This window comes from Teleopsis dalmanni, chromosome 2, assembly GCF_002237135.1.
Source record: "Teleopsis dalmanni isolate 2A chromosome 2, ASM223713v2, whole genome shotgun sequence".
Lineage (NCBI taxonomy): Eukaryota > Metazoa > Arthropoda > Insecta > Diptera > Diopsidae > Teleopsis > Teleopsis dalmanni.
Genome location: NC_051847.1, coordinates 172791139 through 172863227, shown reverse-complemented (window position 1 = coordinate 172863227; position 72089 = coordinate 172791139). Strand labels below are relative to the sequence as shown.

The following is a 72089-nucleotide window of genomic DNA, read 5'->3' as shown; positions in this document are numbered from 1 at the left end:
AAAATATATAAGTAAATCTCAACAAACTAACCGATTATATAAAGACTTAACACCATCACTAGGAAAGGAATATATAGCTGACATAACACATATTAAAAATATCACCTGGATACTCAAAGCAAGAAGTAGCATGATACAGCTAAATGGAAACAGATTTGATATATATACGAGTAGATCTGCGCTCTGTAGTATGTGTAATTTAGATGAGACTGAAGATATTGTGCATTTTCTTGGTCGTTGTCCTATTCTACAAGAGTTCCGATTGGCTTGCTTTGGTAAAGCTATTCTATCTTATGAAGGCATTATAAATGTTTTAAACGGTTCGGAGGTAGAATGGGTAAGAGTAGCAGAATATGTTAAAAATTGTATAGCATATCGGTATTATTTAATATCACAATATAATAATTAATATATAGTTTGTGGCTCTTCTATCATTTATAATGTGTTTATACTAGTTTATTGTTATACTCACTATTGCACAACTACTTTTAATACTACTATTACAATATAAGTCGACGGACGACATCGTGTCACAGTCGCTATTTTAATTATATTTATTTTTATATTTATTTATATATTAATTTATATATTAATTTAAGATACATCATATTGTAAAAATGAAATTTAAAATGAAAATAAATATACATACATACATACAAGTAAAAAGAAAATAAAACAAAATATAAAAATATAAAATAAAAAATGAATAATAAATAATAAGTATAAAAAATACAAAATAATAAAAAATAATTTATAATAAATAATATAAGTCCTGGTGCAGTTTTAATACAAATGAATACAGAGTTTAAAAATTTCGGTGAACGAAAACACTGGGAAAAATTCAAAACTAACTGTAAACAATAATTAGCATCCATGAATATTATCCCCGTGCAGATTTAACGCAAATTGAAAAATTGTATTAAAAATTCAAAAACTATTTGTAAACAAATAATTAGCAACTGTGAACATTATCCTGGTGCAGATTTAATACAAATTAATACAGAGTTTAAAATTCGGTGAAAGTTAAACTATTTTCTAGAAAACATTGGAAAATAAAAATCAAAACTAATTGTAAACAAAAAATTAGCAGCAGCGAACATTATCCCGCTGCAAATTTAATACAAATTGCTTCGGAAAACATCATCCTGGTGCAGATTTAATGCAAATTGGTACATCACTTCGGAGAACATCATCCTGGTGCAGATTTAATGCAAATTGGTAGTAAGTTTAAAATACTCATTGTAATAAAAATTCAAAAAGTATTTGTAAACAATTAATTAGCATCAGTGAGCATTATCCTGGAGCAGACTTAATACAAATCAATACAGAGTTCAAAACTCGGTGATAGAAAAATTGTTTTCCAAATAACTTTGGGAAAAATTCAAAACTAATTGTAAACAAATAATTAGCATCTGTGAACACTATCCTGGTGCTGATTTAACGCTAATTGTTAAAAAATATATAATTGTAATTAAAATTCAAAAACTATTTATAAACAAATAGTTAGCACCTGTGAATACTAACCTGGTGCAGTTTAATACAAATTATTTCAAGACAAACAAATTGGAAATATCTATATACACAATCCAGGTGCAGTTTTAACACAAACCTTAACTATGGAAGAAGACGAGGACTATGGCGCGGATGTAGATCACCACTGCCATCCGTGTAATAAATCCAGCGAAGCAGAACAACAGCAAGCTGTAAATAAATCCAATGGTGAAAATGATACGGTAATTGTGCTGTCCAGAAGAGGGCAAAAAAAAGATAAAAAAAAGAGGAAAAAGCATCGCAGCTGCTCAGCTAGCCCTGATGATGAAAACAATTACAAAGCATTAATAAATCAATTGCGAATAACTACACGTCAGTTGCAGAATGAAGTAGCTGCACAGAACGAAGTTATAAAAAAACAGCAAGCAATGTTAGAGGCTATAAATGCAGAAACTAAAGAGGCAAAGCAGCCTGAAAAATCGTCCGTGATAGCAGTAAATGGCAGTAACCCAAGCGAAAATATGATGATCACGAACAAGAGTGATGAAAGCGGCCCAGACGGACACATGATGGTGGTAAATCAAGGAGAAGTCTGCAGCCCACCCAGTACTAACAACAATCAGTACCCAACACCCAACGAAGCTGCTTCATTAGGGTCCAAGAAGAGACAACCGATATCAACACAAGAAACGCTGACCGACAATCACGACGAAGATTTCACTACGGTGGGAAACAAAAAACGCATGCATAATAGCAAAATGCAAGAGGACAAACAAATAATCAAACATCGCGAAGACAAAAATTTAAAGCATCAGAAAGGGAAGACTCAGCCAACCGAAAAGAGGTCCACTGCTGCGCAAATCTGTAGCCAACAACAGAAACAGAGTAACTCACAACAACCAGCTACAGATAAACCAGATGCTAAACCAAAAAAAGCAGAAGTAGTACCAATAATTATAAGAGTACCAGACCAATGGATCGCCATTACCAGGGCTCTTAAACTGAGAGATATCCAAGTAAAATCCGCAAAACGAGTGCACTTAGGTATACAGGTTTCCCCTTAACACCACAGAATACCATACATATCTACTGCCAGAGGAAAAAAATATAAACGTCATCATAAGAAGACTGAAAGGTTTGTCTGCTGATGAAATTAAAGAAGATTTGGAAGTGCAGGGTTTTCACCCATATGAGTGTCATTTTTTGAAACTCTCAAACAAGGCCACAAACCTACTGAAAGTTCGTCTTCCAAAAGAGGAAAATCATATCTATAATGTCGATGCAATCTGCTTCCTAAAAATCAAAATAGAAGCACAAAAACCAAAAAGAGGCCCTTTACAATGTCATAACTGCCAGAAGTTCGGGCACGCATCCACATGCTGCAAAGCTGAGGCAAAATGCGTTAAATGCATGGGCAGCCACCACACCAAAGACTGCACCAAGGCAGCAGAAGATGATGCAGAATGCATTAATTGCGAAGGCAATCATCCAGCTAGCTATGGAGGTTGTCCTCGCAACCCCATAAATATCAAATGTCAAAGCTTCTAAAACGAGAAGAGTTTCAGCCAGTGCCAAAATCTTCAGAAAAAACGTCGACTAATAAGTCATTTGCTGCTGTGGTAGCGGGGACAGCAGATAAATCTAATCCTATGGCAAATAATAACGAACACATCCAACAACTCTGCACTAACATGCAAGTTCAGCTGAACGCGGTGTTCAAAAATATGATGCAATCCATGTTGCAGGTTATGCTTGCCAGTAATACAAATAATCATGGACAAGAATACATCAAGCTAATCACCTGGAATGCAAATTCCATTCTGCCCAAAAAAGAAGAGTTCGAACAATTTATTATAGATTATAGCCCTGACATAATTCTAATACAAGAATCTTTTCTGAAGCCAACAACCATCTTCAAAATCCGGAACTACCAAATTTACAGAACAGACAGACTACACAATCGTGGGGGAGGTACAGCTATCCTGGTAAAGAGACATATACACCATCTTCAAGATAGAAAAGACACTGTAGTTATAGAGAATACAGCAATTAAATTGCAAATGAAAAACTTTAATATTGTACTTGCTTCAGTCTACGTACCACCCAAGAAAAAAGGGTTCATTGATGACCTGCATAACATCTTCGATAGTAAAGATTGCACGTTCATAGCTGGAGATTTAAATGCTTACAACCAAGCTTGGAAAGAGAGCTCATCTAACATAGCAGGCAGGTTAATGGACAGATATATTAATGATAATAACATTCAATTACACAGGCCAAACGAGGCAACACACTTCGGTTACGGGGTAAGAAGAAGCCTCGACATTGGATTATCTAAAAACTTTGTCCACAATATTCACATCTCAGTGCTGGATGAGCTGTCCTCTGATCATAAGCCAGTGATGTTCACGTTTGTTAATTGCTTTGCTCAAACAGAACACAATGGTGAGAATATAAAAATATTTTAAGCTAGTGTATTAGATTTTATATGAGATTGGCTCATAAACAAGTTTATAATAGGTTAAGACAGATATAAACGTATACACGCTTATAATAGGTTTGGGCAGATATAATAGGTTTGGACTGGAATATATACCTATATATATATAATTTTTATATAAAAATTTATATAAGATAATATAAAAATAAATAATAAATAACTTAGCTGTCAAAGTTCTCCTGGGTGCTTCCAGTGACTTGGGATGTTGATCACTAAGTCCGATGACTTCAAGTGTCGATCACTAACCCCCTTCTCTAAATAAATGCGTCGTCTTATATACGCAATCGAGCAAACTGTAATGTAGCGCAAAGCTTAGTTTACAGCTGGATTGCATTTTTGACGTCGTTGCTGTTTTGCGCTTTCGCCGTGTTAATATGCGCGCGCATCAATTTTTACACAAAGCTCTTTGCACAAAAGCTTTTTTTGACGTTTCTTGTGTTGTGCATTTGTTTTGTTTTGAAACGTGTTTAGCTTAGTGTCGGTAGTGGCAGCTTTAAACATTTATATTTATTTATTAAAATAAAATAAATATTAAAAATATTAAAAAGTATAAGTTTAAAAAATAAGTAAATAAGGTAGATACAATATTTATTTATTTGAATATATTTTGCATTCTTTTAAATTTTCAATGTAATCTTAGGTTTAATTCATTGTGATGTAGTTGCGTGCATGCGGGGGTGGCTTTTAGTAAGTTCTTTATCTTTAATATATTATATAAAAATTAAATAATTTTTATTTCAGGTACTAACTGCACATTAGTTATATGTAGGTTGGAAATTGCTAAAAATTTCCATCCTTACAATAGGTACTTCTCGCCACTGCTTTTGAGCATCCTCAACCTAACTAATACAATCTTTGAAAACCATAGGATAGTATATTATCACAGAAGATATCCCACTGATGACCAAGACCAGTAATAATAAGGTAGTAATAAGTTAGTTGAGGTAATTAAGGTAATAATAAGCATTAGTTTTGGTATTAAGAAAATCAACATTGTAATTTTCGTTTTTTAAACTTTTTTTCGAAAAGGTCTCTTAAAACGTAATGTAAGTACCAAATTAAAATAACCTAATGTAAGAACCTACTGAATTAACGAAAGTAACTCTTAGATAAATACTAGTCTTATATAGCTGGTTTCAGAGTTAGTGCGCTAAGGCACTTTTACTCCTTGATAGCTGGGGGGTTTCTTCAGGACCCCACGCTGTTTAATGACAGATTACTGAGTATCTAATGTGCTATAATGCTTCCTCTATTGCTGATCTGAGATCTGCATACCGCCGTGTGCGGTTGGTAATTTGTCTGTGAGAGGATAATGCTGGGTTGGGTAGCCTGTTGATCTTCGCGAAGAATTTCAGGGCTCCGTCCTTAATGTATTTTTTGATGGGGTCAACTCTTAGCATATCGTTTTTACGGACATACCATTGCACATTAAACAATCTTCTGAGCGCTTGGCTTTGTGCAATTTGTAATTTATGGGTGGTGGAATTGGCGGCCACACCCATATAGCAGTGCCGGTCTAATGATCTGGCTGTAAATTAGTTTTGTTTTTGAAGCTGGTATAGTGTTTTAATACAGTTTAATCTGTTCGTCTGAATGTGTTTATGCCATGTAAACCTCTTGTCGAACGTTATCCCCAGGTATTTAATGCCGTCTTCCCAGTTTATCAACGCGTCCCCGACTCTTACTCTAAGTGGGTGTTGCTTGGTTGGGGCTCTTGTTTTTTCATTGTTGATCTTAATTTTCCATTTATGGAAGTACTCTGAGATGAGGTAAATGTGCTCCTGTAGTGTATTGGCAATGTTTGCAGCATGTTTATCAGAGTATAGCATACAAGTATCGTTTGCATATAAGGCGAGCACCGATGGGCTTAACATTGGGATGTCAGATGTATATATGTTGTACAATGAGGGAGAGAGCAGTGAACCTTGAGGTACTCCGGCTGATATTCTTTGGACTGAAGACAAGACATCGTTGATTTTGACTGCGAAGGATCTGTAGGTCATCAGCTGGGTCGTTCTGACCAGTTGCAGTTCGCTATTAAGATCTTTTCTGAAACCGAATTGTTCGGTAGGTAGAATGTTCAGTGTGTCATTCGCCGTTCTAAGTCTTCTTAGAATTCCTCTTTCGGCCAACTTTCCCAATGACGACAATAAGCTGACGGGACGCCAATTCTGAGGAAATTTTGGGTCCTTATCTGGTTTTGGAAAAACAATGACTATGGCATGTGGATAGCTTCCACTGGTAAGTTACGGATAATACATTTTTTGTTGATATTATCGAGGCCTAGTGCCGCACGAACCTTCAGTTCACAAATGATTTCGGCAATTTCATCACTGGTGCTTAGGCACGAAAATTTCTGGCTTTCTTAATAATATGATCTTCTTCCGAATCGTAATTGCCATCATCATTGGGCTGGAATTGAAATTCCAGGTTGTTCGCAAAAGCTTCAGCTTTTTCTATATCTGTGTGTGCCATGCCCTTCCTTCCGTGAATAGGGGGAACTACGGGTTGGCGTTTAAGTCTGAAATATTTGTTCACAGTCCAATATGCTTTATCCCTTGTTTCTAGTTCTGACAGGATGTTGCCCCAACATTCGTTTCTGAATAGGTTGATCCTTTTACGGATCTCGTTGGTCAGGTGACAGGCCTCTTTCTTGCTACTCGGTTCGCCGGTTGTTTGTGCGAATTTCCGGATTCTCTTGCGGCGTCTGATTATATGTTTTATGTGTAGCGGTAAGTTATAGTAGTAGCTAGGCTTTCTGTTTTTGGAGATGGAGCTGTTCTCAAGAGCCACCGTGATTTAGTGGGTGAGATTTCGGATGCTGTCGTCTAAATCATTAGGGGTTTCAGGGTGGTTATTAACTCCTGAAACGTCCACCATGTCTTTAAAAGCGACCCAGTCTGTAGTGATATATGTAAAAGACAAGAAGTTCCTTTGGCAATTTTCGATGATAAACAAAACTGGCTTGTGGTCCGAGTCCAGCTCGTCCAAGACTTCTATAAGAATGTTATGTTGCAGGTTATTTGACATGCCCAAGTCTAAACTATGACTGGCACCATTGCTATAGTGTGTTTGCTCATTGGAGCATGTGGTCTATGGCAAACTGGTCTAGTACCGTGCCGGCCCTATTTGTGCTGATATTACCCCAGTTTCGGTGATGGGCATTCAGGTCAACAGCCAAAAACGTAATTGAATTGTTATTGATATTGAATAGAGCTGCAAGGTCTGGTAAGTAGTCTTGAGAATTCGATATTCTGTAAACTGTAGTAAAATTAATGTTGCCTATAGAGCTTTCCACTGACACTAAAGTAGCTTCAAGGGTAAGCGGGTTGCATGATATAGAGTGGTGTTTGATGGATTTCTTGACCAGAACAGCCGTACCACCTCCCTTTCTGGACACCTTGTCGGTTCTGTGGATATCGAAGTTGGGGATTTTCAGCTTTATCAATGGCTTTAGGAATGTTTCTTATATCATCATAACGTCTATATCTAGGTCGTGTAAAAATTGGATAACTTTGTGTTTTTTATTGGTGATAGAATTTGCATTCAAACTGACTATTTTTAAATTGCTTTGTGGTATGCTCATTTTACGGAGAGAGTTAGAAGTAGCCTTTGAATCATGGTCTGCATCAGACTTTTCATCATGGTGTTGAGCTACGTCTGAATATTATCCAACAATTTCTCCATTTGGGGGGCTGGTAGATGTGCGTTGGTAGAGAGTAACTGTGGGATGCTGCTGGACGTTGCCATATCGGCATACGAAACTGTTGATTTTGTAGCTGAAGGATTTATTGGCGAAATAGTTGGTTTAGGTATGGAAACTTTTTTTTTATGGATGTTACGCGGGGCGTATGGGCAACGTCTATAATTAGCTGAGTGATCTCCACCACAGTTCGAGCACTAGGAGATTGCAGACCAAATAGTGAAAGCGTACGTTAGTAAGGGGCGAATGAGCTGTTTGTAACAGAGCAGATTAACTTTACAGTTAAGTTGATTGTGCCTGCGAAGGGCATTATTGAGTGTGCCTAAACCGCGCATTGCGGATGGCGTAGTCAACATGAGGTATGAAATTGTGCCTAGAGGACAGAACAACACCGAGATATTTAAGCGTGGACACAAGCTGAATGGGTTTGTTATCAAGCTTAAGCTTGATGAAAGAGGAGTCAAAACCACCGGAGTGATCTCTTTTGAGATCTAAAAGAGCAGTTGATGAAATCTTATCGGGGTTAAGTTTAATCTTCCATTGAGTCTAATACTTAAGGCGGAACTTGAGGTGAGCATTAAGCTCATTGGAGATGCGGGAGGGGTTAGCCGACCGCATGAAAATAAGACAGTCGTCAGCAAAGCAAATTTGCTTGACGAGGGTCTGAGGAATGGGAATGTCAGCTGTAAACAGGTTGAAGAGGAGGGGGCCAAGTACCGAACCCTGAAGGACACCGGCGGCAATAGGAAAGTCGCGGGAAAGAGCGGAAACGACTCTAACTTGAAAGGACGTGTCAGAGAGGAAATTGTAAACAACGCAGCACAGTGTATGAGGAAAGCCGAACTGACGCATCTTATGAATCAGACACTCGAACCAAACAGTGTCGAAGGCTTTTTCGATGTCAAGACTGACTGCAACAGTGGGCTGCTTGTTAAACAGGCTAATACAAACCTCATTTTGGAGGTGATGTAGGGCAGGACGGTGGATGTTTGGTTTCTAAAACCATACTGAAAAGGGGGGGGGGGGAAACTTGTTCTCGGAGGAGAAGGGCTTCAGCTTGTTGACTATAAATGTTTCATAGAGTTTGCTGACGGAGTTTAAAAAAGAGATGGGGCGATAGTTGCCTGAATTGGATTTGGGTTTGCCACTCTTGGCAATGGGGCAGACAATGGCTTTCTTCCATGGTTGGGGGAAGAAGCCAGAATTGTACGCATGATTGAAAAGTATGGCGCATTTTTTAAAAAATAAAGGTGAGAAACGCCGCATGGCGCAAATGACACACTGTCAGTGCTGGCTGACTTTTTGGGCGTCTTGCTCAAGAACATGTCAGTGAGGTTGGAGGGGGTGAGGAACCCACAGGTATCCTCAACATTACGGCAGTCAGCGGGGAACTTCGGGGAAAAGTGCGCTCTACACTACGCCTCGTTTGGTTTATAAATAGTTTGGAAAGTTTGGCGTTCACTTACACTTAAATTTTAATAGGATGCGCTTTTCTCCGCACTCCGTTCACTTACATTTTAGTTTTTGATAGGATGCGCTCTTCTCTTCTTCCGTGCATTTACACTTTTGCTTATAAATAGGATGCGCTCTTCTCGTATTCGAGTCGTATTGTACTATTCGTGCAGTGAAAACGTGCATTTCTACGTGCGGTTAAAGTTTTACTACAAAATACAAATTGCTAAATCTCAGTGAATTTTCTTTAATATCAAATTACTGAAAAAATATTCATCTACCCATGCATATATATATTTAGTAAGTGTGCAATAAAAAGAAGAGTAGAAAAAATGTTCAAAGAATCTTACATACGGATGAAGTAGAAGCTATGTGTGCATTTGCTTTAATATTAGAGTTTTTTCTATATGATTTTGTCCAAGCAAAATACAACATGTTCGCTATTTGTTTGATTGCTGACTTTACTAACAAAATAGTATTTATCGTACATAAAATAATAACTTCGATTGTTTATACGTTTGAACAGACATGTTTTTCCCATTGCGTGTACCTTTTCAGAATTCATGATTTTTTTAACAGATAAGTAAAATTATTAAGTAAAATTATTCCATTATAACGGGACCTAAAAGTCCTAAAAAGATGTATATAAACAGAAGAAATTTCAATAAAAGTTATCAGTTGAAATCTAACTATTGAATTTGACTGATAGCAATATTTTGCTCCTTAAGCGAAAATTGCTAAAAACAAGAATATCTTGCTCTCTTAGCGAGAATTCTTTTTAGTTGGATATTCTGCTCTCTTAGCGGAAATCTTAATACATCCAAATAGTAAATTACTGAATATTATAGTGTGCCTCAGAAATCACTGCTGGGCCCCATACTTTATAATGTTATAGTCAATAAGAACGTGACCTATATTAATACCGTACCGATAGAAGATCACAATAATGTAAAATCCATGCTAGTAAGCAGAAAATTTAACTTTTATACATTTACACCAGTAAGTAAGAAACCTTACACGTTAATTATTATTAAATTGTCACCTTCGTACGAAGTTCAAGTACTTAAATATCTTAAAAATTACCAAACTTAATAACTACAAATGGCTGATTTAGCTAGATAGGCAGTCTTATATTAAAGAGTTTGTGGTGCATTAATAATTCGTAAATATTTATCAACGTAAACTTCCTAGTTTCTCATAGGAAGAGACATCTATTCAACCTTTTCCTGCAAAAATACAAACCAGACGTGCCCTTGGTAGCTGAAACTAAACTCCTTGGTACTTCCCTTGGCACCGACAAATCTAATAGGAGAGTAGTCGGCACTGCCATTTTGGTGAAAGAAAGCATCAGCTATTTGGTGCTTCAGAACCCCTTTAATAATAGCTTTGCGGTGTTGTACACAAAATCTATTGTTACCGTAACTAAGAATGATATATACCAACTTCTCACCAGTATAGGCACTGACCACGTAGTACTAGCAGGAGACCTAGACGGTAAACATAGAGACTTAAACATAGACGCTAAATATCTCTTATCTTTCATAGTACATTAGAAAATAAACTTCGAACCCTAAATTGCAATTCAGATCATTTGGCTGTCGAACTGCTATCGCTTTGCCCACCCGAAGGAGTGGACATATTACACCCTTCATTCCACCAGCAGACAGAGTAGTATCTTGCAATGAAGTTGACAATTGCATTAATGGAATTAACCTCGTATTCGCTAATGCTGTTTTCAGAAACAGAGGTCTACTAAACCTATCGCAGTATGTCATAAAATTTGTTGAGGAGAAAAGGAGACTCAGGAGAACTATAAGGAGGTGTATTGATCCAGCTAGGAGAAACACTTTGAAAGCTATCTTACGTAATTTCGATATAATCATCACCAACCACATCAGGTGGATCGAGCTGGATCAAAACGCGCTGGAATAATAGTTTCAAAAGTCTGAAAATGAATTTATAGATATTCCAATACACTCACGCGCAATGCAGATAAGATGAATGCGTTAGCTGACTGCTTTGAGCAGGCACACTATGACAATAAGGAGCTAGGAGGTTTGGTGCACAGGCAAAAGAAGTGAACTCATTTAGAAACTCTGCAATTCTTACCCAATTTAATATTGACATACCGGCAGATGGGAGGTTTGTCAGAGACCCTGTTGCTCGTAGGACACTCTCCTATATTACTGCAAAAGATGTAGGGGCAAAAATCAAATCCCTAAACAATAAAAAGAACCATGGTCCCGACAACATTACCAACTTTATACTGAAGAAGATCAGTAAGCAACTGTGAAAGGGCCTTGCCGATCTATTTAATCAGATGTACAACCTGGACTACTTTCCAGATTCCTAGAAAGTAGCCAGGGTTGTACCACTGCTAACTAAAGGACCCCGCGCACATAAGCAGCTATATGCCAATATCTCTATTATCCAACATCAGCAAACTATATGAAAGGTTACTATTTGAGGACCTAAATGTTAAATTGTTCATAAATAATGTCCTCAAAGACTTTCACTTTGGTTTTAAGCGATAGCTCTCTACTTCGCATGCTCTTTCCTTGCCAGCCGATTCGATCACAAGCAAACTGGACAGGAAATGGTTCACCATAGCAGTGTCCCTAGACTTTGAAGAAGCATTTGACACTGCATTGATAGAGGGTATTGCATACAAATAGGTTAAATTGGGAATTGATAGACATATGTGCTCTGTAATTGTTGACTATTTTACCAATAAGAAATTGCATGTCAGGCACTTAGACAATAGCTCTTCATTAAAAACAATCGGTGAAGGAGTGCCACAGGAATCCATAATTCTCCATAATTACCTTTCAAAGGCACCCGACATCAGATAGGTATCTATCGCCGTTGCATCTGGGCAACCTTAACGCCAACAACTTGCTTTATGAAAATATACTATCACAGAAGATATATCAAAAACGATCTAGCCGGTCCAGTGTACTCTACAGCGCAATTTGTATTATAACATAATCACATAAAAATTTGAATAACTCTGTACATAAATTGTAAAACTCTGTTGTATATATTGTATATAGTAGTTTAAGCTAGTATAGGATAGTGTTAAGCTAGCACTAAGGTAGTAGTTAGTTAGTTTAATTTCCTTTTTTTGATCTTTTTTTTAGAAACTTCTGTTGTTAATATAATTTGCAAATTTATCTATTATTTTATAATAAGTCTATTGTCATACCGTAAGATACTCTTAGGAAAATACACAATTGCTTGTTAAAAACCTGCTGTATATAATACTTATTATTGTAATTTCTAGCTTTAAGAAAACCTTGTAAATATGAAATATCATCAATAAACCAAAATTATAATTCTAACAAACTAAACTAACAATACGAATTCGATGATGATTCGAGTTGAGCGTTCGAAGCGTCATTTGAAGCATTCGTTTATTATTGAGTGCGGAATATAATTTTTTGTGTTTTTAGAAAAACAAATTTATAAAAATTTTATAAATTCTAAAAATTACTTTAATAGTAAAGAATCTATTTTAGAAATTATACAAGTGTAATGCTAATAAATTTTACATTTTCATAATCATAATTTTGAATTTCAATATTATTAATATTGTATAAAGCAAAAGTCTGCGCGCAAATTCTATTAAGCGTGTATCGAATAGCGAAGAACATTTTAACCTATGAATTCTAATAAAGTAAAAGCTAAAAAGTAAGTACTAACATAAATCACCGCTGTATACAAAAATACTAGTGGACATAGGATAAAATTCAATTTCTAGTGGTTATAATTAACATAATTTTATTTGTTGAATTTAATTATTTCACAACTACAAGCGGTAACAATAATTTCTGGTACGTGAGCAGAATTTAACGTCGTTTTGGAGGAGGACAATGATGATGTAATATCGAAGCTGTGGCGGCTACGCATTGCGACACTTCAACTGTGTCACCATCGAGGCTACTCTGTCTCGGCAGAGGAGCGCAACCAGTCGTTGAAGCAATTTATCAGAGCTATGTTTTGATAATATTAAAGTACATCCAGCAGGTACTGATCTGAGCGTTTTAGTCGCATATGTTGATGATACGAGTGAATAACTTTTTGTATTTTATGGATGAGGAAAAAAAATGACATCATTATACAATAGAATGCAAAACTAAAATATATCCAGTGCAATAGTGATTGCACAATCTAATTTACCACTACATGCACAGCAGTCTATAACTGTCTATAGAAGATGAGGTGTTGAAAGTGCATTATACTGCTGCATCTGGAACAAGAAATGAGAATAAAGTGGCCTCTGGCAAAATGATAGAAGTTGTAAGAAATAAGAAGAGGAGGAAGAAGCAGATGAGCGACTTAGCAAACACTGATACTAAAGATGGCTACGAAACCAAATTTCACTAAATGCAAAAAATGATCGAGCAGTTGCAATCAGAAATCAGCAACTACATGGCGATTCTACATGCCATGCTTAAGTATAAAGAAGCAAACGCTATCAGCAATCATAATGCTCATCCAGGTGGCAACTCAGACCAGTAGCCACCGACCAAATGGCTAGCACCAAAGACACGATGGTGGGTGAGTATGGTATTCCATCCAACAACTACGTAGTCAACAGCCATGCCACTGATAACAACAGACTGCATAATTGATGCGCGATAAGCGATTGTGGTAATTCCCATAGCGAAAATTTGACCAACTGTGGTGACAACGACAGTCATCCCACCTACATTGAGCAGCAATTTTCTACTCTTAAAATGGTTTAATTATCTAATGGCTAGCAGAAAAATGCAGTACGGGCTACTGGGAAGCAGAATGTCGCACCCAAGGCGTTAAAACCAGCTGTCATGGGTAATCGTAAAAATACTCATACTATATGGTATTTATTATATACAAAGCTCCTTAAAGAGAGATTATTAATATTAATATATTATACCAATTTTTAGGACATAAAAAATTTAACGTTAATATAGTCAATAAAAACGTGATTCATATCAATACCGGTACGATTAAAGACTGCTTATAAGTAAAAAATTTAATTTGTGTACGTTCACATCTGTAAGAGAGAAACCTTACACTTGATTTATAAATAAACTGTTCCCTTCGTACGAAGTTCAAGAGCTTACAGACTATATTAACGACTTGAATTTAAATGTAAATATTTTAAAAATTAATAAATTAAATAACTATAGATAGCTGATTTAACTGGATAGTCATTCTGATATAAAATAAGTCAAGAATTTTAAATTGTAAAATAATTTTTTAACAAGAACTTTTTTTTTAATTTTGAAGAAAAAACGTATATCATAACTACAGTGAAAGTGTAGTGCTACCTGGAAAAGAGAGAAGATGTATAAGGAAGAAGGTTTTAACAAAAAAAACCTGAAAAAGAAGGTTTTTTCAACAAGAAAAGAACAATAAGAAGATAATCCACGGAAATAACTTCGAAAATTGCCAAAGGCAAGCAGGAAAAAGTGCGTAAATCGTTGATAAGAATTGAGGCAGAGACTCAAGAATTCTTAGTAAAAGAGATATAAACTTAATTTAAGAGCACTTAGTGAAAAAAATATATATAAGTAAATAATAAATAAAATTTTTTAATTAATAAAATGAGCGATAACGAAAACTACGCTATAAGTGATAACGAAAACAACAACATGAGTGATATAGAAGGGAAATGTGTCAGCAAAGAGCAAGCAGTAGACTATGATACTCTGGTAACTGTAATGAGTTTGGAACAAGAAAATAGGGAAATGCTCAAGCTAATAGGCGAACTCAGAAAACAAAATGAGGAAATATCAAAACGCAATACTCAAACGAATTCATTAGAAAAAAAATCTAACACGCAGTCCAAAAAAACCTAAAAAGGAAAACAATTTCCAGGCAAATGGTTATGCAGTACCTAATGTTAGACAACGAATTAAGAGAAAAGAGAAAGAATATTTAGGATTACAATTTGATAAAAACTTTAAGTGGATTTCTCATATAAATCAGAAAAGTTTGGAATGGGGCTTAGAACTTCAATCCCATAGTCCATTAACATTTTCAAGGAATATCCACATAAATAATTATATTGTAATATATAAACAAATCAGGGCAGCAATATGAACAGACTCCAAACATTCCAGAATAAAGCATTAAAGAAAATAATTGCTAAATGAACTGAAGTTTGTCAAAGACAGAGCTATAAAAATATTTTACAATATAGCTAAGTATAAAAATCGAACACAAGTTAACCTAAAAATTCAGGTAAAGTTAATATATGCCGGCAGTTGCACATTAGTAAGAATTCATATATGGAACTGTCGGCACAGATAAAATCACGTATTTTTATTTTTGAACTTTTGCCAGCGCTGATAACAGGCGCTTAGAACTACAAGCGACCAGACAACAAGCGTTCATTGCGTGCAATTCGATTGTTTTTAAGGAGTAAATTATGGCTTGTCGATTCTTGATAATTAGCAACAAAAACAAGGGTTCTTTATGTTTTCACTCTACATAACAAAATATAAAATAGTTTAAAATGCTAAAATATTTTATAAATATAATCTAATCATTATAAATTAATTATTAAAACTTATTAAAATTGAATTGAAATAATTAAATCAATTATTTGCAAAGAGACTTACAACTGATATTAAGTATCAAAATTAAACTCGTAGTCTTCGACTAAATACGTGCGCAATAAATTCTTCGGAAATATATTTTAGTTCAGTCAAATTTAAACAAATTTGCGCTCACATTTTTTATATCAGATAATACCATATACGATTAACGTAGAGAAATTAATCCGAGTAACGACGCACAGCCCATTGAAAGCAATTCTTTATATGTAAAAGCTTTTGCTCGTTTAAACCTAAAATTTTCCATCCGGTTAACAGCCAAGGCTGATTTAATACATTTTTTTTAGATTTTTTTTTGCTTATTCGCATCAAACATAGCTGAAAGGAAATAAAATTATCATTATGAGAGTCTTTTTCAATATACTTATATTTTTCAATTATGTTAAGGTGGTATTTTTAATCAGAAAAAGAAAAATGAATTTAATTAAGTCATTATATTATATTACTTTATAATAGCTACATTTTGACGTTTCGACGTGCGACAAAAACACGTCTTTAATGTGTATGTGAAGGAACCCTACTCTCTTGATCCATCAGACTAGATATCAAGTTTCTAATCATCTAATAGAATGCAGAAATTAATGTTACTAATGCGATACGCAATAAACGGTCTGTTGAAAAATTTCATTTGAAACTGTACCGTAAATTCCAATCATCCTTTAAAATTGTGTGTAGGAAAAAATAGGAACAAAATTTAAAATATTCACAAATTTAAAATTATTAAATTAATATTAATTATTAAATTTAAATTATTGAAAAAATATATTCGAAAAATACAGATTTTTAAATTGAATATATATAAAGAAAGTGTAAGTACAAAGCATATTGATTTCCTAAAGTTTTTAGTTGTTAACAAGTTTATGTTTATTAATGCATAATTGTTTTTAAATATAATTTTGTTCGCACCGCTTTCACTTAATTCTTTTTTAATTTACATAAAATAAAAAAAAAATATTAATACCTAAATATATTTAATAAGGGCTACATAAGTCATGACTTCGAATTTTGACCACATACACATAGGTATTACGAAAGACCTAATCAGCTAGTTAGTCTTGCAGAAATGAGGCCAATATATAAACAAAAGATATGTTTTTTTCCTCAATTCGGAATAATATATAATAATAATATATAATAATATATAATATAATATATAAATATGTTATATATTCATTAATTCTTTACCTTTTTATTCATCAATTGGTGTTAAATTCCATCCATAATATTAATAATTTGCACACTAGTGTTTATTTGTATTTGTATATTGATTGCCACTGATTCTGAAATAACAAAACATTTGTTAATCAAATTTTAGTTAGGCTGTCACTAAATTATTTTTTAATAATTTAAGTTTCTAAGGTTAACAATACAAAACTATTACGCACCTATATTAATGTGAATGCACCTTTGTTCATAAACAATCAACAGTATTTCAAAATCGCTTCAATCATAATCAATAGTTTCTTCTAGTATTAATCTAAATTAAAAGTAAGAGTTATAAGAACAAGATCATAATAAAGAATATTATTTGGATGTATTCCGCTTACCTTAGTCCTTACTTTTTAGCTCCTGTATATCCATGCGCTTTATAAAGGCAATACCCAATTCCAGTTGAAATAACACATATAATTTCTAGCAACATTTGGCCCATAAATATCATATCAATCTTATGTATCACACATTTTTTAGTTGCAACTATAATTAAAAATGAAATATAATTAGAAGAAAAGAAATTAACTTGATTTCGATGAAATTTAAACAGATTTATTAGACTCTCTTGCAAATAAAAAATAGTCTAAAATACAACCACAGCTTAGGTCGTCAATGTCGTCTATTGACACAAAATATGTTTGTTATAATTTTAATAGTTCATCCAGCTACATTTAAACTTAAACCTCTTACTTATTAGGAATATATATCTTACTTTTAATATATTATATGCGAAATATAAAATAACGAAAAAATTCAATATATATTCAATAATCTATGTTGTGCATTGCTTCCCAGCATCATTGTGGAAACTTAGGAAAGTAAGAAACAATGAAGCTCCCTCTATTACTACTTAACTTTGGTCTCCAGGAATTTGTTTTCTGAAATACTTCAATAGTTAACTGGACTGATAATTGTGCAGAACGAAAAATCTGTTAAATTACTTAAAAAATGGCCCTAAATTTTATATTTTTAAATTTTTTAAAAGTAATGTGGCACAAAATCATCTATTTTTTAATAAGTATATCTGTTTACCTGTTTTGGATTCGAGAAGAAATAAGTTATTATGGAAGTAAATACAAAAGATCTGTTATGTGTAGTACACTTAAGAATATATAATAAATGATTTATTTAGTTTATGTATTTTTTCGTTACAGTTCACCATAAGTTAAATACTAGCAACATTAATAACTGCAAAAAGTGCAAGAAACCGATATATACGGTTCTATTCCGTTTTTGTTAAGTTAAGTTTTGGTTAATCGCGTACTCATAAGTTTGATCCTTAATAGTGCCAAGGATATTGTGTTGTATCTTTCTTGACCACTAACGAAATGCTTTTACAGGTATTTTCTATGCGAACCGATATTTCTTTAAACGATTTATATTCTTAAAAATATATTTCATTAATATTGTGATAATTTCAAATTGATATAAAAATGTTTTTGTATCGCAACACATACAAAACAAAAGAAAATTCTTAGCTAGTTTAAGCATCATAAAAATTAATATTATTATTACTATTAACTTTATTATATAAATATTGTTATATTTATATGATGATATTAGATTAATAATAATATTATTATATTAATATCAATAATCTCACATTATTTATATTAATTTGAATATAGTAAAAACTTAAATGATTAATAATAAGTAAAACTAAATGACTGTTGCAGCCGTGTTTTCCATTATCGAATTGGTGCGATCCATGTATATTAAAATATGTATGTTTCCATACATACACTAAATAAAAGCAATTGCATTCGAAATTATATTAAACCATTTTATATTCTTAAATTGTTTTAATTCTAACAAATAAATCTATACTAAAGTTCGTTTTAATATATGTACACCAACTCATACTCTGAGATTTTAAACGGTTTCTACTAATTTTAAGTTATATTCCAGTAAATTTCAACAAAAAAATTCGTTTTTGTTTCTGTTTCTTACCATGCTCTAAATTATAAAATGGGTTTCGTTAAAATAATTTATGGCCGCTGGGTAAAATCTACACATGTATATGTATATAAGGATCTTGGTTTATTTAAACGTAAACCACTGCCACTAACAATTAGCATACCGCGCACGGCTCTGGTACACAAAATCAATGTAATATTACCAAACAAAATAAAGTTTGTTTTAATTTACGCAATTTTCTCAGAACCAAAACCATTACCGTCCGCTCACTTATAAGCTATTTTTGTTACTAACCGCGCAGCAATCAGCATGTACTTCTACAACTGTTTATTGGTTGTCCTGTGACAAACAAACTGTCGACAGTTGGTTTGCGAATTTAACGAAAATTTGACTTGACATCGCCAGATTGCCAGATGGAAAAATAATAAATATAATTAGATGTTTGGTCTCTTTTAAATTTTTTGTTGGTTCTGTGATTGCTTTACTAGACAAAACAATATGTTAATAAATTTTTATTTAAAACTCTTGCTAGTCCCCTAATCTTTATAATTATATGTATGAAAATGTAATGAATAATAAGTCTTGATGTAAAGATATTTAATAACTTTATATATGTTTTATGACATTTTGCAGCTTAAAGCACTGTATGTGTGTATATATGAAACTTCTTGTTGGTATTATTAAATTAATTTTTAAAGGAATATGCATGTAAGTTAGGAATTAAGAATATGTTGCATGTAATTGCAATTACCACTCTGGTATGAAAGTACAGCAGGCCGTTTCCACTAATCACTATCGCTAAAACTCCATCCATAAAATTCTTTAATTACATTTTACCGACTTTTGCGATTCTGCTAACTCGATACGTTTAATTTCTAATCGCTAATTTTCTCAACTTTCAAAAACAGCTGATTTCCAAATTTCGTATTCTGCTAAATTGGCAATCGCAAATAAAAATCGTTTTAATTTTAAAAACCTAATTTGTTTGTTTTTGGCGGTTAGGTTTTTACTGCCGTTAAAAGTGAAAATATTATATTTTAAACAAATTGAGTAATTATTTTGTACGTATTTAGTATAATATTCATATTAATTAATTAATTAATTTATTGTGATAGAAATAAACTTGCATTTAAAGTTAAAATGTAAAAAAAATAATTATCAATATTACAAAAATTTTGTGGCAGTAATATAGGGAGTGTGTTTGGTATTCTGCAAATGTAAACCAATGTATTTTATTTTTCATATTCCATTTTTAATTTTTGAAATTGTACCAAAAATAAATAAATGGCAAATGACACAGTGAACAAAATAAATAATTATATACATATTTACACATATATTATTTAATATATTTTATTTATTTAATTTTCAGATATTTATGGTGGAATTCGTGGACTTAAAGACAAAACGCATTAGCAAGGAGCAGAAACAAGCGCTGGTCCAGCATATGGAACATATGGAGCATATAGATTTCGCTCATGACAGATTTGTGTCGGATCATGGTGCGCGAAGTCTTCACGAATAGTGGGGCTCTCTAGCCATTATTACCGAAATGTAGTTAATTAACTACATTGTGTTTTAACACAAGATTTCGAAGATTCACTTTACTTTTAAAGCGCATAATTCCTGAAGTGTTCTAGGCCATTTTATGTATTTTACTACAAAATGACGATTCATTATATTGGCAACCTTCCTAACCATCTACTTACAACAGCCTGAGAAACATTTAATAAAAAGCTTTGGCCCACAGAACACTCATAACATCCTATAAATTAAAACAATGGATTCACTTTCTTGCAATTGTTAAACATCAACTTACCTTAAGCAAAAAAGCGCAAAGCAACAAGTACGCGTATGTCCCTCGAAATTCCATCTAATCGACTTCTCGGTACCATGTACGGAGTTATTTCCGCCATGAAAAACTTACATAAATATTTCGAAAAACGAAATATTTCAATAAAACACTTGTGGTTGTACGAGCTAGTCGTTGAGACTAGTAGTGTGGTGGTAAAATTAATAGTCAACATTATAAATAAAAACGTACTTAAAAGATACACCAAACGCTCATCAGATATAGCGAAGGGGTCTGTAGAATTTCGCAAACATTTTCTTTTGAAACGTAAATGATTCCGTGGATCTCTCATATCACCAGGAAAAAAAATTTCTTTCTTATTAAATACTCTATTATTTAATTAATCCACACACCAATGTTATATTAATTTAATTTCAATTTAAATTTCACAATGGCTAAATACTTTTTTGCTGCAATATCTGATTCTAAATTTCAAATTTAAATTATAATTCCAACAGCTGATATTTGTTTACAATTTTTGTTTTTATTTTAACATTTCAATGCATTTCAGCATTATTCACATCGCCGGATAAATTTAGCGAAGAGATTGTGTTAGCAGAATCGCACGATCGCTTATTCTCCTAAAATAAACGAATCGCTTATTTAAGAATTTTAGCTAAGAGATTGGAGTTTTAACGATAACGATTAGTGGAATCGGCCTGCAGAGATTGCATTTCAAATGAGCAAAGTTTTTATTGCACAACATTTATGTTGTTTAATATTTATTTTGCTCAACGCTTATACTGTTTTTATATGTTTCCAACAATTATATCAAAAAGGAATAAAATTAACGACTGTCACATGCAAGACGTAGGAATTATATGTAAGAAATATTGTTTTTGTTGGCGCGAACTGCATTAGTAAATTCATTGAAAAACAATAAAAAAAATCAAATTTTAGACAATTTTTAAATATTTTTGTTTTTCCTGATGTTTTTTTTAGAAAAAAACCAAATAATATTTAGGAAGTGATAAATATTTATATATGTGCGTATGTATGTATGTAGATACATATGTTCTGCATTTTATTAATTTGATTACTGCATAAAATGTATGAAGAAAGTATAAAAATGAAATGTTGGTTGCAATTTGTTTTAATTTATTCTTTAGTTTTTAAGTTTTGTTATAACATTTTCTCTTTATCTGATATACAAGTTAAAAATTGTATTTTCTTTTAATAAAAAGTGAAACACAACCGATTCGTTTGATTCTTCTTTATTGAATGAATTATGATGAGAATAATAACTTATGTCTAAACCTTAAGATCTAAGCATCACTTCCAGCTTCGCTTCTAAAGATTACCATAAAAGGCAATGTTTCACAAAAGATACATTATTGCTGGGCTTGCAATTTGCAGGTCTCATTTCCAGCCTTTTTTCTACTGAGCTTATGTTTACAATAAAATAGAAGTGTTGATTCTAATTGAGATTATGTTTATATTCATTACCATAAAAGGCAATGTTTCACAAAAGATATATTAATGCTGGGCTAAGTCACATACATATGTACGTACATACATCTATACGAAAAATTTTAAATAATTTTTTAAAATAATTAATTAAAAATAAATTTTTTTAAAGTACTTGCGTATATAAAGTTTTCCGATTAATATTGTATTTAAATATTAGAATACTTTTTAATAGTGCAGATGATCATTGTTTATATTTGCGATATAATTTTTTATGAAGCAAATAGAAGATTTAATTTCAAATGTTTTGAAGTAGTTAATAAATAATAATTTATAATAAATATGACATAAATACAAAAATAGATAGCAAATAAGGATTACATCAAACAGTACGAAAACGTTTCATTTTTTTTTCTCAAAAATATCGAATTTTTTTCTTTCTTTGGCTAGTTCATCTTCTATATGCCACCTTGATGCCGGGAACCAATACATTCCAATACATTCCAATACAAACCAATACATTCCTCAATGGTTTTCTTTTTTAATCCTAGTATGTGGCAATGAGTTAACGAGTTCGTGAGTAGAGTTTCCCAATTGTTGTGCTTTAAGAAATAATTGTGATAATAAATTTAAAGACTCTAATTTTTTTATTTCCGATAAGGAATCACAGCATTTAATTTTATAGACTAGTTTTTCTTTGATACCGTACCCAACGATAATTTAGTTCTATTATCAGTGAGTACCTGTAGATTCCATTCTAAATTTTTATCTTTATCCCACAACAATTTTTGTTTTTGATATAATTTTGGCTAACAATTTTTATGGATAAAAGCCTTCCTGTCAAATAATGAACTTCTCTCGCTAATGGATTTGTTTTATTTCCAAGAGAAGAACAGGGCTTCAACGATATAACGCTGATAAACTTATATGCTTTACCTGAGCAATAGTTTAAATTCAGAAGAAAAATTATTCAGAAATAATTTTACTAAATTCAACACAATACTTGTTATGGAAAATGCTTTCGCTGAAACTTTGTTATATTTGTTTTTCAATATGGCTCGGCTTGTAAGCTCGGCTGGATTACCTTTTTCTTTAAATTTGTAATCTCGTGAGTCATTGTGTTTTTTAAAGTACGCACTTTCACATACTCTTTTTTATCAAAATTTTGTTGGAGACAAAATCTCTCACAGTTATCGTAATATCGATGAATTAAACTTGGTTCTTTATGAGTTTGAATTACATCTATATTTTCTTCACACTTTTCTGTATCAATATGATCTTTTATATATGATGGTATCTGTTGTCGCCTTGGGAATGCAATCTGCTCTAATCATATTTTTTTCAAAATGTTTATTACATATATTCAGTGTTTTAACATACGATTTATTTTGAATACCACAAGCTTCAACCCATTCAAACCTTTTATGTGGATCTTGTAGAAAAGTAAACAAAGTGTTTGGTGGTCGTCTTGATGTGCAAGATGGTATACCACACTTCCGAAAATTGAATGCTTGACTTTCAAGAAAGATTTTAGAAATGTCACTGCCAGCTGTTGGGGAAATGTAAAATTTGAAATAACGGCCACGCACAATAAATATACAAAAAGCGCCACGCGTCTAAATGTGCTATATTCGAGATATTGACACAGCGATATATACTGAATCTGACAATTTTTTGAATAAATATTTGTAGAAAACACTATAAACGAAAAAGAAGAGGCCTAGAGGCTAAAGGTATAATATTTAAAATACCAACTGAAGCACTCACATTAATGTAGTGGTATGATTATATCTGGTCCCGACGATTTGTAAGGACCGAAAGAGTTAATTGCCCAAGTAACTTTATCTCTGCTAACACTATTTACGACGTCAGTCATAGCTGCTGGAACAAATTTACTGTAATATCAATAACTTCTTTTCTAACTCTTTTTCAAAATGTTGACTTATTGCCCTTATTGCATTAAGATAGGTTAGTAAAAAGAATAAAATCAAAAATAGACTCACTTTTACTGTTAGTATCAATGCAACCTCAGAGCTCATGATGTCCATTTGCGTCGCAGCTAGCTATCAGAAATAGACCCCGCGATTCTGCATAGGCCATCAGTGCTCAAAAGGCTACTGATTCTTCTTCGTTGTATGGAAAGTATGTGGACGTTAGCAACAAGCTGGGCCTGTAGCTTTGTTCACATATCTCCATTGTTGTGAGAAGTAAAGCGAAAAATATTAAAACTTTTCTTTGCAACTATACAGGTTCTGATTTTACCTTGTATGTGTGGAGTATAACGACAACCGTTCAACCCATCTCCGGCGACCTTGCCTTTGGCAAGCCATGGTTTTTAAATAATTAAAGCGTCCGCATCACAGGTATTTCATCAGGTGGAGCGAGGCTAGCGTGGAGTAGTGCTGATTTGAGGCCTGGCACCCAAACCTTTAAGGAAGCAGCCCCGAATTTGATGGTTTTGACGGTTGATTCGCAGCGATCAGTATGTCACTACCAGTTCTATTTTTGCAGAGAGCTACATTTACTATCTGCCATCCAGATATTTTCAGCGCCTGATTTCGCCGTACGATGAATTTCAATGTGATGTCTTTGTCCGGAACTGGAGGTGAGATCCAGACAGAACCTTCCTGCCAGAGTGCGACCGATTGTACGCGTTAGCAAATCCCAGAATTTTTTGAGGCCGCAAGCAACAACTTTAACACCTTTCTGGCATCCATCACCATCGGAAACTAGTTTCTCACTTTCCGCCTCCGCTATTGTTGTCATTAGTCGCACCGCAATAAGTAGCCAATTTTTACGCGATATCTTCCTATCAGGGGATTTTGGCTCTATGTGTCTCTTCCTTAGAACGTGCTCTCTTTGTACCTTTACCCGAAGAAGAGGACGGTAACCTTGAAGAGGATCCTGTGAGTTTGGTCTTTAATGGCACTTTAAGGCTGCTGTTCTTGACCGCGTTCGATGGATTCACTTTATCTTCCGTTGAAGCGATATTCTTAACGGACTTTGCTACGACTAAGGCTTGCCCTTGTTCTGCTGATGATGCAGCTGCAGCGTGATCCTTTTTGAACTTTGCTACAACCCTTTCATGCTTCTAACTAGATCCTTTACCCTCTTTGTGAAGGAGGAGGAGTCTCTCGTCCCCATTTTCCTCAGATAGTAGACCAAGCGCTTGTAGCCATTTCTGGCCTTCTGTTCCTTTGTCACTATCTTCCGCGACCCGGCATTGAAGACTTAGATAAGGAGGTCTGAGGAGGATGAAGTAGTAATTTCTCGACCTCTCGACTGATCTCATCGACGTTGCTAACCTGTGATAACGAGTCATCGTCGGTTGCTACGTCGATACGTAAGTTCAGAAATTGAAATCCGATATCTCCCTTCCCATCCAAGGCTCCTTATCTACCCAAAGTTTTCTTGGAGATCGCGCTCTATCAAGTATTAGTATTAGAATGTTCAAATTCTGGATTTGAAATTAAACTTGAATTTGGAGTTGGATTTGAAATTAAACTTGAATTTGGAATTGGAATTAAGAGGTCATACAATCTCGACGCCAGGTGGGATACCTCGAAAGGTGTCTCGCTCGACACCTTTCGCTGGTACTGGAGATCCGACTCCCTGCACAGTGACATTAAAAATTTTTGATGACATTGGCTATGCAAACACCTCCTCCCTGTGGGTTTCTTTATAAGTCTGCCATGCCGCTAACATGGAGAAAACAGACGTCGTTGTGTGCCGCCCCTAATTTGGAGAAAATAGACGCACACGCAGTTAGGTTTTAGTTGGTTGGTCATCAGCCGGTCTGTCTAACAAGGGAAACCCTAACGAGAGGTAGCATATCATTGTATGCTACCCCCGTTAATGAAGCTCGACGAATCACTGCAGCACTAGGTCCCCACACCACGACAAGGTATCTTCCAAGTGGGGCAATTAAACTAAGTCTTTATGAAGTAAAAAATTCGACTTCTTTGAGTTGAATCGAGTTCTTAACATTCACATTATCTCTCTGTCATGAATGCAAAATGATAAAATTACTCTCTGATAAGGTAATTTTATTCTTAATCATAATATTTAATAGCATTCGGGCTGTTGGTTATTATCCAAAAAAATTAAAAAGTTTTTCTGACAAAAATGATTCTTAAACCAGAAAAAGACCAAACTCTGGCTACCTCTTACAAGCCGATAAGCCCTCTTCCTCACTTATCGATGACCTTTAAAAGAATACTTTTAGCTAAATTGGAATCTTATATAATGCAGCATAAAATAATACCTAATCACCAATTTGGTTTCAGAAAGAGTCACGGAACAATAGAGGAAGTTCACAGAATTACAAGCGAGATTCACAATGCTCTCCAGGAGAAAAAATATTGCACTGTCATTTTCCTGAATGTTGCTCAAGCTTTCGACAAGGTATGGCATGAAGCCTTACTTACGAAAATTAAATAAAAACTCCTTGAAAACACCCATCGGCTATTTCTTTCTTACTTAACTTCAAGAAAATTTTTTTCGAAACATAACTCTTTCACTTCAAGAGAAGTTGAAGTCCCTGTTCCACAGGGAAGTGTTTTTAGGCCATTTTTATACTTACTATATACAGCCAATCTTCCTCTCTTTTCAATTCATAAAATTTCAACTTTTGCAGAAGATTCTTCAATTCGTAGTGTACTTAGAAACTTCAAAATGGCTATTATTGCCTTTCTATCTTTAAAAAGATTACAAACAACATGCAAGTTAAGGCTTTAAATTTATGTATATAGTTTAAGATTTGAAAATTAATTGTAAATTTCTTATGTTATGAAAGATTGAATAAAACATGAATAAGAAAAAAATACAAAATAAAAAAAAAATCGGATAAGTAACAAGCAAAAAACTGAAAAATAAACCAAGGAACAACAATTTCTTAAAATGAAATATAGGAACAATCCGATGCATAGAGGGAAGGATTAAGGGCTATATCATTACTTTTACATTCGGCCCTTATTGCAATCGACCAAGACAAGTGTTTGAACACATTTTCAACACAGATTATTTAAAACAGAACCTTCGTTGATAAAATTTATATTAACCATTTAATTTATGAATACAGGTTTCCTTGAAATTAAAAGGAAAATAATTTGTACGTTGCAAACCTAAGCAGATATGGTAAATGTCAAAAAAGGTTTTGATATCAGTGGAGTTACAATACTTTCATTGTCCCAATTTATACTATCATTAACGTGACATGAACATGAACTTGTAAACCAGTTCCCGATAGATGAGAGGGGGAACAGAGTATGATGTGAGTTCATGAATTTCAAGGAACGAAAATTGCTGTTTTTTTCAGCTTAACACGCATACGTATACAATGTTATGTTTTGGTGTTTGTCAATAGTTTGAATTAGAGGTAGAGAATGGAGAGGTGGAGATAATCGATTATTATCGATAGTATGTTAATTTCAATACACATGTCAGTTCAATTCAAAAAATCATTTTTTTATTTTATTTTTCAACTAAAATTTCATTTAATTTTTGCAAACAATATTTTACATAAATAAAATAAAATAATAATCATTAATTTCTTTTCTTTTTACGGCTATGGTGCTGTTTTAGTAACCAAAAATTTTTGTTTAAAAATAACATCATATTGATGTTTTTTTCTTTCAGTCAAATCCGGCGTTCTGAAACTACTTGTCCAGCTTTCCTGAACATGCGCTCGGACTTGACTGAAGTACCGGGTACACAGAAATATTGCATCATTACTATTTAGTAGTAATTTAATGTGAAATTGTTTATATCCGTGATGTTTTTAAAAGTGTTGCTGTGTCATCGTAGACCAGCGATAGTCTAGCACTGCCATCGACGGCGCATCGATAGTGGTAAACCATCTATAGTGTCGATAGTGCCATCAATAGTTCTCCACCTCAACTTTGAATTTCTGTGCTATGCACTACTACACAGAAGCATTTTATACGTTTACACAAAACAAAACAAATTTCACTCTTCATGACAGTTCATGGTAGTGTAAACTGAACTGTCAGTTCATGTTGTTGTCAAGTTCATCTCACATTCATGATAGTGTAAATAGGCCCATTAAGTTTGTTCTGCGGTTTATTCTTATAAAACTCAAACAGAACAATATATTTTGATGACATTAAATTTTGTTCTCAAAAAATATAAGGCTGACATTACCGTTATCTAGAAAATGCGATGAACGGGACAAGGATGCTCTAAACGGGAACATTGTGAAACCTACTACAGCTGTCATGCAACAAAGCTCGAATGTGGAGTCGAATTTGCGGTAAGCCGAAAGTTGAGAAATTTGGTCTCAACATTTACACCAATAAATGAAAGGCTCGCAAAAATCTGTATCAAGGCAAAATTTTTTTTCATCACTCTAATTTGTGCGCATACCTCGACAGAGATAAAGATGACGACACCAAGGAAATTTTCTATTAACAGCTTGAACAACCATATGAACGCTGTTCCCATCATGACATCAAAATCGTTGTAGGAGACTTCAACGCAAAGGTGGGTAAAGAAGAGGTGATCGGCTATCACCGTATACAAAGAAACAGCTGGTACGACCAAGAGTGTCGCAATGCTACCACAGAGAAAGATGCAGCATATCAAGCCACCCTGGGGTCAGTTGCGACGTGCGCTGTTAAAGAGCGATATCGACAAAAGAGAATGGAAGAGAAACGTCTTTTTGGGGGAAAAAGAAGGAAACAGAAAGACGTGAGTACGAAGAGCTTGAGAAGCTGGGCGACAGGAATATGGCTCGAAAATTCTATCAAAAAATTAAGAGCCTGACAAATGGTTGTAAACCCGGAGTTAACTCCTGCAAAGATGAAAACGGTAATCTGGTCATAGATGTCCAAAGCATGCTTAATAATTGGAGGGATCACTTCTTGAAACTGCTAAATGGCGGTAGTAAAATGATCCCGAATTTTCAATCGTTGACGATGAAATAATCGTTCCGCTTTTAGATCATAATGATGTTAAAACAGCTACAACGCGGGTCAAAAACAACAAAGCTGCAAGTGCCGATGGTTTACCGGCTGAGCTGTTTAAAGCTGTTGGCGAAGAGGTCTCAAAATACATGCTACAGCTAATTCGCAACATTTGGTCGAATGAATGCCCAACGATTGGAAATTAAGTGTACTTTGCCCAATCCACAAAAAAGGTGATCCTGCAAACTGCGCCAACTACCGCGGGATCAGTCTTTTAAACATCGCATATAAAGTTCTGTGAAACATGCTATGTGAAAGATTGAAGCCCATCGTCAACCAACTGATTGGACCTTATCAGTGTGGCTTCAGATCTGGTAAATCCAACCTTGGACAGATATGCATAGTGCGTAAAGTCCTGGAGAAGAGTCAAGAAAAACAAATCGGCACACACCACCTATTTGTCGATTTCAAAGCTGCTTTTGACACTACGATTAGAAGCACACTCTTTGTCGCTATGTCTGAATTTGGTATCCCAGCAAAACTTATACGGCTATGTAAAATGACGCTGAGGAACACCACCAGCTCCGTTAGAATGGAGAAGAACCTCTCCGATCCGTTTGATGCCAAACGAGGTTTCAGACAGGGTGACTCCTTGTATTATGACTACTTTAACCTAATCTTGAAAACGATAACTCGAGCAGCAGATTTAAATCGTACTGGCACAATATTCTACAAAAGTGTAATGCTGCTTGCGTATGCCGGCGGTATTGATATCATTGGTCTGAACACCCGCGTTGGTAGTGTGGCATTATCCAACTAAAAAACAAGCAAAGCAAATGGGTCTTGTGGTAAATGAAGACAAAACAAAGTACTTTCTGTCAACAAACAAATCTCCTGAGCGTCTTGGGACCTACGTCACTGTTGACAATTATAATTTCGAAGTTGTGAAAGACTTTGTTTATTTAGGAACCAGCTTAAACACCAAAAATGACGTCTAGAGATTTAACGAAGAATCACTTTTGCCAACAAATGTTACTTCGGGTTAAGTAAGCAATTGAGAAATAAAGCCCTCTCTCGACAAACAAAAATCACGTTCTACAAATCTCTTATCATGCCTGTCCTGCTGTATGGTGCAGAAGCTTGGACAATTACCAACAGTGATGAGAAGGCGTTAGGAGCATTCGAGAGAAAAATTCTTCGGAAGATCTATAGTCCCTTACGCGTTGGCGACGAGTATCGAATTAGATGGAACGATGAGCTGTATGAGCTATACTGCCACATTGACATAGTTAAGCGCATAAAAATTCAGCGGCTACGCTGGCTTGGTCATGTCGTGCGAATGGGAGAAAGTACTCATACTGTAAAGGTATTTGATTCGGTACCCGCAGGTGGAAATGCGGTAGAGGACGTCTGCATCTTCGGTGGAAGACCGAAGATGCAACGATTTGGGGGTACTCGGTATTACCAACTGGCGTCAGAAAGCAACTAATCGGGCTGACTGGCGGAGGCTACTCGACGGGGCCAAGAGCGACCCATGCCTGTAATGCCCAACTAAGTAAGTAAGTAAGTAATATTTTATGTATAATTTAATATACATTTATTTAAGAAATAAAAAGTAAAGATTTTTGTATAGTTTTTCTTCGAAAATTGATTTAATGGTATTATGGTGCGTAAAAGCAACGGAAAGGACACCTGATAAATTAATTTTTTTTAATTACTTTTAAAAGAAATATCACACTGGAAATATTTATTTTTTAAGTAGAATTTATGTATTAATTTGAATCAAAATTTGTGTGACATATTCCTTTTTTTTTTAATGAAAAATCGTGTGTATGTGTTTGGTGTGATATGAAGGATAAATAAATTTTTAAAAGTACTTTTAAAGACAATATCGTCCAGAAATTTTTGCGATTTATGTAAAATTTTATACCAATCGAAATCAAAAATATTATATAAAAATATTTTTAGTATATTCTTTGAAAATTGATTCAATGGAAATGTAGTACACATGTGCTTGATATGTTTTGTGGGAGAAAAAAAATATTAAAAAATTTCAAAAAATAACGGTATCTCTAAAATTTTTGTTTCGTAGTAAAATATAAAACTAAATCTAAATAAAATATAAAAAATGAAAATTTACAAAATAATTTTGATAAAATTTTTTTTTTGTCATTTAACGGTTAATATTAGTACTTAAATATAAACTACTTTAAATGTTTAAACAATTTCATAATAGTTAATTATCTTTAAAATGCTGCAAATTTCAAGTTTCTACCTTTTATAGAACTTGAGATATAGCCATTTGAAAATGTGTCTACAATGCCATTTCTCACAATCCCATGGGTCCATATCTTCTAGAAAAAAAATCACAAATTTTTTGCCCGAGATACTGGTCTTCTTATTTTATGAAACAAACTCATAAAAAAATTTCAGCTAAATCGGAAAGATCATGGGTTATTTTTTGCCCATTAACTTTAATATTTTGTTAGTTTTGTTAGTCATCTATGAAATTAATAGCAAACAAAACATACCTTGTTTCGAAAAAACTATATAGATAAAACTAATACTAACCAAATACTCATATAGCTTCTAGTTCATTCGTACAAAGGAAGCCAAAGACATTATTGTTGAAGACGATGCATCCCAGCCAGCATTTAGACGATTCATTTATCGCTAATCGTCAAAATGCTTCGCTTATTACTCGCCTTGGCGATTCTTAAGCGATTGTTCTCTCAAAAAGATTAATTTGCTCTTTTTGTTTTTTCTGTAATGTAATGTTTCCATATGTCGCTTTTGTTTCTGTATTCTTGAAGTGCAATTATTACTCGCCTCGACGATTGTTTGGAGAATTTTTTTTAAGTTACTTCCCAATTACGCACTTGGTAAATACAGAGGCTATATTTTTATTTGAAAATTATTTATTGTGTTGTGTTTTTTTTCTTAAGCAGGAAACTAGAAACTTCCGAAAAAATAATTTTCTAACTTTTTCTTTTCTTCTTTTTCTTGTTCTTGAGTTAGTGCTATTACGCACTTTTACTCTATAATGGCTGGGGGGCTTATCACTACCCCACACTAGGCTTTAACTAGGCTAAGAAATCATATCATTTATTTGTCTTTTAGTCTTTTTGTCTTTTTTAATGACGGACCTTAAATCAACATATCTTCCTGAGAATCCAGAAGTGGACTTGAGGATTGTTAGGGCGGGGTTAAGTAGCGTGAATAACTTTAGTGAATAATTTTAGAGCTTTGTCTCTGATATATTTTTTCACTGAGTCAATCCTAAGATCTCTATGTATGTCTGTTGATCTAATATACCATGGAATCTTAGAGCCAGGTTTTGAGCTATCTGTAATTGCTTTAATGTAGTATTTGAGGCTTTGCTATATGTAACACATCCGTACAATAGTGCTGGTCTAATTACTTGTGTTAGTAAGCCATGAATGACATTTATAAATGCAACCCTGCGTGCAGAGCAAAATTCGTGATGACAGCTCAACAAATGTCAAGTAACAAATGCCAAGCCAGTCAGTCGTCTACATTGTGCCGCAGTAGCAACATCAACTTTTTAACACATAATATAACACAGAACACAGTCCATAGTATATAACACAGTGCATAGTACATAGTACACAGTATACAGTACACAACACACCATTGCCACATCGGCACAACATCAACTATTCTAAATAAATATTACACAAATTTATAATATATGAAGTTTTATTTATTAAAACAAAAATTATTGCCTATTGTCTAACAACTTGCGTATAAAGTAACTTTCTGTTTTTAAAGTTGAAGTAATAATTATTAAATAGCGACTTTAATAAATGTAGAATCTTAGAGCAGCAATTCCGTTTGTATTTTAAATGTTAAAGCCAATTGAACCGTTTGTCAAAAATGACCCCCAGATATTTTATGCTATCCTCTTACCGTATCTCCGTGTCACAAACTCTTGGAGGATGCTGTCTTCTTTTTCGAGTTATAAATATAGCCTTGGTTTTGTCATTATTAATTTTAATCTTCCGTTTTTGGAAGTGTTCCACCATAAGGTCTATATTTCCCTGTAAAGTGTTGCTTACATTTATGGCATCCCGATCCGAGTAGATCAAGCACGTGTCGTCTGCGTAAAGCGCCATTTTCCAAATTTTGTATTGTCAATATAATCGAATTAAAATCAAGCCTGCTGTGATTAATGAGAATGTCGACGGCTACATACAAAATACAATGTTATTGTATTTCTGAAATTAAATTTTAATCAATATTAGAATATTTATAATGGATGCACCAGCTCGATCGTTTATATTAGGAGTAAAAGGATACACATTCGTGCGTACGTGGCCATACTATAGCTGTATATTAATATTTAGTAATATCTAATTTAATATCTATCTAATATCTGGTATTTCAAAAAATGTAATTAATATTAGTATTAAGTTATCATTAAGAAATATTGAACTACTTTTAATACTTATTTCTTATTATATTATATTATTTTTCTAAAAATAATTAATTATAAATATATATTAAAATTTATTAAAATGGTTTTTGTAATTTTAATAAACCATTAACCTCAACTTCTTTTAAATTTTATTTTCGCTGTTTCTTTTATTCCGACCTTATATAAATATGTGAAGTTTGCCTATCATGAGGACAGTAAGCATTGTAAGTAGTGCAACCATAATTTTTGTTAGTGTAAATGCTATTAATATGTTCGGCAGTAAAGGCAGCCTATGTTCTATAGAAGCAATTATATTCTGAAGTATATTAAAAAATAATATGATGTTTAATAATTAATTATGTTTTATATTTCTATGTTTTAAATATTAATTTAACGCATTTAATCAAGTTGAAAGACTTAAGTTAATAAAAGAGACTACAGGTACGACTTTCTTGGTATATTACTTCATATAGTAAATTCATAATAACATGAGTTTCAAAATTTTTATATATATGCGTATAGATTTTTAAAAATATTGTTATTCTACATAGCAAATGCATTTTTATTAAAACTCAAATGTTGTACGACACAGTTCTACTTTATTCAGCAAAAAACAATTATCTTAGTTCCAGGATATTCATTGACATTGTAATGAATCCTCTGTGCGTCCAGCCAAATGTATTTTATTGATCATTTCATTTCATATTTTACGATTATCTCAAACCATAAATAAGATATATATACATTTTAGTAATAAGTTTTATTTTATTTCATATTAAAATTATGCATTTAATTATCAATAAATATTTAAGACTCATTAAAATGAATAATTCGTTTTTACATTTTTGTGATCTAACAATTATTTACAAAACAAATACATTTTAACATATATATATGTGCTTATAAATTTATATTTTCTTGTTAAAATTATTTTATTCAAAATAATATTTTCTTGCTATTTTTTAATAAAGGTGAGAGAATTCGATATTCCTCTTTCTTTTTAGACTTTGTTGCTTTCATATAAGGACACTCATTAAAAGGCTGCTTTCATTTAAACACCAATTGTGGTAATTGTGGTAAATTAATTTTTAATTTAGATATAAAATATTTACAAAAGATTGTGACTGCTTAATTTTTTTTGTAGTGTTATTAAAAAATTTTAATTTAAAATAAACGAAGTTTTGAATACAAAATAATTCTATATTAAATTTTTAATTCAGTTAAAAATAAATAAAGCATGTTTTGTTTTGGCAATCCGAGTTTAGGATGTGAAGAACTTTTAATAATTACTTATTATTATTAATATGATATCAACAATATTAATATGAAATCATATATTTTTTCAAGTATACAATTTTTTACCTAATTACATATAACATACGTGCAATTTTTTTTTATTATATTTATTGTAATTAAGACAACTTGTATGCTTCGAATAATAAAAAAGAAAGAAAAGAGAGTTTTAATGAAACTTTATACTTAAACAATTTTTGAAATTATGATTTTGTTCCATTATAATGAAAAAAATTTTTTTTCAGCAAACACATATAAGGTTTCTCTACATATTATTAATTATATAGATTTTGTTTCAGATTTGCTTCAACCCATTTTTACTTTCTGATTTTAGAAATAAAAATACTGCTTTTTATTAACTCATTCTATTCACTGTTTTAATTTAAAATAATAATATTTAATACACATTACTATATATTAAATTCGGCAGTACTTGAATTCCAGCTTGAATATGTTTTTATATTTATTATATATTTAGGTTTCATTTTAGTTTGTATTTCTTTTAATTTTTATTATATTACTTATTTTTAATTTATTTCATTATTATGCATATGAAAATCTACAAACTCCTCACAAGTGATATTTTTTAACCTGTAATTATTAAAATATTTTTCAATATATGCATATAATTTAAATAATTCTTAACTTAAATGCTCACATTTTTCACTTAACTTTCCTAATTTTATTTTCAAAATTAAACAATTACAATTTTAAATTATTTTGAAGATAAAACAAAATTAAAATAATTGTTTAGTTTCGAAAGATTGACATATAATTTTTATTAAATAACTTTATTTGATGTTATTCGTATATATAACTGTGTGTGTGTGATCGTATTCTTCCTTTATTTAAGTTTACATCTTTTTCTTCTTAATTTGGAATTGTATATCATTGAATAACGAACATTATAACATAAATAAATAATATTGTATATAAATAAAAAACATAACTCTCCATTTATTAAAAAAAATAATATAAACAAATTTAAAATGATTTAAATAAAATTTAATTAGAATGTATTTTGTTAATATGAATAATTTTTTTCGTTTTATCCTGACATTTATGTGTAAGATATAAAAAAATTATTTTATAATACTTTTAATATTAAATTTTTATTATTTAGTCTAGTCTTTATTATAGATTTCAACGTAAATAAAATTAATTGATAATGAACTGTCATAGTTGATAACAAATCGTTATAAATTTACTTATAATAATAATTTTTATTGTCAATTATTATTATTAATAGTAATTTCTTTTTGAGAGTGATTAATTAGAGCTAAGGCGGCAAAAGAAAGTAGAGATGCTTCCTAGAAAGGAATATTGTTGCATTTATTGAATAGGATTAAAAATTCTAATTTTCTTTTTATGTGCATACATATGTATAATTACAACAAAATTTTTTTTTAAATTAAATTTGAAAACAATTAATTTAATTCTTAAAAATAAAGAAGAAAACTTTCCATATATACGTCTATCTGTTCGAAACATAGTAGTGTTCCCTTCAACTTTTATATGTTAATCCCAATTAAAAGTTCTATTTAATTTTTATGTGTGCCGCATACTATTTTAAAAACCTTATAAGTTTTCAATATTTTAGGCATTATCTAAAATATATATTTTAGTTTTCATGTGTCAATTTATTTATTTTATTCATTTTTTCATTTAAAAATATATGAATTTTTTTTAAAAAATTTTTTTTAATTATTTAATATACTATATACGGCTAAAATAATGAATTTCATTTATTCTGTGAAATATGAAACGAATCAGAATAATTTTTTTAACAGAATTTATCAGTTTAATTAAAATTGATAAATTTATATTTATATCTATATAATATTATATAGACTCTGAAAATGGTTTGTTTGCAGATGATACTTAAATTAATTCTATGATATTGGTGACAGATTAGAAACAATGAAATTATTTGATAATTGAAGGTCTTACTAAAAGATTCATTCATTTAATTATTCATTCATTTTAAAAAATCTATTTAAGTAGTTCCACTTTATTAGTTAAAGATTAAATAGTATGTAATTGTGCTTAACTTAAAAATAATTTTTTAAAAAATAATTGAGTTTTTATTATTTTAATGATAAACTTTTTTAGAATTTGTCTTATTTTTGATTTTTTCAATAATATTAACATATCCATTTTTATAGTAGTAGTTCTCCTAATTAGCTTAAATTAACCAATAAACTTAAAACCCAGTGCTGTATTGAATATAATTTTAATTTTCATAATAATCAAGTAATTTTTTTCAATAGATTTTTTCAATATATATAGTTTTTAAACATTAAATGATATATTCGCCTATTTAATTTTTAACACATTGAATTGTATTAAATGTTAGGTCTTAGGTTAATTTAGGTTGTTGTAACACAGATGGTTTACTCACTTAGAATCAACAGTTTTATTGATATTGAGTATTAACTAGTTAAAAACCTTTGTTTTAGTTGAGTTTAAGTAATATATTATAACATAATATATTGTACAAGAAAGAAAAAATACTACGTATATAATTAATTATGATTATATGTGTAACATAAAACATTTTTTAATGTTTTGATATAATGATAAAGGTAGTCTATTAAAATTGCAACAAGATATAATTGATTTTGAATAAGTTTGAATATAGTATTAAACCAAATATTTTTTTTATATATAAGTATCTCAAATAATTAAAGTTGTTTTCAATCCTTTCCCTTGCCATCATACAGCTAACTGAACATTAATTAAAACTTAATAAATATATAAATAAAGAAAAGGTTAAAAGAAAATAAAAAAACAAACTTACAAAAATAATTATGAAAGCTATATTTTATTTTAGTATATAAATTAAATGACTATTTTCATATGCATTCATTTCATATTTTAACATAGGAACATTACTACATATATAGTATGTATATATAAATATTTTATAGAAACTAAATTTTAAAATTTCTTAAACTATAATTATATATATAACAAATGAAAATAATGAGAAATTAATTTCCAATATATATGCAAATAATTTTAGGTATAATTTAAAATAATATGTTACTTTAAATATAAATATATTTTAGTTTTTATAATATAAAGTGCGAAAGCATCAAATCTTACTCGGCAAACTTATATGATTAAAAAAAATTTAGTATTTTGCTGCACTTATAGAAATATATCACTTTGTTTGCAATTTTGATTTTAATTAAATAATTAGAACAGACATACATTTTATTTATTTGCAAAAAACAAAAAAATTAAATAAAATATTAAAGCAAAAATTTGGCTTAACTTTTCAATTTCTTAAAAATATAGTTGCAAACATGTTCTTAAAATAAAAATAAATAAGCATTGCATTTGTTTTACAGCTAATTTCAAAATTAATTTAGAAAAATATGTGTATTATAATTAAAATGAGCTTATTCTATAGAGCAGTATGCTACCACAGTTAACGCTTAGAAAATGTTAATGTGGAATTCACTAACAATTGCCTCGAGATATCCTTTGAGGCTGTAATAGGAACGATTGCGCCAGTAAATGTTGTTGTTCACATGTTGCATAGCCACCTCTATAGCGGATTCCACTGCCGTAAGACCCAATTTACGTGCTCGTTTAGCAAATTGTTCCAACTGTTCTTTGTGGTATTCTTTATTCATATATGTTGTAATGGATTTTATCATCTCGGATAGCGTTGAGAAGCCGTCACCAAAGCTGTGTATTATATTTAGGAATTTAATAAAATATTGTAATAATTAAATTATATGATGATAACTCACTAATCTGCAATTTCTTTAATGTTTGTCTGTAAGAAATCAAATGCAATTTCATAGCCAATAGGATTTTTGGCAACAGAACGAAAGGCACGCGCACCATCTTGTTTTAAAATACCAGAAGTAGGGTTGATTGTCATATTTAAATACCTACAAATATTTATATATAAATAAAATGATTAAATAATATATACTTATTATTAAAATTTCACTTACTTTGAGAGTAACCACGGTTTTGTCGTACAACCGAGTGATGTTAGTATTTGCTCTTTCTCCGATGCGCTTGTGCTACGTTTATATTGCTTGTAAGCGAAATACCATTCCTGAAATGATCCCTCAGCTAATGCAGTGCAATAAATTGTTGGTTTCAAATTGGGTTTGATACTGAAATATAATGTTAGAATATGGTAAATGATATATCTATGGAATAAATTGAACAAAAGCAGTAAATCTAATGGATTTCAAGTAAAAGAAAGATAATTGAATTAATTTTAAAAAATTTGTAAATATGAAAGAATGTAAAAAAATATTAAAATATATGATTAATTTAAAAAAAAACTGCTGTAATATAGCAGATAAATATGTAAACATATTAATATTAATCTACAGAAAATTGTAACATATTTTATAAAATTTGACCATAAATATGTAAAAGACTGATATGGGTTTTTTGCTGGGAACGAAACATTCAGAAAGAATTTATATTATGTATACTTGCTTAGAAAAAAAATATTAAAAGTTCTGGAGGATGGTACCTAAAACTTCTCTATATTTAATAACTTTTATGATATGTCTAGGAACATAGTCAACAGTTATGGTACAGAATTAGTAGAACTAGAAACATAAAAACATAAATCCCAGCAATTAATTGGATTTTGATATGGTCTTATTATTGTATTATTTTTAATATGTATATGCTTGCTGCTGCGGAGATATGAAGTGAATTTTTTTTAATATATAATTACTACGGGTAATACTCTTTTACTTACGGATTTAGTTTGGCATCAGCCATCCATTCACGGTACTTGAGATGAGCTGCCATTGTGCAACGATCATAGTTAAACTTGCAAGCCAAACGAGCGACTACCGCACGGTGCTGAAGCTGCAAATGCGACTCATTATCAGGTTCATTCAAACCGTAACGTTCAAAAGCTGGACGCACGTTGAACTTCATGAAAGCCTTTAAATATTAATTAAATTATTCTAAATATTTCTTAAACATAATAATTACTATACAATAATTTTTATAATTTCAAGTAATGAATAAATATTATATATCATAAACTATTCTACTTACTCTAAAGGTTTCATATGCCGGTTCACGCTGAAGCATATCAATCAAATAATTTAAACCATTTTGCGCTGCATTCCATAATAATTCATCATCGGTGGCTGAGAAAATTTCTATAAGGAATGTCAATGGTATGTCGTATGTTAAATACTCCGCCTGTGCCAAATGCATTGCATCATCTAATAGTTGAGCACGTGTTACACGCGGCAACGTGCTAAACTTCTTACGAAGAGCCAACCAAGAAGCCAAATCATAGTTAACGCGAAAATAGCCAGTGCGATATAAGTTCAGATAGACTACATTATCTGTGTTATTATCACTGGAGAAGACATTATTAATAATAATTTCAGTGTCATTTTCTTGCATCCAATGTGTTGGAATATTATCTCCTTTGTGCAATTCATCAGTTTCAAACGAAATTGGTATAACCCAACGACTGTTATCGGATACGTTTCTTGATGGAAGTATGTAACGTTCTTGTTTAACAACTAAATCAGCATCACGTCTTTCTACTGTCACAACGGGATAACCTGGTTTTGATATCCATGAATTCATCACATCCTTAATATGCATGTTTTCTGGTAATGTTTTCTTGGCATGAGCATGGTGTGACATATGCGCCCAAAGCTCTTCACGGTCTGCATTATTATAAGCTGCTGTTTTTAATAAATCTTGCGTAGCATCACGAAATGCTTCATCGCCTACTATTGAATTCAACATACGTAATAAAATAGTTCCCTTTGAGTATGTAATCGGATCAAAAATACGACGTATATCCGTCGTGGATTCAACATCAAAAGATATGGCATGTGAACTGTTATCGGCATCATGTTGCATAGCTTCTTTAAATTCGAAAACAGTAAATATATCCATAATTTTATACTCGGGATGTGCGTTGTTCAATGCAATATAGCTCATGTAACAAGCGAAACCTTCTTTCAACCAGAGATCATCCCACCATTTCGGTGTGACTAAATTACCAAACCATTGATGTGCCAACTCGTGTGCAACAATTTGAGCAACATGTTCCATGTGCTCGGAAGAGGAGGCCATATCATCTGGTACAAGTAAAGCAGAATCCCTAAATTAAAAAAAATTTGTGTGTTAATGTCAAAATATGGTAAATAAGTTACTTTATGTCTTAAAGGTCAAATACTTTTAGAGACAATTACTGTATAACTACATTAATTTTGAGTTCTTCAGCATCGTCGAGAGTGGATAAAGTAAACTGAATCAACTATTTTAATTTAAAAACACATATTTAATGAGCTCGACAAAAAGTTATTAAACAAATTTTTTTCTGCTTAGAGAAAACCTAAAGACTTTTTTGAGGGTTGCAGTCAACTGTCACTCCTGAATAGAAGACAGCAACAACCCAAAAATGTCACACGTCAATTTGGTTTTTGATTGAGTGGCGCATGAGTCCACTAAGATAAAAATAATTTTGTTTATTAAAAAAATAAAAAAAACAAGAATTAATGATTATGTATTTAAAAAAAGGATCGAGATATGCTGTATGTTTTTTCTTTACCCGCATTTTTAACTAATTCACTTAAATTTTACTGAAGACTTTTATTTGGTTTATTACTTGCAACAAACACTCTCATGATTTCATGCTCAATGTATTACCTCCAGCTCAAAAAGTACCCGGATTTTGTAAATAAAACACACAAATTTAAATTTTATTCCAAATTTATTTTATCTCCTTCAAAATATGGTCCGATACACATATGCCAACGTTTAACCCAATCTTCTATATACTTTTCGTAGGCCCGTGCAGGTATGGCATTTAGTTCCTTCGGCGAATTCTCTTTTACCGATTCAATCGACTCAAAACGCTTAACACGAGGGACCAATTTGAGTTTCGGGAACACGAAAAAGTCGCACGGATCCAGATCTGGCGAATATGGTGCCTGAGCGATTACAGTGGTGCCGTGTTTGGACAAAAATCGTACAATAAAAATTTTCCATAGTAAAAATCGCTAAATGCACTTGAGGTAGTCTAACATTAACAGCTGCTGTAAACAAACTAATTGACAGATGGCGCTCAAATTTGTACCATATGTCAAGAAAGGGTGTACCAACATAACAAAAAATGTTTGATAAAGGTCTATTACTTAAGGAGTAGTTAACAAACAACAAAATCAGGATACTTTTTTAGCAGAAGGTATACATGCCAACGTTGACATTATTTGTGCTTAAATAAAAATATACTTACCGAAAAGTTAAAAGACCCCAATTTTCCATTGCACCGAAACCGAAATCAGGTACAGACACCAAGTCGAGTTTTGGCAAACGAATTTTAATGCCAAAGTAATCTTCATAGAATGGTAAGAATTTTCGTACCATTGAATAAGCATAATTTGTCATTTCAGTATTTTCTGGCCGTGTCCAAATCTCAACACGTGGCACCAAACTAGCATCCAGATCGGAGTAGTGTGACTTAACTAAATCGGAGACAATAAATGCGACCAGATATGTAGGCATTTTGGGTGAAGTCATAAATTCATCTTTGGTGTAACCAGGACGATGGGGTCTAAAATCATTTTATAACATTTAATATATACCACACATTAGAAAGCTTTATTATTCGATATGAAGTGGATAAAATATATACTATTAAATACTCTTAAATTGTTCATAATAAAACCAATTATATTACACTGTGAGTATATGTGTATAATTATTGATGAAAATCTGTAATACTCACGAGCTTCTTATAACTGGCATATTAGATAGAGCCATTAACTTTTTACTCTCCCGAATGATAGTAATTGTGAAATTGGCCTTTTTATCGGGACGATCAAAACAAGGAAATGCGCGTCTTGCATCAATTGGTGAAAATTGTGTGCTAACCATCCATCTAAAATATAACATACATTTATAAAATATTAAAAATATTTATATTGTTTATATATCATATATATATATTGTATATACAAATTTACATCATAAATACAATATTATAATAACCGAATTCATAACATGAAAGTGTCCTTCTATTTTTGCAAATTTATGTTGAACCTATTCGAATCATATGTATACATTAATTTTTTAATACATATTAATGATCAAAACATATTAAAATGCATATTCATGTTATACATATACATATTAATATACATATGAATATATAGAATATTTTATAGGAAAACAGTACTCACTCTTGATTATTTGTATCCACATTTGTGTAACTTGTCTTGTAAACGCCCTGTAATGTGTCTGTAAGTTGGCTTACAAAATCCATACTTAAAATCACTTGTAATTCCTTATCATTCTCTACAGATTTGGACAATGTCACTACAAACGTAGAATTATCTTGGCTATATTCGCTATCAAAATCCAACTCGATTTCTTCGCCATTGGAGGTGTTCGTTGCACGTATGACGCGTACATTCGATATGGAAACATTATGCACATCAAGCACAATTGGTAAAAATGTTGAAGTCTTAGAATCGCGCTGTATTTCAATGGCAATGCTGCCATTATTGGAAGATGTAGCAAGATTCGGTTCAATTGTAATTCTACAAGGAAATGTAAATTATAAAAATTAATCGAAATAACAATAAAATTAAAAAAGAAATAACTGTAAATATTGATATCGACCTTAATTGTCTATAATTATTAATTTTTTGGCTAGCAAAGCTTTAGCTCGCTTTTGTTTCATATTATATTATATAACCAAAGTATGATATAACAACCATTATGGTTCCGTCTAATTTTTAAAATTTTTTATTATTTTAATAATTAATAATAATTGCACCAGTGACCTGTGAATTTCTAAGCCATGTGTCACTCTTGTAATTTAGTTGTTTTCCATCTGGTGTATATGTTAGCAATTATATGCAACATTTCTAGCAACATTCTACATTTGCAATTATTTTGCCTATTAAAAATTTATACGTCATCAAAGTTGATTTTAATACAATGTATTGCTATAGCAGTTTTTGGTCAATAGATGTGGTAGGACTCCTTAATTTATTATTGTGTCCAGTGATTCTCGTTCGAAGTTAATTTTTAGTTGTGACAACATATACCTGTTAGCATAAGTTGACACCATCACCACCATAAGGGATGTTATATACCATATCATATTAAACCATCTTCCCTATTGTTGCTTTTTTATTGTTAAACAAATTTTCTGAAGTACAGTATTTTTGGTTTTTAATGCTAATTTGTGAGTTGTTTTGTGAAAACATTTTGATTTTGGGTCATTTTTGGAAAAACTAGGATTATAAGTCATTAGTATAAATATTTTCTCTTGATTGTGATTGAGATTTGATAATATTTAGAGGAAATTTTTTTTTTGATAAGAATATTCTCATCCCCGTTATGGTAAATGGAATCGCTAATACTCAACACACGTCTGCTCAAAATTAGATCAGTGTTTCGTACTGCATACGTCCGATCACTACGAATAATTACAAAGTAAATTTCTTCAATGCCACGCCCATTGCAAAATGCAGATTTATTACTCGAATAATTTTCACAGTTATTTCACATCTCTATATTTATATTTCTTATCATCATAACTGTTAACTAATGTCAATTTCATGCCTCATGTCTTTACAACAAATGTGGCTTCCCTTCATAAACAATAAACTAATTATGTATAATTGGCGTCTATTTAACGTCAAACAAAGGTGTGTAGTTATCAATTGGTCAGATAAAATTATTTACACACAAATAATATGTTTTCAAAATATTTATTAAAACTATTGCTTAAAAAACAAAAAAAAAACATTATTTACAGGAAAAACTACCAGATTTTAACAATACCTTCGGTATGACTAATTCTATTTACTTTTGACTTTTATAATAATAACACTTTATTCGTGTGTAATAATTAAAGTTTCATCTGTGATAATTATTATTTACTGAAATGCAATATACAAGAAAAGTAATTTATACTAAAAATCATTGCATTTCTTTTCAAAAGTTTTAACCAACTTAATGTACAGTAATGTCGCGGTTTGACGACTAACTTTACTGAATAAGAGCATATGTATAACTTTACTGTTATAGGTTGTTGTTCAAAAGGCTTTAAAGTTGTAAATCGCGGCTCTTAAGGAATTATAATCATGGCTACTTCATGGTACTTATGAGCTTCCTTTCTGTTATGTTATAAAAGCATAACAAAAAAAAAACACACACACACATATATATATATATATATATATATATATATATATATATATTATATTATATATATATTATATATATATATATATATATATATATATCTTATATATATAATTCTTCTGTACGTGTGTTGACAGTGAACTCCTCCTAAACGGCTGAACCGATTTTGATGAAATTTTTTGTGTGTGTTCAAGTGGATTCAAGGAAGGTTTAGATTCACAATTTGGCCCACTGGATAATGTCTTTTTAATCAATTTTTTATTTTTTGGTATCCATATACATTTATATTAAAAATTTAAAATTTATTCATGCTTACTTTGATTTGTTTAAAAACTTTAAAATCTCTAAAATGAATTGTAAAACTGACGTTGCATAGCTTAAGTGCATTTAAATTCCGCAGCATAATTATAGGTGAGCCAATTTTTAATCTTAAGTTATGTGGTGGTATTCCTGGTAAATCCAGCGAATTCAAAAATTCAACACACAAAAAAGAAGAATTATATATATAAAGATATAAATATCGTACAAAAAACAATGCCACGTCTTCGTGGACGAGGAGGAAATATTGGTCGACGGACTCGGAATTCACAATTACTCCAGAACCGTCGGTTAAATAGATCGGCAGAAAACAATGAAGATGTAAGAAACCAGGATACAATTACACGTGCTATAATATATATTTTATATATATATATATATACTAGCTAACCCGGCGAACGTTGTTTCCCCTTGCAATTAATTTTCCTGGCGTTCGTTGCGTTGCTCTTGACTTTCATTAGCACGTGTAATTGTATCCTGGTTTCTTACATCTTCATTATTTTCGCCGATATATTTAACCGACGGTTCTGGAGTAATTATGAATTCCGAGTCCGTCGACCAATATTTCCTCCTCGTCCACGAAGACGTGGCATTGTTTTTTGTACGATATTTATATCTTTATATATATAATTCTTCTTTTTTGTGTGTTGAATTTTTGAATTCGCTGGATTTACCAGGAATACCACCACATAACTTAAGATTAAAAATTGGCTCACCTATAATTATGCTGCGGAATTTAAATGCACTTAAGCTATGCAACGTCAGTTTTACAATTCATTTTAGAGATTTTAAAGTTTTTAAACAAATTAAAGTAAGCATGAATAAATTTTAAATTTTTAATATAAATGTATATGGATACCAAAAAATAAAAAATTGATTAAAAAGACATTATCCAGTGGGCCAAATTATGAATCTAAACCTTCCTTGAATCCACTTGAACACACACAAAAAAATTTCATCAAAATCGGTTCAGCCGTTTAGGAGGAGTTCTCTGTCAACACACGTACAGAAGAATTATATATATAAGATATATATATATATATATATCTTATATATATATTTCTTCTGTACGTGTGTTGACAGTGAACTCCTCCTAAACGGCTGAACCGATTTTGATGAAATTTTTTGTGTGTGTTCAAGTGGATTGAAGGAAGGTTTAGATTCACAATTTGGCCCACTGGATAATGTCTTTTTATATAATTTTTTATTTTTTGGTTTCCATGTACATTTATATTAGAAATTTAAAATTTATTCATGCTTACTTTGATTTGTTTAAAAAGTTTAAAATCTCTATAATGAATCGTAAAACTGCCGTTGCATACCTTAAATGCATTTAAATTCCACAGTATAATTATAGGTGAGCCAATTTTTAATCTTAAGTTATGTGGTGGTATTCCTGGTAAATCCAGCGAATTCAAAAATTCCACAGGATAGTTGAACGATTCATTTTAGAGTTTAAACTTTTTAAACAAATCAAAGTAAGAATGAATAACTTTTAAATGTCTAATATAAATGGACCAAATTGTGAATCTAGACCATCCTTGAATTCACTTGAACACACACAAAAAAGAAAAATTATATATATAAAGATATAAATAACGTACAAAAAACAATGCCACGTCTTCGTGGACAAGGAGAAAATATTGGTCGAGCGACTCTGAATTCACAATTACTCCAGAACCGTCGGTTAAATAGATCGGCAGAAAACAATGAGAATGTAAAAAACCAGGATACAATCACACGTCTTAATGAAAGTCAAGAGCAACGCAAATAACGCCTTCGAGCTAATGCATTGAGACAAAGACTGGCCCGTCCACGAGTCACCGACATATTCAGAACACGTGAACAACAGCGTTTGCAAGTGTATCGGGCATTGACACGTTCATCATTTCATCACCTTGCGTTTGAATATGAGTCGGTTATCGACTATTCGTCACATTCACGAATTGTAATCGGTGCTATGAACAAACAGTGCCAACACTGTCATACACTCAAATACAAAGGTGAATCGGCCGGTTTCTGCTGCACATCTGGAAAAGTTGTATTGCCACCATTGAATTTGTCGCCAAAACTATTGAAAGCACTATTGGCTGGAGCTACATCTCAATCTAAATTGTTTTTTCGTAAAATTCGCAAATTCAATTCGTGCTTTTAAATGACATCATTTGGAACAACAAAAATCGTTCAGAATGAGATTGGTCGCAATTTTCAATCAACGCTTAAGATTCAGGGCCAAGTGTATCACCAAATTGGTTCTTTAATGCCGATGCCCAATAATGATCCCAAATTTCTGCAAATCTACTTCATGGGTGATGAGAAGCAGCAAAGAAACGCACGTTGCCAGTACAACCATATCGAGCAGATGGAGGAGCAAGAAATTGTGGGTATTTTAGAACCGTTTTTAAAAAATCACAACCAGTTGGTCCAGTTGTTCAATACCGTTTCAAATCGACTGCTAAACGACAACTATACAATCGTCATAAAAGCAGACAAAGTACCATCTGGGCAGCATGCGGGCCGATATAATGCACCGACTATTAATGAAGTTGCAGTTGTTATGGTTGGCGACGCATTTGAACGTCAAGATATATGAATACAACGCAGAGATAACACAGTGCATACGATTGATGACAGTTATCGCTCTTACGACGCTTTGCAATATCCATTGATATTCTTTTTTCATTTAAAATGTAGTGCTTATAAGGATTTGAAAATATATTTTCAAATAACATAAGTAATATTTTTTCAAATAACACAACATAAGTAATGCATGTGGACTTTTTGTAGTTCAAAAGAAAAAATCAATTCAAAATAATTTTCGTATTAAAATGCTAAAGGTTAAGTTGAATAACAACAAATATTATAACTCAGCTGAGCGAGGAAAATTAATTGCAAAGGGAAACAACGTTCGCCGGGTCAGCTAGTATATATATATATATATATACTTAATCCTAGGAGGAGCATAGGGCTGCAACAAAGATCTTCCACTCGGTACGATTGTTGGCTAATAGCTTTAATTCTCCCCAGCTTTTCCGCATGTGTGACATATCCATATCAATTTGCCTTCTTCAATTGTGTGCAGGTCTGCCCCTTCCTCTGCTACTCATCGGGTTCCACTCAATCGTCATTCTTGTGGTGTTGTTATTCTTGTTATGTTATTGCTTTAGCATTAATGCAGTTTTCCTTTTTGTTTGTATATAATAAAATGGTGTTGGTCAGATCGCATTGTTTGGGTGCAAGAAAATTAATTAATTGTTTCGATTGTTTTTTATTTTAAAGAATCTATAAAAAAACAATTTACAACAAATTGATATATTTCTTTGAGAAATACCTCGTAATCATCTGGGCAGAATGTCTTTGCAAGCCTAGAATGCTGTTTAAACATTATAGAATGCATCACAACTAGCCCTCATTCAAAAAAAATTGGTACTTTGGCACCGATTGTAAATCAATGCATGTGTCCAAAGACAAACATGTGATGACAAATGTTTGGCGGTATATTAAACAGCTATATATATAACTTATAAACCCCAAGGGACTAGATTGTTTGCGGACCGCTATTAAATCGACAAAAAGTAAAAGCAACACTTTTTTATTTTATTTTATTATTTTCTCGTTTATGAAAATAAAGCCATAAATAAAGTTTTAAGTCCATTTGCAAATTTATTTTTTTTTTATAAGCCATTTGAAGTAATAAATCAGCTTAAAGCGGGTAAGTCCGTTAGTCCGGACAACATTGCTCCAAAACCATGTGAAGATTGTCCTAAAGTTGCATCTTTATGATTGTTGTTGATAGAACCAGATAGGTTTAAGAAGAAGTCTAGTCGTTTCTAACACGTGATTTCAAAAAGTTGTCTGCAATTGCTAACAATGCAAAAAAGACACGTTCAAGTGTCGATTTTGATGTTGAATCACAAATAAAAAAAGATGAAGAGTGGTGCGAATCCACTAATTGAGTCCTAAATCAGTTCGTATCCAGAAAACAACCAAGATAGAGGCAAAGTCAGTTTTATGTGGTCAATTGAATTATGAAATTCATAATAAAAGACACAGATTACATAGGAAAGCAATTATTTTTCATCACTGCAATGCAACACCAGTAAATTAAAATATAAACTGCCCACATTAGGGCAATTATCCTATAAAAAAAAATACAAGGGTTTTATTAGATTAAATCCGCTTTTTCTCCAAATCATTAGGCCTGAGACTGTTCGATATTCTGTTGGAACTCATTGAATTCTGGTCGTTCATATTTTGGTAGTAAGTAGTTTAAATACGTATCATCTAACCACCAGCTGATACTATTTTTTTACACATAAGCACAATAAATTGCTAAGAGTTATCAAAAAGCAATAAAGTAGTATCACACAAATTGTAGCATATTAAGAATGCGGAATTTAACTGACGAGATTTGTTAGTCTAATCGGACCAGGCACAGTTAAAGGAAATTTTTTTGCCGAAAACAATTTTCATCAAACGAAGCAGTACCAGCTGGCGTGCAAGCGTATTTTGCAGAGCTTACAAGAATCGGCTATGGAAATGGGATATTTTACTTGGAAGATAGTTACACGTACTTCTTCATCATCTAAGTAGATCTGTAAGTTAACTATTGCATTAAATTAAATTTGTGAAAAAAGGTTGAAAATACAGTTTAAAAGAAAGGCTTAAAAAAAGTTTTAGATAAATTTATTACATATTTAACAAAACAACACACTTAAATCACACAAAATGTGAAACAACATGACGAATAGTAGCAATAAATGTTGCATATTGTCAACACACAATCAAATCTAACCAATTTAATGCAATTGACAGACTTTGAAAGACGCACCAAGTGAAGCGAATTAATTTAAACTGAGCACGCCAATTGAGACCCCATGGATCAAAAAAGAACCGCAGTACTAAACTTTGCTGAAGCAAATCATGCAAGTGTTTCTACCGTAAACACCACAAGCGCCTTCAGTAAGCTCATGTTATTTACAGTGCTGATTACTGCAACGATTAAAAGTTGTTGAGATGCTGATTTATGTTAAGCAAGAATCGTTGAGCGGTATAACAGATACTGCGCCAATAATTGCGTGCAAGTAGCCACTTAATGAGACAAGTCGCTTTAATGATGGTTTTATTGCGGGTATAACTACTGTGATCTTGTAGCGATCGTTATTTTATATACAACTTAGTGGTTTTAAATTTGATTGTATACAAGAACAACGCATACGCTAGGAGTCTTCATATAGCAATTGTGTAGTATCACACTAACTGTAGCATATATAGAATACTGCAGTTAGCGTACAACGTTTCCTGGTTACAAAAGAATGCTACGACATAGATTTTTGTTTTGAATATTTCTGATAAAAAAGAATAACACAAAAACAAATGATGTTGTATATATATCTAGAAATTGCTGTAGTTGTCAGAAAACAATTTGAAAAAAATTTCTTGTCCATCGGCACTCTTAGAACTACCATGGCGTGCCACTAATTTTATTGAATCCAATATACACGCGCTTGCAACTATGCTTGAAGATAATCACACCGCTAATTCCAAACGCAACTGGCCACACAATACTAAATATAATTGATGTAGTGTATCCACAACATTTCTGCTACAGCTGCATTTTATCATTGCAGTATTTGCTGTAAGAAAATTATAAATTATTCATAAAGCAATAGTTACAGCGACTATCACCGTTATTCATTTAATGCCTAGCGCCTTGCCAGTAAATCAGTAATTGCTGCATGTGCTGCATATATTGTTAACTTTAAGTTTCTATTTATTTGATCTTCGCTCGATCACTTATTCACTCACTGCAACTATTGAACCGTGAAATGTAGAACAAGATCCAAAGACGCATAAGTGGTATTCCAAGTTGCACGCACATCGTTCGACGTAGTGAATTGATGACGTGAGCCAGTTTCAGTCATTCATTGCCAATTGAGGGAATTATGTATGATGGATCATGTGGCATGTTGGCGCTTTGTCATTTCGTTTTTATTACTTTTTACTTAAATTTTTTTATTTACAAAAATTTTTTTATTTTTTTCTAATAATGAATTGGTGTGAATGAATTGTGTTTGTCTAACATTTTTCTGTCTTGCTGAAATGATAATTCCATTTGTGTTTTGGCATCGTTGGGTGTTTCCTGGGTAGTGAGTATTTCATTATATCAGTGTTCAGTTCATTAAAATTATAAAACACTGATTAACATACCATAAATGAGAACAGAGACATCATATTGTTAGATATACTACAATAATATTTTGTTAAAAAAATTATTTTACTTAATAAAAAATTGTTACTTGATACTTGATGTATCACTTGACTCTTAAAATTATTGGAATAATGAAACAAAAAATTAAATGCTAAATAAACAAAATTGTTAATGAATATTTTCATTTTCAGCATATCTTTAAAAACTCAATTATATATAAATAATATATATAAATAAATAAAACAGAATATAAATAAATGGAATAAATAAAATATATAAAATAACTAAATAAATGAAATAATTAAATTAAATAAATAAAATGACTAAATAAATGAAATAATTAAATTAAATTAATAAAATAAATAAATAAATTAAATAAATAAACAAAGCACAAAATAAATAAATCAAATAAATAAATAAATAAAGTAAAATAAATAAATAAAACAAATAAATAAATAAAAAATATAAATAAATAAAGTAAAAAAAATAAATAAACAAATAAATAAAATAAGTAAAAAAAAAAAAATAAATAAATAAATAAAATAATAAATTAAAAAAATCTTATATAAAAATTAAGGTGAGAATTCTTCATATAACATATTTTCCAAAAAAATGTTTATTATGTATTCCAAAATATTTTCTCATTCTAATTGATGAGATGCAAAAAAGTTACATTTTTTTAATAACCAAAAAACAATATCATAACTTTACCTATTGCCAGATTTTTGTTCGACTTTTCAAATTCTTCGGAACCCTTTTCATTTTTTTAAATCCACAGTTCTGATTGTTTTGTTTTTGGGCAAACGGTGGATTCCTTTTTTATTTATATTTAGTAGTTTTCGAATAGTAGTCTTACATATGTTTTCATATTTGGTTAGCAAACCCAACCAACCTCTAAATTTTATTCGACGATAATTTAATACAATTTGATATAATTTTTCATTTTTATAATGGACTATAATTTTTACCTATAGCCCACTTAAAATGTATCAACATTTTGTTTAAAATCAATTATCGTCTTTTTTATTATTGATATGATGTCATATATCTTGTTTATTTGTTGTTTAATATAGAAGCTCAGTCACAAAAACATGAATTTATTTTATTAATTTTTACTTATGTCTAATGTTTGTGCTAATTTATTAAATCCTTTATAATTTATATGTACACATATCGGTCACATACCTTGACCCACTCTTCCTACATACGATACATAAAATATTTTGTTTATGAAATGAACATATAATAGTAATCATAATCTCATTGAAATTGTAGAACATATTCGTATCTGCATTTGTACAATCAAAGCATTTCATTTTACTCGTTGTTAGCATTAAATTGAATAGAATTTCCACAAAGGAAGAGTAGCCAGCCAACCAAAGCAAACAATTTTCAATTTATTGAAGCGTGCCATGTAAAGCCATTGCTAGTGCAAATTGAATTAATTGAATTATTTTGTTTGCAACAATCCAATTAAATTTACTTAAATTTAAATCAAGCAATTTCTAGAGATTGTGATTTATGATTTGCGTAAAAATTACTTGTTTTACTTACTTGTATTGCAACGGCGACCAACCGTCATATAAATGCAATTTACGATCCACTAATTTAGTCTTGTCCTCGCTAAAGAGATCATGTTCAATTGGTATATCGCCAACTGGTGCGGGCAGTGTCTCAGGGTTGTATTTCGATTTCGGTGGCATAGGCACGCTCAACATGCTGGCGGTGGCCACTGGAGTTGCATTCAAACGGACAACATTTGTGTCCTGTAAATCATTAGGGTTAGTGTGTACATTTATGCAACTGTAAAGAAAAAAATTAAAGGAATTAAAAAAACTTTATGAAAGTATGAGTGGCACTCCTTGAACAACTTAATTTATTTAATATTTTTAACTTTAACCATTTCAAAAACGTTTAATGTGTCAATTAGTATTGCTTTCTTCGCTTTACTTTTACTTGAACCCGTGCCACACAAATCAAAATTGAAATGGGGGAAGTACACACCTATTAACGCGAATTTCTTTTGATTCTCTTTGGTAAATCAGAATTTATTTACTTAGGTTTGACATGCTTTCCACTATATCTATCAGTGGTCATTGCATAAGAAGAGCAGTTATTAATAAAATAGGTCAAATCGTGCACAATTTAATATTCTCAGAATGGATTGTGTGATAATGAGTAGAAACTTTAAAAATCACTAGTTGGCAAAAATGTTATAATGATTTGTCGCACCTTTTAATTACTATAGTTTTTTTTTCTTTACTTTAGTAAATTGATTTCTTATATAACAAAACGAATGGTTATGGAAATTAATTGAATTGACTTTGCACAGACATAAATGATTTCATGGCGTATGAGTAATTGTTTTCCAGAGTGCTTTTTTCAAATTAAGCAGGAAATAAATTATATCTAGATATTAAGAATTTTCAAGGTTTTGGAAGTGTCAAATAAAATAATTTTTAATATTATGATTGCTTTTTTCATAAATTTTTGAATATTCATATATATTTTTGTTTTATTTGCAGAAAGGAAACCGAATACCTAAAACTGGTAGCATTTGTCTTTTGCTTAAATATAATATTTAATACCATATTTAGGTTTTATAAAGTTATTTATATCCGAATTAAATAGCAAAATCCATTTTCTCATATATTGATTTTATACTATATATAACAATGATATTATATTTTTTGATTTATATTTAACATATATATATCAATATTGAATAATAAGCATACTTACTTAATTGTATTTCTTGTAGTAAAATATGTTATTAAAATTGATGAAATTATTATGAGTATTACAATTAAAACTGAGAATGTAGCACACGTCTTTGACACGAAAACTCCGGACGGCGGACCATTGAACACATATTTTTGTCCATTTTTTGTCTTCAGTTGACCACCTACAAAGAAATGGAATGTCAAATCAAGTGTAAAAAAAAATTTATATGAAGTTTAATAAAAATTGATAAGTAATTTCAATAAAGTGTTTTCTACATACGGTCATACTCAATTAATTTTGATTGAAACTTATATAGAAAAATTGAATATAGTGACAATATTCATTACTTTCATTTATACTTCTTATTTATATGACACTGGAATTGTGGAGAATATATATATGCAAATAGGAAATAAATTTGCACTTTTAATTTGCTGTCAATTATTATTCAAGATTTATGGAACGCATTGCAAAAATCACTTATTTAATAACTAAGATGTAATACATAATTTATATACTTATATGTATATATACATGTCCATATGTACAAAGGATATTACATTGACTCTTATTATAATAAAAATTTACCTATGCGTAGAAATTGAATAATAATCTAAAAAAAAAAACTTTTAAAATAGTGATTAAATTATAATTAAAAAGTTAATTCAAAATATTCGTTATTAAACATTTTATACCAAAGTATTTATAATAATATTTAATGTGTCAGATATTTAGAGACAACATATAAGAAATATTTGTAACATCAACCTGGTTCTTATATGCGCCCCAGTCGGTGGTTACGTACGTGGGGTTCATGTTGTTTACTAGGCAGTTTTCAAGAATGAAAAGAACTAGTTTGTGATCCGAGTCCAGTTCATCAAGGACCTCAAACTCAAGATTAATAGCTCCACCACCAAAATCAGAAAACCAAGTAGTTAATTCTACCTGCCGCAGTATATCAAACAAATCATCAGGCGGCAAAATGCAATTCGAAAATTTACCCAGATAACTGGAGACCCGATGAGCAGAAGAAAAGCCAAACGCCTCTCCAACAAGATCAGGAAAAAAATTGGCCGTGCTCTAGCTATGAGATTAACTGTATCATATCGAGTCTTAAGACCAGATCCGCACTCGACACGATAATATCAACAACAAATGCCTGTATAACCTCTCAAAAGACGCAATCCAATGCATCGTTAACATCATCAACTGCATGTTTAGGCTTGGTAAGTTTCCAAAGGCGTAGAAGATGGCATCGGTTATAGTGTTTCCTAAACCGGACAAGAATCCCTTATTTACGCAGAACTGGAGTTCCATTAGCCTGCTCCCAACTCTGGGGAAGCTGGCAGAACGAGTAATTCAGGCTAGGCTAAAAACAGTGGTGATTGCCCTAAATATCCTTCCGGACGAACAATTCGGGTTTTAGGGACGATCTTTGCACGGAACTACAACTAGACAGAACAGCACAGTTGATGCAAACCGCTCTAAGTAAACGGGAATCAACCGGAATGATAATATTCGACATAGCAAAAGCCTTTGACAAGGCCTGGTATGATGACCTTGTAGTCAAAATAGCCCAATTTGGGGTCCCCAAGCAGGTGTACCTCAAGGTTCGCCATTGTCACTCACATTGTTTAATATATATACGGCAGACATCCCTATCTTAACCCCCGCGTCAATAGCGCTTTACGCAGACGACATGTTCTTGATCTACTCTGACCGGGATGCCATAAATGTAAGCAACACCTTACACTGCAATATTGACCTCATCGTGAAATACTTCCAGAAATTGAAGATTAAGATAAACAATAATAAAATCAAGGCTATATTCGTAACACGAATTAGAAGGTAGCATCCTCCAAGTGTGCGTCGGTGGCTTGGAGATACGGTGGGAAGAAAGGATAAAATAACTGCGGGTCACTTTTGGCAAACGACTTAATTGGTATAAACATATAAAATGCAAACGGAATAGTTGCTCTAAACTTCTACATATCCTTAAGCCACTGTTTAATAATAATCGATTCAACCTCAAAAATAGAAAGTTATTATATACTCAAATAATTAGGCCAGCATTACTGTACGGTTGTGTAACATACAGCAAAGCCTCAAATACTGCCATAAAGCAATTACAGATAGCACAAAATCTGGTTTTAAGAAGTCTAATTAAGTTTCCATGATATATTAGGACAACAGATATGCATAGAGATGTAAGGATCGATTCAGTGAGAAAATATATCAATGACAGAGCTCTAAAATTATTCACAAAAGTCGATACGTTGCCCAACCCCGCCCTAACAAACCTTAAGATCACCTTAAGACTCACAGGAAGATATGCTGATCTACGGTCCGTCATCCGTTAAAACACATATAAATGACAATGATTCTAGTATAGTTAAAGTTTAATGTGGGACAGGGATAAGCCCCCAACTATAAAAGAGTAAAAGTGCGCAATAGCACTAACTCAAACCACAACAACAACAACAGCAACAACATATAAGAAATAGAGGAGGTTCTTATTGACACTAACTTATCAAAATAAAAAGGATTTTTTACAATTCATTTACTTAAAATTATTTTTTAAATTGTATTAATTTAATTAACAAATGCATCGAAAAATATTTTAGATTTCAAAACATAAACAATACTGCGTTATTCACTCAAAAATTATGAGTACTTCACTAATAAAATTCCCATAATATGATTATATAACTTATAGTATAAGAGTTAAAAAACAATATTCTAAAAACGTATTAAACATGATCTAAAATCTTATATCCACTAATTTATATATTTAAAATATTTCTTGCAATAAGTACACAGTTCTATAATAATATAAAACTATGAATTAATAAGACTATGAATTATTCAGACTATTTAACCTTATATCAGAGATTTAAAATTTACCCAAATATAATATTTCTTGCAAAAAATGAGTAGAAAAAATATCCATTCAAGAAAATTACGATATTATTAAGGGAACATTAATCAATTCCAGGTTTCAAGCTAAAGTCTTAGAGATTAGGGATTTGATCAAAACTAGTCAATCAGTGTGGACTGATAATCTCGCTGATAAAAGTATTAGAGTCATCCGCAGGAAAGCACGGGTGCATATCTATCATAAAATATATATTTATTTATATACTAAGCCGACGTTATTTGGACAAAAAACAAAAAATTTATGTATATTTAATAGTGCAATATGAAATATTGGTGCAATGTATGAAAGTTCAAAGTACGAAATTAAATTTCGTAATTAAATTTTATATGAATAAAATGTTATATATAAATTAAGTTTAAGTATTTTTTTTTTAAAAAAAGTGTGAAGTTTTCAGAATAGTAATACCCCCAAACGATGCCTGAAAAATACAAAAATTCATTTATAAAAATATTCCAAAGGTAATTAGTGACTTATGTATACAGTTTTGAAAAAATGCTGTTTTCCGCAAGGATGACCAGATTAAAAAATTAAGCTCGAATCTCTTGTAAATAATATATTATGCATTTATATTATTTTAGTATACTTTATCATTTAAAAAATGTTATTGTCTATATTAAAAGTAATTTTTACTTTTAAAATTATATTTTATCCATCTATTCATCAACAATGAAATCCAACTCTCTCGTTGAGATGCACCGTTGAGATATCTTATAGTAAGTTTATAGTAAGATCACTACATTTTAGGTAACCTTACTGTAAGATTAAATCTACCTTTTCATATCTGCCGCAGTTATGGAGAGGACGACAAAAGTGCCTCCCATATACTTTGTTTGAAGAACTGCAAGACTTCCCCTTGAATAGCATTATAAGCTTTCCCAAAGGCTTTAAGTGATTCTAATCCTTGAGTTTTCAATTAAATGGTAACACACTGGGCTTGTAGGCCTTAGTGGATGCCTTGGAATCTCTGGAATAACCGAACTTAACCTAACCTATTCCTCAATAATAAAACTCTAATATAATTACTTATAAGAAACATTAAAAACTATAATAACTTCTTTTTATGTATTTTGTAAACAATGAAATAAGTTTTTAATAGCCAATTTAAAAAAGCTCCATAAAACCTTACTCGATTTTTCTAAATAAATACTTCAACTCGAACACGCCTAAAATGTTTATTTATCCAAGAATTTAGACACAAAGCACATGAAGAGATCGTTAAACTTTTTAATTTTATGGCAAAATCTATAAAAACGCATTGCAATTACATATAAACTATATATGGAAAGATGTTTGGTAAACTTATTACATATTTACATAAATGAACGAGATACATTCTACATATTTTGATATTTCCCTGAAGCAAAATTCTTGGTACGTGCCTGGCATGCAAATACAAATATTTTTAGTTTTAAATTTCTGTCACAGTAGAACTTAATTATATATTGTATAATAAAACATAACGAAGAATTGGATTGAATATATATATAGTTTAGTTAGACTGGGCACATTTATGGGCAGTGCTCTGTGTGCCTTGACTTTTATAAGACACAATTTTTTAAACGAATTAATCGCTCCTGAAAGCAATCATTCAGTAATCACACGGCAAACAATAAATAAAAGTATCTGTGCTCTAAATGTGTAAGTTCGTTTGTCAAGATCTTAACTGCGAAAATTGGGTTAATTATAGTATTTTACACAGTAGCTGCGGTGTTGAAATTAATACGATACCAGACTGTCAACAAGTGAAGCCGACGCAACTATTAAGGAATAAAAATAGGTCAAATGGGAACTTTTTCGCTTTAGTATTCTATTGAAATGAGTTTCAATTTAATTGGTAAATAATTTGTATGCAAAGCGATTAAGTGTGAAAAATGATTATAATTCGTTACTTACTTTTAATAAAATGAAATTTGTAACAATTAACATCTAATAATTAATTTTACTTATATTTGATAAGTGTATGTGGACAAGTTATTTTCGTTAAGCTATTTAGTCGGTTTTACTTCAGAAAATGTGCTGAATACTGATACTAAAGTCGTACAGGCTAGTTGCTTCATATACCATATGGAACAAAACAAAACCATACTAATGATCGGTTGAACCAACTGAAGTTAGCACAATAGGGCACCTGCGTCGTGGTATATATATAGTATTCTAATCCTAATGATAACACTCAAGTAATATAGAAACTATCGCCCATGTGCAGAGAAAATCAATGCCGGACCTGATAGGTGGTTACATTTATAATTATGTTTATATAATAATATAATATTATAAACATTACATTAATGTAATTAATAATAATATTTTACATAAATTTAATCATTTCATTATAATTACATCAATATACCAAATTTAAGTTTAATAATTCATTGAAAAATAACTCATAAAACATTTTCTTATATTTTTAATGAACTTGTACATTGAATCATGAAAATATTTCTTTATAATATAAAGTAATATCGCATGAATTCAATAGATTTCAACATTATAAACATTTCGGTCAAATATTAAAGTGAAAATAATTTAATAATTTTTTATTTTGTGTTTATGTTATTAAGTAATTTATTGATAAACGGAACAGAACCATATAAATTTAAATGTTTATAAATTTTGAGAAAAAAAATTCACTAATTTGAGTTTAAATTAAATTATAATGGCAAAGGTGTCAGACTAAAATTTATGAAAATGCGGAAGTATTCCATGTTATTAAGCAGTCAAATAAAGCCTCCAATTGCATCCATGGCAACTATAGTCCACATGTTGTAACAAATTTTCTATTTACGATCGACAAAAATACTGTTTATATGCGTATAATACCATAAACCATTAAAAACTATATTCAATGCATTTTTGTTGAAATCCGTAACAATTTTTTTTTTTCGTGATCATATGGGAAAAAACTACTTGAGAAGAATTCTTCACATAATTTTATTGGTAATTCTTGTACTTTTTAATTTGGTGAACTGTGAAGTTATTATGTGTGTTTTATATCAATATTGCTGTTGAAATCGATTGTCTTTGATTTTAATAAAACATCTGTGGTGTTGATTAGAGTGCACTACATAGTAGGATTCCAAGAATATTGAACTATAAATATAAATTAAAATACTTATAATTTGGAATCAATTATTGATGTATGCATTATGATTAACTCAGTGATCAATGACAATTTGTTATAGAATTTAGTTTAGTGGGCCGCTTGGCAATTTAGGTTGAAGATGGCAGTCCAAAATATAGAAGTGTTTTTCTTAGAAATACAAACAATTTGTGATTGTAAATAAAATTGGAAATTGAGGATACATTGTAAAAATGTTAGAACAACTTTTTCTCTAATGAGAGAAAATAAATATGCCAACTTGTTTTCCATCATCAAAGATTTTTTAAAAAAATATGTCTTCATGATTTATTGAATCGTTTCCACGTCTTCGTAAATTTGAGGAGAATTTTGGTCGTTTCGTAATCACATATATATATATATATATATATTGTATACATAACATATTATAATAATAATAATAATAATAAGCTGACATATTCTCATTTAAAAATATAAGAGCATATGAATAAGTTGTTAAAAAATCGAACAAGTTGGGTTGCAGTGGTGGTCTTGTGCACTAAATTTAATCTGATTGCAAAAAATTAACTGCTGTGATACTCCGGATAGGCGTTCTATGTGCACCAGCTCTGAACGAACTGAAAAACAAAAAGTAGAAGACCGAAATAGTTTTCCCCATTCAAGTTAAAGGTGAGTAAGGTGAGTTAAATGAGTAAGACAACGATAAACTTATGGCGACACTCTTGAACTATTTAGATGTAGCTTACCAGAAATTTGATTGAATCTAGGGTGCACAATAATATTGCAAACTTCATATTACCTATATTAAACATTGTGTTACTCAAAATCCAGTTTGCTGCACAGTTAATAGCTATCAGTTGTTCTTGAAAAACGGTGCAACGATGTATTAGTCGAAACGAGATACCAATAAACGATGCAATCTGCCATTGTTGATTCTGTCATTTAATTTGTAACCACCTATCTTCCATTCATTGAGTATAACAGAGACGAATCCCCAAAATAGGGTTGGCTTTGAAATCAAGAATGGCAACATCCTAATTTCATATAAATGTTAATTCTGAATTAAAGGATGCGAGCGGTAATCGTCTTCATATTAGCTAATGCAGTAACGTTGAAAGAGCTTTCGTGAAAAAAATAAAACTCTAGTGATTTACAGTGTGGACATTATTTTTGTTTTATCAACCAGCTTTAGATAACACGTCTTTTCAATTGCTCCTTACTGAATGCAACGAATAATATAGCGCAACTTTTTCCAAAAACTACCTTTTTTTTTGAACTACCTTTCATATATTTTCTGTAAAATTTTGAGTAAAATTCATTGTATTGCCTTATTTCTATAGACTTTGAAACTGAGCAATCTTTAAATTATTATTTAAAGTATAAAAAATTAAATAATTAAATGTCTTCATATAACTTTAAAACCGAATTGGATAATGTTAAGTACACATCACAGGTGTAGTGTTGGCATTCACATACAATTTAAAAAATGACTGTGATTTATTTCGTTGAATGCGTCTATATGGGAAGTTATTGATAAAGTTCACAAAATTAGTTTCTCAGATGGACAAGTGTTACAAGCATGTAAATAAGGACTAACAATTGTTTCAAAGTAATTTAAAGGAATGTAGATTAAGAAATAGTAATCAATTTGGTATGATATCCAAATACCAGATGTATACATAAAATCAATAATTTTGACCATACATTACAAAATTATATTATCAATATTATCTAAAACTAATGATTGGTTAGTAGAAAATCTTAATAATATATAAGTTTATGCATTTAAAGCTTTCGTGAATGTTAAAATTACAATATGAAAAATAATTTCAATTAATTTGTAGCCGCCGTTGCATCTATGCACGCATAGATATGAGATCTGAAGGTTGACTCCAACAACTAATAACCATAATATATTTTCTTTTAATTATAATTTAATGTTTACTTTATGCAGAAAGGTGAGAACTTGCTGCTGCTGCTACATAATAAAAAGATAAGCTAAACACAAAATATGTGAAGCTTTAATGGACAGATGCGTTGGCAGCTGATGGTAGCTAAAATGCGGAGGCATCAAAGCCACATAAAAGCGCCCACAGAAAAATTAAAAACTAAAAATAAAACAAAAAGTGAAAATTTCTATGCTTAATGCATAATCAAATTATCTTTATAAAAATGTGTTAATTAGAAGAAAATAATCATAGACCAAAACTTCACCTTAAAAAGTATTTTAGTCCGTAGTGTCTTTTAAACATACCCATAAATTTTTCCTTTGTGTAATATTCGAAATGGAAACGTTCCTTAAATTTTTTTGCATCATTGAAATTAAAATTTCGTATTTTTTGCATAAATCCTTGCAGAGGTGCAGCCGATTCATTGGTGATTGGTATGGCAGTTGGTGCTTGTGATGAGGATAAGTATGACAGTGATTGTTGCTGTTCTTGATCTTGTTGATAGGATGGTGAATACGATGATGATTGTGTGTCTGATTTGAAAGCCAATGATGGATTTTGTAATTTGATGGTTTTAGATAAAGAGTTTGTATTTGCTGTAAATGTAAGCGAGCGCAGAGAAGAAATTTGGAAAAAGACAGATGAGTATGAAAATGCCAAATAGTTTTTTATATGAAAAAAATAAAAATTTTGAAAACAATAATACAAAGTAGACTTAGTAAAAATGTTAGTGTAAGCGACATTATTATACAAAAAGTGAAGTTAGTAGAACAAGTATACAGTGGTATTATAGTGGATTAGTATAAAGGTGAGTGAAGTGTAAAAATCATAAATTAAAGAGTTGTATTTATTTCAAATTTTAAATGCAGTACATAGTACACTAGAGGGTAGCGTACGAGCAACGCCAAAAGACACGACTCCCCCAGTCAAGTCAAAGTGAATCAACTTGACAAGTCTATAAACTCGTCTAACTTCCTAATTTTGCGAGGTTACAACTCTGTCAGATCGGCAAGAAAAAAGGTCCCGAAGATTTAAATCTACTAGTAGCCAATGATGGTTACTGACACATGAAGTGGAATACAGTTTCCACCTGTGCATTTAATTGCAATCATCAGGTATTTATATATAAAAATATATATATTAAGAGGAATCAAATATATTCTTATTATTTTTGTGTATTTACAATTTCGTAAAATGCTATTTAATAGCATTTGTAAAATGCTATTTAATAGCATTTGTAAAATGCTATTTAATAGCATTTGTAAAATGCTATTTAATAGCATTTGTAAAATGCTATTTAAGCATTTTCATTTCATAATTTTTATCGAATTAAAAAATGTTTTCTCTTAAACGCGGAACGTGTGCACAATGTTAACGCATCAATATTGCATCCGCTTTGTCTTTCAGATTTTTAAAATTATACAATTGCAATGGTATGCGATGAGTTCTGCAAACAATGCATTGCAATTGATTTAATTAATATAAATTGGAATTAATTGCCATTGCACCTGAATGCAAACTGTTCAATTAACAAAACAAATGCTGGAATGATTATAATCTTTAAAAAATTATTGCAATTGTATTAATTGGTAAGAAAAAAATATCTCGCTGCAATATCGACGACTGACAAAGTAATTGCACTTTAATTAAAAAGTGTCATTCATAATTTCAATTGACAGATTGCAATTGCAATATACTTGCATGTTGCAAGCTGCATAATGATGCGTTACGTTGCCACACAAATTGATTTTTTTCACGCTCAATTAATTTCAATTATTCCTATATGTTTTCAATTACCATTTCAAACAATCTACCGCAGTAATCAAATCCGAATTACTGGCGCCAAATATCAGAATGATTTTCGAATTTCGTTTATTTTTACACATATTTTTTTTTCAATTACTCTTAATCTCAGCTATTTTAAATATTCTGCAGTTATTCACCCCGTTTTCTAATTTTTAAAAAATTTTTTTTATTTTTTTCATTTATGTATTTTTATATTTTATTGGCAAATATAAGAGGAAATTACTTGCAAATTAATCGCTCATTTGTTCACTTAACACTTGTTCCCATTTGGTATCATTTGGTGTTTAAAGTATTTGGTGTTTCTTCAAGTAAAAACTATTTTCAGATACTTTTTACATTACATCTACAATTTCGAAATTGAACTTTTTTTGTAATTATAATTGAAAAATTTATTTGAATGAATATTAGATTCTAGAATTGAAATATTTAAAATAGATTACTTTATTAAATTAATTTTTTTAATTGTGCTTATTACTGTAGTTTTTTTAAAAATCTTTATAAATACAAATTTCACATACTGTAAAAGTAATGATGCAATCAGTGGATATTTCAGTGGAGTATCTGCTCTCGACAGAGTGTGGCACTTCAACCACGCCGGACGTTTTGTGTCGATGATAAAATCTAAAACTACAGAAGAATTGAAGGATTTTATCAACGTAAGTAGCTAGTATCTACCGTAAAGGCGATATTAAACGTGTAATCTTCTAGAAAGTTTAAGTTTCATTTGAAGAAAAAAGATCACATTTTCTGCTGACATATAGATTTTTAAGGCAAAGAGACATATCACAATTTAAACTTATTGAGATTATTAGTAGTAATAAATATAAATTAGATCTACCATACACCATCGATTTGGAAATGGAATAAATTTTACCAAAATTATAAAATTATAAGCAAAGAAAACCTCATAAGTTAACATAGATAATAATGTATAAAAATTAAAAATTATTTGTATGGAAGCTGAACACTGGTTCGGTAAACCCGTACACCTATTACTTAATATCTATTTAGTACAATCCAGCAATAGTAATAAAGGACGTTTAAAAAAAAAATTATAATAAAAGTATCACTAAAAATATTTAAATTTTGATTTTTAAAATAAACTCAAAATAACTTTACTATCATCAAAAAATAATTGTATTTTTAAAGTGTGAAAGTTGACTACGTAGCCCTTATCGTTTTCTTTCTTTCTCAATGTAATATTTACATATATTATAATGTGCTATTTTAAATACGAGTAAATAAATAAATTATACTTTTATATTAAAAACTCTTACTTATATTAAATTGCTAACTTTTCGTAAATAAATCTGTTTTAAAGTAATAAACTTTTAAAATCTACCCATTAATTGTAAAACTTGTGTATTGATCACAAGTATTCCATATTAATTGTTATTGTAAAAATATATTATTTTAATTATAAAATATGTAATTTTATAAAAAACAATTTTCACTTCCAAACGAATGTTATTCTTTTATCTAATAACTGAAAGACAATCACTAATGAAAATACAAATATATTCAACAATCCTTAAAAATTACATTGCAGTTCACGCTTTGCAAATATAATTATAAAAAGTATTTATAGACAAGTGCTCATTGAGTATTTCAAAAATAGAATTGTTATTAAATGCAGTAATGAGGCATAGTTGATCGTAATAAGTAAAACATTTTACAAACATATATTTTGCATATTAAATAATTTGAGCTATTTTAAAATAATTTAGCTAGTCCAAGCATGACGAAACGTATTTGAAACGCTCAAATAACTTTAAATTAATTTCAAATATTTAGAAATATTATTTTATGGAACTAAATGAACACAGATAGTTAACAAAAGTGTCAATAAAAAAAACTAATTTTAATATAATGGAACTATATGTATGTTGATACTTTGAATGATATTAGAAACATTTGAAAGAGATATTCTGAAACCGCAACTGATGGCATGCATGTTATACAAAAAAAGTTTAAATTGCTTTGATAAGATACAAATTTTTCACTAAGAAATGTTGGAAATATAAAACTAATATACAAAAGAACTATGTGTTCATATATTTATTAGAAAAATCTCAAGTGTCGATTTTATACCTACAAATCTAATAACCACAAAGCGAATAAATAGTATTTTTTCATAATATTTGAAAAAAAAGCAAAAAATAATTACGTGAAACTTGTATTTACCGAATGTAATTGTAGAATTAATAAATTAGCAGAAAAACTAGTTATAAAAATAACAACAATTAATAAGATTATAAGTCTGGAATTTCTTAGAGACACACATTTAACAAAGTTCAACCGCAGTTTTGATCTGTGATTAGAAATCCAAGTGAATCATAATTCAAGTTCAATGAACGCGGAGAGTATTTGATATGACGCGTTGAATAAATTGTTTTAGTTTTAAATTTACAAAATATTTAACTAGCTAACAACTTTTTCAATGTTATTAATAAACAATATTATAAGCAATATGATTATTTATTTGTACAGTTGTTTTATGTTTTGTTTTTTGTGAAATTATAATGAAAATAAAAATCGAAATACAAACAAAAACAAAAAATTTAGCGAGTAAAAACTTATTGGTACAAAATGGCTCACTTGGTTTAGTCCATTATTCGATCATTTAAAGACATAAGAACCCTAAAATAAAGATTGTTATTGTATTCTCATATATTATTCGACTTCCAACATTACCTTTTTTTTGATGAACTTATAACCAGGGTTTGAATTGCTGTTGCTAATTGCATTGCTTGCATAATTGCTAACGCATTGCATATGAAAATGAAATAAGAATATGCATTAGCAACAGCAAAAAACGTAAACTGGTTTCATTTTGATTGCTTGCTAATAGTCAATTTTACATTTTTGACTATTATGCATTTGGAATATATGCAACTTGCTTGCTTATGCGTTAGTTGCTTGTGTTTTGCTATTAGCAAATGTGTATGGATTTCTTTTTTTGTTTTTGTTTTAAGGGAATGTGTACGCATTATTTCTTTGTCAATTATGATGTGTGCGTACAATTTGTATGCAATTAATATAATTTTATTTGTAATTAGATTATGCCTAAACTTATGTTTATTTTAATTATTAAATTTATGATATATATGATATATATATATATATATAGATAGATATATATATATATATATTAATTATTAACTATTAATTCATATATAAATAAATATATATATATATATAATATATATAAATAATTTTGTATTAAAATTAAAATATAACTTAATATTTAAAACAGTTTAAAAAGTGAAATTTTTTATTTTATTTAAAAAACGTTTTTATAAATTAATGTGTTTAATAAACGACCTACGCCCGGTAAAAAACATAAAAACTTTGTTATCAATTATGATTAAAAATTTTAATTTGATGTTATTATTCTTCTAAATTTAAGTCCCATTCAGGAGGTTGAAACAACGGCATATCATCAATAGCATGGTCCAAAAATTGCGGATTTAGTTTAACCATGAGAATGTTTTCTAAAGTTTCATGATTAAGACGATTTCGTTGATCAGATAATATCAATTTTAGTGACGAAAAAGCACGCTCGATGGTAACCTTAAATGTAAATGACATTAATTTGATTATTCATATTATGCTAAACGAATATTTTACCTGACTTGGTGGAATTGCAAAACATATATTCGCAAGCGCATGTAATTCTGGATCAGCAAACTGTCTTTCCTTCCAAAAGTCCAATACATTTATATCAACACGTTGAAAAGGTAACTTCAAAATTTCAATTTTGGTGTAGACGTCCATGTTGTTATTACTTTGAGCTTCGAAGTGGTTAGAAAGATAATCATTAAGGTACCTATCCTCATATTCGAGAGTATCTTCCATTTGTGTACAATTTGTGGCTGAATTCTTCTTATCAATCAGGAAACCTGAGTTCAGTGCTGTCAGTCTATTATATAGTCGTTTTAAAAACAGAACAGCTTCGTTTTTTTGCTCTACAGTCAATGTATGGCTAAAGCGTGGGTCCAAATACAAACATGCGTTTAAGCTTTTGTTTGTTAGAAGTTTTACAGTTCTCACTTCTATATTATGCAACAAATTCGTTCCAATTTTATTTACAAGAGAACTTTTATCATCAAAATCATTTACAATTTTTTTGGTTATAAGATTGCACTTCATCCACTGTGCAAAAAAATTTCCATAATGCAGATGTTCTTCTTGAAATTTTATGATTGTTCGTTGTAATGGTTCAAACACAGTAGAATAACTCTTCACAAACTCCCAAAATTCATCGCATAATTCAAAATTCTCATCTAAAGATTTATTTTGTACAGACTCTACGTTGTCCAAAACTTCCTTGGCTGCATAAACTTTTTCTACCATATTATATGTCGATCCCCACCGTGTAGGACAATCGAGTTGTGGTAGAGTCAACTTTTTTAGTTCAAAAATTTCACGATAGCCGTTCGAATTTTTTTTGATGAATTAATAGTTCATAATTAATATATATATATATATCTATCTATATATATATATATATATCATATATATCATAAATTTAATAATTAAAATAAACATAAGTTTAGGCATAATCTAATTACAAATAAAATTATATTAATTGCATACAAATTGTACGCACACATCATAATTGACAAAGAAATAATGCGTACACATTCCCTTAAAACAAAAACAAAAAAAGAAATCCATACACATTTGCTAATAGCAAAACACAAGCAACTAACGCATAAGCAAGCACGTTGCATATATTCCAAATGCATATTAGTCAAAAATGTAAAATTGACTATTAGCAAGCAATCAAAATGAAACCAGTTTACGTTTTTTGCTGTTGCTAATGCATATTCTTATTTCATTTTCATATGCAATGCGTTAGCAATTAGTCGTTTGTCAAAAATTGACTGGTCAATATTTATGCATTAGTCAAAATATGGTTGCTTTTGCTAATTTTCAGCAAGCAATTCAAACCCTGCTTATAACTAACTATGCATATACCAATTTATTGTCAATATGCCTAAGTAATCGTCATAATGATATGCTAAGTGCGAAGCAATGCTATAAAATATTACAAAAGCTAGTTTTGCTTGCAGCTTGGCTCAAAGAATATATGTATATGATAGGAGCATTGCATCGGTTATAAATAACACTTTTTGATGTCACAAAATACAGACATGATTTTGGAACTGTTATTTATATTCTTATGTGGCTCTTTTGATAGTCTTTTGTGTCTACCACAGCTTTAAATAACACAACTAGTGAAAAGTTTACATATTAAAATAAAAAAAAAAATTTTAATATTGTCACGAATAGATTCAATTATATAACAATACAAAATAAAAAAAATATACTGTATCTTTAGACTTTATGTAAAAATTTATCTTACTTAAAATATAATATATATAATTATCTAAAATGCTTAATTATATGACAGATCAAATATCTTAAATGTTTTACACAATATATTATGACTGACTGTGGGCTTAAAATTTCGCACTTAATTTAGATAAAATGCAAACTAAATCCAAAATTCAATATTTTTTTTTAAATATGTAGTCTCATGTTCGTATTTTCATAGCAGATATGGTAAATTCGAATGACAGTTAGTTTCTGCTCAAATTAGGTGTCCATAACAACTTTTGGCTTTGAACTTGAAACAGTAGAGCAGTCAGCGGCATATGTTTTTAGATACACATATTTATGCTACATACATACATATATAGAAATATGCTCGTACATAATCAGTGATCTTACCGATACAAAAGTATGTGCTCGCCTTATTCTTGGAAATTTTGGTACACGAATTCATATTCTAAAGGCGAGAGCGTCATTGAGGCGTTGCTTGCGGTGAACAAAAAAGATTTGCATAAATTTATAGGTCTCCGTGCAACAACAAATTCAAGGTTAATTTCATATATAATACTTAATATTATGTACACAAGAACACATTTTTTGTTTATTCTTTTTAAAACTACAAACTATAATATTTTATATTGTTTACGTCGTTTTTTTTAAAAAGAATTTGGGCGATCTTTATGAGTTTGGAGAACAAAAGTGATCATAAATTATATTTAAGAATTCTGATGACTGAATAAATAATAAGTTTTTGTATTTTAAAATTAAAAAAAATGTTTGCTTTAATATAATATAGAAACCACTTACTAAATTTTAATAAAAATGGAAAGTGTTTTATAGTATACACTTAAAATTGAAAGTGAAAACACTAAAAGTAAAAGTAAACTGAAATTAGATATTTTTATTTATAATAAAGAGATTTCTTGTTGTACTTTTCGTACTTAGTATGAAAATTGTTAAAATTTATTGTTTATACATATTTTTGGTTATAAAGAATTTCGCTATAGTTTCACGCTAAGTATAAGTCAATAAGTAAATAATGAAATTTATTGTTCCTAACTATTATGTACGTACGATATTGATTTATTAAACAGGTAATTGTAATTTTGCACATAAAATTCGACACCTTTGTATTTTTTGAATATTAAAATAAAATAGTATGTATTTAAATTGTCAGCTACGAGTATTGATTTTAAAATCGTTATTACAAATAAAAAAATTTAATATAATGGTTGTGTTTTTATTTTTTTCATTCGCTTCTTCGGTAGATTTGTTCAGCTTCTTTGAGAATATATTAATTCCTTAAAAATCATTCTAGTACACTTTTTTAAAAATATTTGTATTATAGGAGGCTTATGTAAGTTGTTATAATACTTTGTCCTGAAAAAAATCAGATAAACTTCGAAATTTTGGCGATATATATATACATAAGAAAGAAAATAAATATTAAAGGAAATCTTGTTAAAGTTACACACATGTACCCCACAGAAACATATATCTATGGATATTTGTTTCAGAATATAATGTATGCTATGGTACAACAAAACATGTAAACAAAACATAAAAGAGAACTGTATATTATATTTAATTTTAAAAATATTTGAAATTTATTATTTCCAGAACTGTGTTTAAAAAAAGCCATCTTCTGCAAAAGTTTTTGGCAATAATAACAACGGTAACACTCCGGTAAGTAAAGAAAAAAGTGTGCAGTTTTAAATCAAGGGCTGACTTACGCATATAACTTTATATGGAATTTACTTTAATGGCAATAAAATTAATTTTGATTGATTGATAGTTTTTTAAATTATAATTATCAAATTGGATTAAGCAAATGAATATTTAACTCTCTGTATTATAAATATTCAATTTAAATAGAACCAATTGTAAGAGATCAGTAGTTCTATTTCCTGAACAAATTAGAATCCTAGTATTAGTATCCTAGTATTAAGAGATACGTTATCGATTATATGTCAATTAAATGATTTATAATCATTATATAAATATAATATATAATGATTATTTTTTTATTATATATCTTATAAAGTTCAGTGCTATTAATTTAATCATGATCACTTTAAAAATATGAAAATGTGTATTGTTTAAATGAAGAATTCATTTTTAACTGAAATAACAAAATAAGAACTAAAACAAAATTAAATTACGGTGCACATATCATGGATGTGATAAACAGAACTATTTTCTTAAATTTGGGACTAAAGCATTATGCTTGCATTGACAGTAATGTCGTTAAGTGTTTTATATTATTTATTATCATTATTTTATGTTAAGTTTTCTAAAATTAGATTGGGTTTTGAAGTAATCTTTGAAAACAATTATGAGATCATTTACGACAGTTCAATGTTTAGAAATTCTTTAATTTTTCTATTCAAATTACAATTCTATAATTTTGAAATTATTAACAAATATTCATTCATATTCATTAGTTATAAAAATAAATAATGTTTAGACTAATGAAAAAAAAAACATTCTTTTCATTCTTATATTTCAACAACGCTCATATACCATATGGAAATATTTAATTTAAATGTAGGCACATTTTAGAGACACACCTCACATTAAAATCACACAATATGATTTACCTTCTACCAATGTGTTTTAACAACACAAAAAGAAGATATTTAAAAAAAACTACTAAGGAAATTAATACTTAATATTGTCAATAATTAAAATATTTTTATTTGATTGTTATCATAAACCTACATAAGTGCGTAAATCTCAT

At 30.6% G+C, this 72089-nt stretch overlaps 2 protein-coding genes and 1 long non-coding RNA gene across 3 annotated transcripts; all 3 read right to left on the bottom strand.

The window, feature by feature from the left end:
• Nucleotides 1-15748: 15748 nt before the first annotated feature.
• Nucleotides 15749-19237, bottom strand: LOC119682152. Its single transcript, XR_005252566.1, has 5 exons — nt 18914-19237; nt 17299-17446; nt 17137-17228; nt 16937-17031; nt 15749-16069 (listed from the first exon to the last, which is right to left on the bottom strand). It is a non-coding gene; the product is annotated as an uncharacterized LOC119682152 (long non-coding RNA).
• An 18893-nt stretch (nt 19238-38130) lies between these two features.
• On the bottom strand, nt 38131-62946 carry LOC119676182 (aminopeptidase N). Its single transcript, XM_038087415.1, has 12 exons — nt 62910-62946; nt 62509-62799; nt 54256-54418; nt 53068-53316; nt 43007-43366; nt 42553-42705; nt 42061-42378; nt 39849-40923; nt 39541-39731; nt 38768-38935; nt 38558-38701; nt 38131-38492 (listed from the first exon to the last, which is right to left on the bottom strand). Exons 1-12 carry the CDS (start codon nt 62944-62946, stop codon nt 38237-38239), a joined length of 3405 nt encoding a protein of 1134 aa, XP_037943343.1. The 3' UTR covers nt 38131-38236.
• Nucleotides 62947-67399: 4453 nt separating this feature from the next.
• Nucleotides 67400-68365, bottom strand: LOC119676180. The gene is made up of 2 exons (XM_038087414.1): nt 67640-68365; nt 67400-67582 (listed from the first exon to the last, which is right to left on the bottom strand). The coding sequence occupies exons 1-2, from the start codon at nt 68363-68365 to the stop codon at nt 67400-67402; spliced, it is 909 nt and encodes a 302-aa protein (XP_037943342.1).
• Nucleotides 68366-72089: the final 3724 nt, after the last annotated feature.

Bases quoted from the DNA above. Each gene is read 5' to 3' on its own strand.
- LOC119676180 (XM_038087414.1), bottom strand. From the start codon at position 68,365: ATGGTAGAAAAAGTTTATGCAGCCAAGGAAGTTTTGGACAACGTAGAG. The intron at 67,583-67,639 runs GTAAAATATTCG...TTTACATTTAAG, and splicing joins TTGCAATTCCACCAAGTCAG to GTTACCATCGAGCGTGCTTT.
- LOC119676182 (XM_038087415.1), bottom strand. From the start codon at position 62,946: ATGTCGCTTACACTAACATTTTTACTAAGTCTACTTT. The intron at 38,936-39,540 runs GTAAGTAAAAGA...ATTATATTTCAG, and splicing joins GCTGATGCCAAACTAAATCC to TATCAAACCCAATTTGAAAC. The intron at 38,493-38,557 runs GTGAGTTATCAT...TATAATACACAG, and splicing joins ATTAAAGAAATTGCAGATTA to CTTTGGTGACGGCTTCTCAA.